Raw genomic sequence first — 72,089 nt, 5'->3', positions numbered from 1 at the left:
AATGTCCTAACAGTTTCCCACCAGTAGTTGGCTTCATTCTTCAAATAGTAACTTGGAAACTCAGTTTTCTGTTCCTCTCTCACCTTGACTAAAGCGAATGATTTCTCAATCTCTTTTAACCAAACTCTTCCTTCAATTGAATCTAAAGAACCTTTGAATTCCGGTGGATTCACCGCTTGAAAAGTCTTAAAAGTTACCTGGGGATTAGCTTGTCTCTGTTGTTGTTGAGTCGGGTTGATTGTTTGTTGATCCAACATCTGAAGAATCTGGGCTAGAGCTGGGTCTATGGGACCTGGATTGGAATTCTGGTTATTGTTTTCTTGGTTGTTGTTGTTAGTTTCTTCATTCTAGTTGGTAGAACGGGTATTTCTTCTGGGAGGCATTTTCTATAAAGAATCAAACAACTTATTTAGCCTTTAAATCAAATCCTTTTTATGAAAAGTTTTTGACAAATAGAAATATCCCTTTTTGAAAACTTTTATAATTGTTGAACTAATTAAATGGCATGCTTCTTTACAGAATGTATACAATCAAGGGGATAGGGCACATGTTATCATAAGAGTTTATAACAGGTGCAATAAATAAAGTAAGATAAAACAGGTGCAGTAATGTAAATGACAATGCTGGAAAAGGAAAGGTATTGATATATATATATATCAAAGTTTGGTAGTACAAGCGTGAAAATGCTTCAATAAAAGCAAAAAGGTACAACAGGCCTATACACTAGTCAACAAGTCTAGTCTATATATACAAACCAAAAGTCTGCTGATACACACTATACACTAATATACATATAACAACTTCCACAACATCTCTGTCATCTAGCTTCATGGAAACTATGGTCCACCAAGCCTCACAAGATCCTTTAACACCTCTCTGGCCCACCCTAGAAGAGCACCGAGGGCCGCATATTCACAAGTAGCTCTATACAATCTAGCCTCAACTACCCTCCGGGTCACATGAATCTCATCCCGAAACTCCCTCTCACTCCTATCAACATCTATGGTCCTCACGATGTGTTGTAGCTCTTGAATCTATGCCAACATGGCCTCTCGCTCCAAAAGAAGAGCCTCATACCGATAATACGGAACATGGTGTGGAGTAAACTGGAAAGATGAACCCGCAACTGAATGCCCAGTGGATTCAGAATCAGCAGGTGGGGGTCCTCGAATAGGTGATCTCATACAAAGGGGTGGAATAGCTCGCAATGGTGCAGTCGTCACAACATGAGGTAATATAGCTAACACCGGTGGAAGAGAAGGGCATGTATCTGATAACGGTCTGTTGGTGAGACTGCATAGCTGTATAAACAGTTACGTGATAACTTAATACGAGAACAACACTAGAACCATGACAGGTTAATAATACTACGTCTACACAAGAAATCAGAAGAAATGAAGACAAGGAAAATACAAAGAATCAGAAGATTAGAAGAAGGCTTGAAGTCTGTTTACAAGTCACTGAAAGAAGTTCATTAATATGATCATGCCTCAGTGAAGCATAAAGATTAAAGACTTTCAAGGTTTCAGAACTGTTAAAGATTCAGTGTATAAGTGCTACTAAAAGATTTCAGTGTATTAGCATTGATTGAAGATAGATAGTGTTCAAAGCATAGGAATATGAAGAATTGAAGATAGGGTATAGGCAGAGGTTGAAGAAGCAACTGCAGTCTGGAAGTTATACTCACTGACAAGAGTTCATTTATATGTTCAAGCGTCGGTGAAGAATAGTGAATGAAGTATTCAAGATTGTAGTAGCAATGAAGACGTTGTCTAAAGTACCAGAAAGGATTCCAATGAAAGTACATTTGTTTATTGACAGTCAGTGTTCGAAGCGATAAAGTTGTTGCAAGCTTAACAATGTAATCAAGGCTATAATACGAATCGGGGTTAGTCGTATGTGAACCAGACCAGTTGCACTAGGTGTCAATATCTCGTGAAAGGAATCTGGGTATTATTTTTAGAAGAATTGTTAAGTTGAGGAACGTACTTGGATTGAACGTTTATATGTTAAAGTACGAGAAGAGGTATGCGGGGTATACATCCAAACAGCTCGAGTGACTGACGAAGCTCAAAGTTTAATTGGTAAATTAAATAAATTTATTTAATGGACTTTAATATAATTTATTTAATAAACTTAAAATGATTTATTTTATAAACTTTAAATAAGTTTATTTTATAAATCTAAATTAGTTTATTTATATAAGTTATATTTAAGTTTATTTTATAAATTAATTTAGTTACATTTTAAACTTAAATAAAAAGAAAAAAGGGAAAAAGAAAAGAAAAAAAACAAAACAAAACAAAAGAAAAAGAAAAGAAAAAAAGAAAATAAAAAAAATAAAATAGAAAAAGAAAATAAAACAAAAAGAAAACAAAAAGGAAAAAGGAAAAAGGAAAAACAAAAACAAGGAAATCATTTGTTAGTCGCCAGTAAAGTTAAGAAAGAAACTAGTCGCAAGTTGGTAATAAGAGAAATCAGGTTGATTGTTTTTGATGGTCGCAGGTTGTGAAATTAAATAAAGAATCCTAATCGCTAGTTATTTGTTTTTGTTAGTCGCAGGTTAGCAAGCCCTCTCACTTCTCAGCCACATCTTTATTAATTGATTCAATTAATTGTAGGCTCAATTTCAGCCACACATTTTAATTGAATATAAGTCTACACTACAGCAGCAGAATGTAACACCCCCAAATCCGGGGTAGGGGATCTGGGTTGTCACGAGTTCCATTTCTCTTAATAACACCCAATCTTAATAATAATCAACTACTCTGTACTGTGACCCCACAATAAACACACACACCACACGTTATAGTCTCAGAGATGAACATCCAAAAATAATCACAAGTCATTTTATTCCACCAATTATCTGCCAATACACCTTAAAAGGTTTTCTGAATAAATTTACATTTCTTTGCCATTATTACAATTCATAAATATACATAATCTGATACATCAAAAGTTGAAAGCCTAGCCTATTGGTAGTTCCTACCTCAGCTACAGCGACATCAACGCCTATAGGAAACTGCGGAACGTTTCCTATCCGCTCACGAATTGGGAGCTTGGTCCTGTTCATCTTGCCTATCTGATGTTGTGTGATGAAAAAAGAAAGTAAGGGTGAGCAGCAAGCCCACCAAAATAATATTTATAATAACTTACAATATATGAGCATTCTCATAGTACTCAAGAAAGTCTTGGTTAAGAAGAAATGAACCAAGTAGATATCTTAATACGATGAAGTCGCAAAATATTCAGTATATATATATATATATATACTTTTCAAAATATTGGAAGTCCTCTTCCATGCATAATACACACAGAGTTCCAGTATATAACTGTATAAAAATACCGTTGCAAGGTGATCTCATATATCTAACCTTGTCTCAACGTTTTTCTGAAAATCTTTGTCATGCATAAGATAATCATTTACTAGATATAAGTTTAAAAGATGAAGTTACAAGATACTCCAATATACTTATATCTTTTCCAAATACTACTTGAACTACCACCGTTCAAGTTATAATTAGTTCAAAAGTTCATCACATAGATGAGACTACAAGATAATACTTGAATAGATTCAACCTTTAAAATATCATCAAAATAAAATGAAGTTATGAGATACTTCATTTGATGCAAACATCATTTTGAAAACTTGACCCTGCCAACACTCAACAATCGCCCAACCGTAGCCTTTCTATCGAAGTGCTCTGGGTAGTGTTGCAGAAATATCCAATTGGATGATGAACTCATTACGGGAGTTTGCCGCGCCAGGAAGACCACTTACGATGATCAGTCGTAGTAGTGCAACCCCACCATTTTCTACATGTAGAGGAGAACCTGTCGGATTTACTTGTCAACCGAACACTGAACTCCTAAGGAATGGACCACCTTAGTGGAACTTCCAGGCCATTTAGGCCAATATAATAAGGCTGGGCCGGTGCCACTCGACCACTTACGCCACTCCTAGTTCAGATGAAATCCATGACTCTGAAACGTAAAGCTCGTTCCCCCTTCCCCCAAGTAGAAACTTGTTGATACGGCTCCACCAAGAAGTCGTATCTAGTTGGAAAGGAGAACTCACCGATATTTCCCAGGCGATGCATGTTAATGGATTAACTTGTTCCAAGAATTTTACTTCCCGAGTGTTGGGTAAGTATCAATTCATTTAACAAAACAGCAATCCTTGTTGCGAATATAAAACACACCACAGAGCCGGATCCCTCAGGTTTTGAGCGAGTATTTAAATCCCCTTCGAAAGGAGGATCTTAAATATAAAAATGAGTTTCGGGATCCGCTCTAACTTTTAAAAATCATTTTGATGACTCTCAAAACATTTTTAAGAATGTTTGGAGTGATGCTGATTTAACAAGGTAAATCAGTCCCAATATATTAGAAAGTATCTTAATATTATTATTTAAATAATATTCCCATAAAGAATAATCTTTGTAAAAATAATTGAAGTAGAAGTTTTAAAACTTATACTTGAAATGAATATTAAATAACCAAAGATATACCTATACGAAAGTACTATCTTTATTTGAATAATCAAAAGTGAGTTTGATTATCGACACCTTATTCTTTAATAAAATAAAGAATATATCTCAGCAAATAATCGGAGTCAGAGATCCTCAAATGAATATTCAAATAATATTCAATAAATAAAATAAGCTGAGTCATAAGCCCTCGAATAAATATTCGAAATAATATTCAATAAATAAATAAGCTGAGTCATAAGCCCTCGAATGAATATTCGAAATAATATTCAATAAATAAATAAGCTGAGTCATAAGCCCTCGAATGAATATTCGAAATAATATTCATTAAATAATAAGCTGAGTCATAATACCTCGAATGAATATTATAAATAATATTCATTAAATAAAATAAAGGAGTCATACATCCTCAAATGAATATCCAAGTAATATTCAATAAATAATATAAAGGAGTCATAAGTCCTCGAATGAATATTCGAAGATAATATTCAATAATAAATAAAGTTATCGAATAAACCTTATTCGATTAATAGTTTTGAAAACTATAACCATATATATATATAAATATATATATAAAATCTACTCGGGATCCTCGACTCCCGGTTTTAGAAAATGTTTTCACCTTGGGTCCCTATACTAAGGGTATATGCAAATTACCGCTATTCTCTAGCATATGTATTATCAACTGAACCAACAGATATATATGGCAAGAATACAAAATAGGCATGCATATATATACCATATCAACATGCTTCAATATATCGCAAAATTTGCTAATTAACCAACATGCATCTATCACAAGATAATGCATATACATATATACATCACAACAACAGTATAACGGGTAGAAAACTTGCCTGAGTGACTGGGGGTTACAAATGGCTCGGGACGAGTCTGGTAACCTATAAAGAACAAGTAAGTTGGCATTAAACCAAAGTCACTTGTAAATCTATACATTCACCAACTTAGACTCTAACGCTCACTTTGCGCTTACTAATTCTCTTAAGTCACTCGAGTACCCTCGGCTCCACCATTTTTAATAATTTAACCATTACGAGTTTTAAGGCGATTCCTTCGCGAGTGTCTTACCAACTGCCTATTACACCTTACATAAATGTTTCATACTTCAATTAGTCCTTTAAGGTCTTTAACCTATGTTTCAAAGTAAGGAGAGGGGTAAGGGTTCGTTCGCGAAACGTCGTTACTTAAAACGGCCGTTTCTCCTAAACCGTTCATCGGAATCCAACGAACCACATATCAAAACGAAGCTCGTAACATGAACTATCTAAACATGGCAATGGTCAAAACCTAGCAGTGAGTTCAAGGGTTCTGATGTTAAGAACAAAAACAGTCTATGGTAAATCGGGCATTACGACGGCTATGTTTACGCGATTTCCCAAATTTAAAACATTCCAAAACAACCACCAATCAACCCCAATTCACAACCCAATCAAAACTCCATCCATATTACTTTACAACAGCCCCAAATCAACTCATTATAATCAATTTACTTAATCCTAAAACTTGAATTTAAACTATACTACATTCTTTAATCAAATCATAAGATTTCAACATTCCAATCTCCACCATTTCAACCCAACTCTAAACCATCCATCATTAAGCTACTCTAATACCAAAACAACCAAAATCACCCTAATATACAAAGTAAAGCTAGGGTTTGGAGATGTTATACCTTCCTTGAAGCTTCTTAATCAATGAAAGATCCTTGGAATGCCCATGGAAGCCTTGATCTATGCTTAAGCTACCTTGAACTTTCATAAAAATCAAGAAAACCAAAGTTATTTCTTGAAGGTTACTATTCACCATCTTCTTCCTTGATTTATAAAAAAAAATTGGCTTGGAATTAGAAGCTTAAACTTATAGGAAGTATGTAACTATCCATGGGGAAGCTTAGATAAATACCTTGCTAAATAGTAAGTGGTGGAGCTTAGATCTTCATTTTGCTAAGAAAGAAGCCGAGAGCTTCATGAAGAAATGGAGGGTTTTGTGTTTTGTTTGATGAAAAAAATGAAATGTTTTTCTTGGTTGGTTGAATTTTGATTTGTTTTAGGTTAATTACCTAATTAACCTTGACTTTGTGTGGTTATCATTCAACCACACTTCCTTCCCTCCTATGTCATGCTTACATCACATTGCTATGTCATCATCCCTTTCTTGCCCTCTTCTCATTGGTTGGATGACATCATCCACTCTAATCTCTTTGATTAGCTTCTAATTGTTTGCCTAATGACCGCTGATCTGTTATACGGTTCGCTTAACTTTCGTTCTCGTTTCTCGTTTGAGGGATCATACCCGGGATCTTATTACTTGGATTTCCTTAACCTTTCTCAATACATTCTAATCCTTTTATGATCCTCTCTTATAATTCTTTTATTTAAATCCTTTTTATCCTGTTACCTTATACTCAATTCTTTCCGTATCTAGTGGATTTCCGGGAAAAATCAAAGTGTTCGGAATTGGATTCTGACGATCTTTACATACACTTATATGTCATATAGAGTGCCAATAAAATCTCAGAATATCCATAAAAGAACCTCTACATAGAGTGGCATGAAAGTTTTCTCATTGAGCATAATCTGCAAAATCACTATTCATAAGGGTTTCAAAATTTTCCAAAAATTGGGGTTATTACAGTCTCCCCTCCTTAAAAGGATTCCGTCCCGGAATCAGATAGAAAATGAATAGGGATACTCTCTTAGCATTGCACTTTCTAACTCTCGAGTAAATTATCCCACATTGTGGTTTTACCAACAAACTCTGACTAGTTTGATAACTCTTCTCCTAAGCATTTGTCCATTTTTGATCTATAACCCTTCCTGGTTGCTCCATGTAGGTTACGTCTAGTTGCATGTCTATGCGCTCATATGCCCATATTTGTCTGGCATCCGAATTATACTTCCTTAACATTGATACGTGGAACACATTATGACTTGCTACATGTTCGGGGGTAGGGCTAGCTCATATGCTAACTTCCCAAAACGTCTTAATACATCCAAGGGTCCGACAAATTGTGGACTTAGCTTTCCTTTCTTTCTGAATCTCATCAATCCTTTCTAAAGGTTTCCAGTTCGTAATCGCTACTACCTTCCGTTCCTAATATTATACTGGTTATACTTTTGCTCGTTAGAGTTCTATAACCTTTTAATAACCACGTCAACCTTAGTATCACGAATGTGCTTCCATTCTGACTACCACCATAACTTTACTACTCCTTTCTCAGCTGTTTCTATTTCCCAAAGTTTGATCAATCATATAGAAGTAAAAGAATTCATTGAGAGATCACTATGATCATGAACACTTGTTATATCGCATAGTTAGTACAGAAGGTGGCCAGCCTTTAGTACTTGACAAGCAATTAAACAATAGCTGGTATCCTACTCGGCTTCTATCACACAGATAGATAGTCATTCGGCAATACCTCCCCTTCTGGAAGGGTTGTTCTTCTCAGTTTATATGAAATGAAAAGAAGAGAAAAGAACGAACTGAAGAGAATTGTATATATGAAAAAAAATATACTGCCACAAAATATCTGGCTTGGAACCTACCTCTGAATTATAGAGGTTTGTCATAGGAGAACAAAACATATGTGTATATATATCAACATCAAGTATTATCGCATCGCATTTCACATGCTTAAATATTTTTGCTATTCCGTCCATCATTCTATGGACCCATGCTCTTCCTCGAGCTTATACACAATCACCTTTGAAACTCCCTCGACATTAAAAATCAAATCTGGGATCTCATTCTAGACATCATCGTTACTAGAATTCCATGCTTGCATCGCAACCTTCCTCGTATAGTAATACGACTCTCTATTGATAGGAAGGAATAAATATTCAATAGGTAGATACTCTACTTAATTAGTCTATCAATGATAACTTATACACTACCACGACCCGATTAGTGGTACTTAATCTCAACATCCATTCCAATACAACTCTCATGGTTGTAATCAGCTCATTACTCGTAGAATCATTGCTACATTACTATGGTCCACCACTGACCTATTGTCATCATTTACTTTCCATGAAATCTTAATATCTAACCATACGGAGTCCATATATGTCGTATAAAATTCTTTTAAGGAGGTAACATAATCACCATTCATGATTCATGAAGAACACTCTTGATCCTGACATACATACCTGATATGAAGCAGATAAAATTGCAGAAGAGTTTCAATCAAAGCAACGATAGCAGGTTAATACCATTCTTACTCGTATGCCTTAAATAGAAGACTTAACTCAAGGTTCGTTTAGTCCTTTTTGAAACATGGTCCGGGATTATCCTCCGGGTAGTTCCTTCTAAGATAGATAGCCCGCTCATGGCGATTACACGAATTAAACCTTTACCAACTATTATTACGGTTGGGTATTGCACAGTCATCAGAAGGAATGTCAATCTTCCAAACCATAATACAACCTTCACAGCCTTAACCATCATCACTGTATTCTTTTGGCACAAGCGCCAATAATTATCCTCTTTCCTCTAAGGTGTTCGCCACCTCTTTAGCCTTTCCTGATAGTAAACTTTCTTTTCAGTCAATGTCATTTTAACCACCTCCAAATAAATTTTCTACCTCATTTCAATCACTGCTTATGTGAAAATGCTTTTCTTTAATATCTGATGAGTAAAAAAAAATATCACCATTTTTCCATAAGTTATTGCCTCAGTCTTTAGAGGTTAATCATTGTCACGACTGACTCTCGATCATACTTAGGACATCTTTTATCTTAGGTACTAATTGCCCTGAATAATTTCGACCTTTACTGGTTCGATCCATACTTTCTCGTGGTTTAACACGTGCCCCACTTGGCATCATTATAATTACGTCACATTTCCTTTATCAACATTTTTATTCTTGAGAATTTTGAATATTACCTTTTTCCTTGTAAAACCTCTAAGGTTATCCTTGAATCGTTCCTCCTGTATTCCCTAGATACAGGGCATATCAAAACACCATTTACTAATACCAGAATCATTGTCTATATACTTCTGAAAAATTTCTCTACTGATCCTTAAAGGTTGTTGTTACCTTAACCCTTTCCAAATCATACTGTCAAAACTCATACTGTCCCTATTAAGGGTGAAATGCCAACCATTATGCATTCTCCTAGGATTCATTTTAAGTTACCGATGTTCTATCCTTACTTCCTACCTTTAAAAAGGTACATGCATCCTTCCATGGATAAATCAAGTCATATATCCCTGATAAGGGTGTCTTATTCAATCATTCCCACCTCGATAGTACATGTCTAATTTCACAATAACATCTGTATTCAAACTGAGGTCAACCCATATGGCCTTCAAAAGATAACAACGGTTATCCGCTTTTCTTGCCTAATTTGGTAACGATAACAAGGATGTTCTGGAAGATATTGGTCGTGTTCAACGTGAACTTCTTCTTAATAATTCCTTATTTACTTTTTTTGTTTATCTCAACAGTTACCTCAATGTTGGGATATCTTTCATACCTGGCGTCTCCCTTTCTGGGTATAAAGCCACCGGTCTTACACTTCACATTCTTGAAGGTCACTTCCTTCATCCAATTTTCCTAATTTCTTACTTCCTTGTCTCCTCAGTCTATCCGCGTCTCATTATTTATCCTTCAATTTATCTCAAGGTTTCCTCAAATCCTCCCAACTTACAGGGGGTAAACTATATGTATCTCTTATGCCTTCAACCATCAATTTTAACTCATGGTGAATCACCCTCATCCTGACGATTACATACTTTTCTATTTCTATTGCTACGAGTCTTTAGGGTTTCCTCATACCCAACTCCCTTATCATTCCTCGAACTCTATTGCCGTTATATTCCTTTTCACTTCAATTTCTTTTTATTTTCCTTTCTCTTATCATTATTTCATGAACCAACACAACATAAGCATTGATTTCAAACATCCCGTCATTCTGGATTCGTCCCCTTAGAACGAATCTTGACAACTTTTACAACTTAGATTCACAATTCATCATACTCTTCTGCCTTTGTTCTGGCTCTAAAGCTTTTACACTATCTCCATAACCTTGGGATGTACTTTCCTGAAAACAATTGACTGAACTTAAATCAGTTTATTATAATCTCTTGCTCCGTGCCTTCCTTGGCCTTTCACCAGTGGGTGGTCTCTCTCTTAGGAGGGTAAGTGACAAAAACACTCTTTTATGATTCGTCAATCATTTAGAATCTCAAATGATTCCTATATTTCCTTTAGCCAGGCTCTTGCCTCGACTGGGTCAGCTTGTTCCTTAGAACTCGGAGAGCTTAGCGACTTAAAGGTCCTGAAAGAATTTCTCACCGCATTGTTTCCTCAGGGTGGTGGTTGGGGATAATAGTCTAAGTTCTGTCTAGACAGGTCCATAAATTGCCGTATAGGAGTACCGTCTCGGGTCTCCTTTCCTTACTCGACTTTTAGTTTCCTTAGTATGAAATGTTTCATCCTTCTCCCATACTTGGGGTTATTTTATACATTTTAAATCCTCATTTTCCACTTCATTATGTTATGGGTTCATTCTATCTTGATGGCGACCTCCCTGACTATCACATTCAGGTTTTGCTCTAAATCTTATTCCTCAAACTAGCTTTCATCTAGGATCTCATCTTTAAGCTCTTGAACATTTGGAACCCAAATCCTGTAGGAATACCTCATTATTCCCTTATCATCTTTCTCGGTATTAATCTTTTATCTAATTGTTGGCTATCTGCCTTCATTCATCACTTTTTCTTGGCACAATAATAAATTTTCCAATAATTCAGACCGCATAGCGATCTCAAATAACTTTTCGGTACCGGCTCCGGTTACCTTCACTTCTATTTCCATTTTTTTTAAAATCTCTTATAAACTCTCCAAAAGACATTATCATCTTGAGTCTCTCCTTTTTACTAAGGGCATCAGCCACCATATTGGCTTTCCCCGAATGATAAAGAATCTCCCAATCATAATTCTTGATTAGCTCTAACCGCCTCCTCTGGCGTATGTTGAGCTCTTTCTACGTAAAAATGTACTAGAGCTCCTATGGTTTGTGAATCTCGCACTTCTCTCCATACAAGTAGTGCCTCCAATCTTTAGGGCAAAACTATTGCCACGAGCCTAAGCTCATGGGCGGGGATATCGAATTTTATATTCCCTTAATTGTCTTGACACGTACGCGATTACCTTATCGTGCTGCATAAGCACGCACCCTAAGCCCTTGTGCGAAGCGTCACTATACTTCACAAAATCTCCTTTTCCATCCGGCAACGCCAGCATAGGGGCCGTCACCAACCTTTGCTTCAGTTCTTGAAAGCTGTTCTCGCATTTCTCTGTCCATTCAAACTTCTCAGTCTTACGAGTAAGCCACGTTAAAGGGGGCTACTATCTTAACAAACTTGAACGAACCTCCGGTAGTGATCGACCAATCCTACATCTGGTAGTCGACCTAACCATGGTTATCAATTCTACAGTGGTCCTTTATTCATTCTTGTCAGGATCCTCCACGGGATCCTCCTCAACCACAATCCCTTCTAGGACAGCATCCTCAACCGCTACATCCTCAATATGAACATCATCTGGTCCTGCGTTAGGACGCTCTATCGGATCCACAATCTGATCTCCAATAAGTAATAAAACATCATCGCGTTGTTGCTCCTCAACCTCAGGGTTCAGAGTCCCGCTACCATATACGATAACGAACTACGCTTCTATCGCTACATTTATAAGGGTTCCTATAAGGGTTTTAACTGTCAGTACTACGTTAGGTAGCCCGACTATGAACTTGGCAAGAGTTCTTATTATCTTAGTTATTATCTTAACGTCACATCATCTCTGAGGTTTATAACGCTTAGCTCTGATACCACTTCTGTAACACCCCCAAATCCGGGGTCGGGGATCCGGGTTGTCACGAGTTCCATTTCCCTTAATAACACCCAATCTTAATAAATAATCAACTACTTTGTACTGTGACCCCACAATAAACACACACACCACAAGTTATAGTCTCAGAGATGAATATCCAAAAATAATCACAAGTCGTTTTATTCCACCAATATGCCAATACACCTAAAAAGGGTTTTCTGATTAAATTTACATTTCTTTGCCATTATTACAATTCATAAATATACATAAATCTGATACATCAAAAGTTGAAAGCCTAGACTATTAGTAGTTCCTACCTCAGCTACAGCGACATCAACGCCTATAGGAAACTGCGGAACGTTTCCTATCCGCTCGCGAATTGGGAGCTTGGTCCTATTCATCTTGCCTATCTGATGTTGTGTGATGAAAGAAGAAAGCAAGGGTGAGCAGCAAGCCCACCAAAATAATATTTATAATAACTTACAATATATGAGCATTCTCATAGTACTCAAGAAAGTCTTGGTTAAGAAGAAATGAACCAAGTTGATATCTTAATGCGATGAAGTCGCAAAATATTCAATATATATATATATATATATATATACTTTTCAAAATATTGGAAGTCCTCTTCCATGCATAATACACACAGAGTTCCAGTGTATAACTGTATAAATATACCGTTGCAAGGTGATCTCATATATCTAACCTTGTCTCAACATTTTTCTGAAAATCTTTGTCATGCATAAGATAATCATTTACTAGATATAAGTTTAAAAGATGAAGTTACAAGATACTCCAATATACTTATATCTTTTCCAAATACTACTTGAACTACCACCGTTCAAGTTATAATTAGTTCAAAAGTTCATCACATAGATGAGACTACAAGATAATACTTGAATAGATTCAACCTTTAAAATATCATCAAAATATGAGATACTTCATTTGATGCAAACATCATTTTGAAAACTTGACCCTGCCAACACTCAACAATTGCCCAACCGTAGCCTTTCTATCGAAGTGCTCTGGGTAGTGTTGCAGAAATATCCAATTGGATGATGAACTCATTACGGGAGTTTGCCGCGCCAGGAAGACCACTTACGATGATCAGTCGTAGTAGTGCAACCCCACCATTTTCTACATGAAGAGGAGAACCTGTCGGATTTACTTGTCAACCGAACACTGAACTCCTAAGGAATGAACCGCCTTAGCGGAACTTCCAGGCCATTTGGGCCAATATAATAAGGCTGGGCCGGCGCCACTCGACCACTTACGCCACTCCTAGTTCAGATGAAATCCATGACTCTGAAATGTAAAGCTCGTTCCCCCTTTCCCCAAGTAGAAACATGTTGATACGGCTCCACCAAGAAGTCGTATCTAGTTGGAAAGGAGAACTCACCGATATTTCCCAGGCGATGCCTGTTAATGGATTAACTTGTTCCAAGAATTTTACTTCCCGAGTGTTGGGTAAGTAATCAATTCATTTAACAAAACAGCAACCTTGTTGCGAATATAAAACACACCACAGAGCCGGATCCCTCAGGTTTTGAGCGAGTATTTAAATCCCCTTCGAAAGGAGGATCTTAAATATAAAAATGAGTTTTGGGATCCGCTCTAACTTTTAAAAATCATTTTGAAGACTCGCAAAACATTTTTTAGAATGTTTGGAGTTATGCTGATTTAACAAGGTAAATCAGTCCCAATATATTAGAAAATATCTGAATATTATTATTTAAATAATATTCCCATAAAAAATAATCTTTATAAAAATAATTGAAGTAGAAGTTTTAAAACTTATACTTGAAATGAATATTAAATAACCAAAGACATACCTATACGAAAGTACTATCTTTATTTGAATAATCAAAAGTGAGTTTGATTATCGACACCTTATTCTTTAATAAAATAAAGAATATATCTCAGCAAATAATCGAAGTCATAGATCCTCAAATGAATATTCAAATAATATTCAATAAATAAATTAAGCTGAGTCATAAGCCCTCGAATGAATATTCGAAATAATATTCAATAATAAAATAAAGGAGTCATAAGTCCTCGAATAAATATTCGAAATAATATTCATTAAATAATAAGCTGAGTCATACATCCTCAAATGAATATCCAAGTAATATTCAATAAAAAATATAAAGGAGTCATAAGTCCTCGAATGAATATTCAAGATAATATTCATTAATAAAATAAAGTTATCGAATAAACCTTATTCGATTAATAGATTTGAAAACTATAACCATATATATATATAAATATATATATATATATATAAAATCTACTCGGGATCCTCGACTCCCGGTTTTAGAAAATGTTTTCACCTTTGGGTCCCTATACTAAGGGTATATGCAAATTACCGCTATTCTCTAGCATAGGTATTATCAACTGAACCAACAGATATATATGGCAAGAATACGAAACAGGCATGCATATATATATCATATCAGCATGCTTCAATATATCGCAAAATTTGCTAATTAACCAACATGCATCTATCGCAAGATAATGCATATACATATATACATCACAACAACAGTATAACGGGTAGAAAACTTGCCTGAGCAACTGGGGGTTAAAAATGGCTCGGGACGTGCTTGGTAATCTATAAACAACAAGTAAGTTGGAATTAAACCAAAGTCACTTGTAAATCTATACATTAACCAACTTAGACTCTAACGCTCGCTTTGCGCTTACTAATTCTCTTAACTCACTCGAGTACCCTCGGCTCCACCATTTTTAATAATTTAACCATTACGAGTTTTAAGGCGATTCCTTCGCGAGTGTCTTACCAACTTCCTATTACACCTTACATAAATGTTTCATACTTCAATTAGTCTTTTAAGGTCTTTAACCTATGTTTCAAAGTAAGACGAGGGGTAAGGGTTCGTTCGCGAAACGTCGTTACTTAAAACGGCCGTTTCTCCTAAACCGTTCATCGGAATCCAACGAACCACATATCAAAACGAAGCTCGTAACATGAACTATCTAAACATGACAATGGTCAAAACCTAGCAGTGAGTTCAAGGGTCCTGATGTTAAGAACAAAAACAGTCTATGGTAAATCGGGCATTACGACGGCTATGTTTACGCGATTTCCCAAATTTAAACCATTCCAAAACAACCACCAATCAACCCCAATTCACAACCCAATCAAAACTCCATCCATATTACTTTACAACAGCCCCAAATCAACTCATTATAATCAATTTACTTAATCCTAAAACTTGAATTTAAACTATACTACATTCTTTAATCAAATCATAAGATTTCAACATTCCAATCTCCACCATTTCAACCCAACTCTAAACCATCCATCATTAAGCTACTCTAATACCAAAACAACCAAAATCACCCTAATATACAAAGTAAAGCTAGGGTTTGGAGATGTTATACCTTCCTTGAAGCTTCTTAATCAATGAAAGATCCTTGGAATGCCCATGGAAGCCTTGATCTATGCTTAAGCTACCTTGAACTTTCATAAAAATCAAGAAAACCAAAGTTATTTCTTGAAGGTTACTATTCACCATCTTCTTCCTTGATTTATAAAAAAAAATTGGCTTGGAATTAGAAGCTTAAACTTATAGGAAGTATGTAACTATCCATGGGAAGCTTAGATAAATACCTTGCTAAATTGTAAGTGGTGGAGCTTGGATCTTTATTTTGCTAAGAAAGAAGCCGAGAGCTTCATGAAGAAATGGAGGGTTTTGTGTTTTGTTTGATGAAAAAAATGAAATGTTTTGCTTGGTTGGTTGAATTTTGATTTGTTTTAGGTTAATTACCTAATTAACCTTGACTTTGTGTGGTTATCATTCAACCACACTTCCTTCCCTCTTATGTCATGCTTACATCACATTGCTATGTCATCATCCCTTTCTTGCCCTCTTCTCATTGGTTGGATGACATCATCCCCTCTAATCTCTTTGATTAGCTTCTAATTGTTTGCCTAATGACCGCTGATCTGTTATACGGTTCGCTTAACTTTCGTTCTCGTTTCTCGTTTGAGGGATCATACCCGGGATCTTATTACTTGGGTTTCCTTAACTTTTCTCAATACATTCTAATCCTTTTATGATCCTCTCTTATAATCCTTTTATTTAAATCATTTTTATCCTGTTACCTTATACTAAATTCTTTCCGTATCTAGTGGATTTCCGGGAAAAATCAAAGTGTTCGGAATTGGATTCTGACGATCTTTATATACACTTATATGTCATATAGAGTGCCAATAAAATCTCAGAATATCCATAAAAGAACCTCTACATAGAGTGGCATGAAAAGTTTTCTCATTCAGCATAATCTGCAAAATCACTATTCATAAGGGTTTCAAAAATTTCCAAAAATTGGGGTTATTACAATAGAGGTGAAGAGAGAAGAAGGAAAAAGAAAGAGGATGGTTCAGAATCACAGAAAAATACCCTACAAATCCAAACCAATCAAACTCAAACCCCTAAGCCAACAAACTTAAACAGTCTACCACCTCTAACCTCTAAGCCTAAATTCTTTTACAAACACACTGCTAACACCATACAGAAAATACCAATCACCTCAAGCTAACTTTCTCTAAAGAAAATCTCAAACCTACCTTCTTTTAAGCCACCAAACAAAACTCATTACAAATATGTTGGAAGAAAACCAAAGAAACTGCAAGTTACCGAGAGGGCCATCTGGAATTGTTTAATTAAAATAATTTTCTACCTCTGAACTGGTGCATCTCAGATGAAGACTACTTTTAACAATTAACTGAAAAAATGGTTAAAATTTAGGTTGTATCATTGAGGGAAGTAAGAATCTACTATCAAGATGGATCCTACACCTTACTTGGCAGGAATTTAATGGATATATTTTCAACCACAGAGATAAAAAGGGTAATAAGCTTACTGAAGGATAAGGATACTGGCACAATGGCATGGAGGTCTATATTGGTTGTATGGTTGATAGTTAGGGAAGAAAGAAGAGCAAAAGAAAAGAAAGAAAGAGAGGAGAGGGAAAGAAAATGTATTGAAGAGATAGAAATGTTTGAGCAAAAATCTAAAGAACTCAAGGCAAAGGGGATGAGCAGAATTACCAAGGATGGACACTTTCTGAACATTAAAGTTGGCAGATTCTCAAGAATTAGAGTTGGTTACTTGAACAATTATTCATTAGATGAGTGGCTCAAGCTTGTAGAAGCTATAAGAGGGACACAAATCATAGAGGAACTGGAAGTACTTGTATAGTTAAAGGACCTCATTAGACAAGAAAAAGACTATGAGAAATTTGTGTGATGTATATACTTATCAAACTCTCGTAATCATTTAATGTATAAAAATTATAATTCTGTCAATTTTTATGTAATGTTATATTGTAGATTGTAACATGGGGTTAGTCTTGTTACCAGGCATGAATTTGTGATAAGCAATCTTCTCACAAATTGGGGGAAATTGTTGTGTAAGACATGCATGTACTATAACAAGATTAAGTCAAATTGACAGCCCTAAGAATTAGTTGTATGATAATCTAAATTTGTTTTTTGAATTGTATTACTTGAGTTTGTAAAAATGTCAAAGATTAGACTGGAGTATTTTTCTGTAAACAATCTCAAGCCTAAGAATAAACTTTGGAAGAAGATCAAGAAGATCACGCCTCAAAGAAATTGTGAAAAAGCTTGGAGTTGAATAAATCTGTTTTAGAAAAAATATTCTAAGTCAAGATATCACGAAGTCACAGATCAAGTCATATAGAGAAGTCATTCGAGAACTCCATAATAACTTATCGAGAAGTCCAAAATAGCTTATAGAGAAGTCTCAGAGATATCAACAAGCAAAGTGAAGACATGAAGATTGGAGATATCGACAAGTCAAATTATCATTAGAGATCTCAGAGATATCGACAAGTCAAATGGCCTATAAGATCTCAGAGATATCGACAAGTCATTTCTGCATTAGAGAACTAAGAGATATTGACAATTCAAAATGAAGATATGAAGATTAGAGATATCGACAAGTCAATTCTCTCATTAGAGATATTAGTGATATCGACAAGTTAAAATTCATATAGAGATCTGAGAGATATCGACAAGTCATTTCTACATGCAGAAGTTTGGAGACCTCGACAATCCAAGTTCACTTATAGAGAACTATGAGATTTTGATAAGCCGTTATACTTATCAAGATGTCAGTTCTCTATACAACAAACTGGAGATCTCGATATGAAGCTCAAATACATAATGCAGACAAGTTAAATATTTAAGATAATCAATCAACAAATGATCTAATCTATTAGATTGAAAAGTCTACAAAAGCAGCTTGAAGAGTGCAAGATCAAAGTCCAAGATTAACTGACAAAGGACAGTCACAAATTCACAGGATTTGCAAAGATACACTAAGACAAAAATGGAAAGCTTTAGAGATAACTTAAGGTGGGTTTAGTACATTTTATTGCATGTTACGTAAACCAGTGTTTACTAATCTATAAAATAAACAGTGGTCCTTTTCTTTTAAATTGTATCGAACAGATAAAGAATTTCTTGTAACTCTCTCAAGGAAGAAGCTGAGTTGTTTACTTACAAAGAACCCAGAATTTGTAGCAAGACGCTAGCTTAATTTTAATACAAAATTAAGTGAGTTTTGAAATACTGTGTGCACTATTTTATTTCAGTTAACATAGTAAACATGCATTTCTAATCTGCTTTGTTAACCATTCAACTAACTTTGAAAAAACCTTAAAAATAACCAAAACACATTCACCCACCATGTGTTGTATTCATTACCTAACAAAAGCTCATCTTTTGCAATCAAAATAAAAGTTCCATTCTTTTCCGAGCTTGGTTCTGAAGAGCTCCCTGGCCTTTATAAATTTAGTACTTCGGACAATTTCTCTTACCCATTCAAAAAGAGTAGCATTTGGAGTTACAACAAGTGTTATGCCATTTAATGCAGAAAATTTTAAAGCTTCCTCAATTATAGTGGCATTGATCTCATATTCCTTGCTATCATGAGTGAACAGAATTACCCCTTTCTTAGAATCAAAAGTCAAATTCTCCCAAATCTGCATGACCTGTTTAAATCAGACCCAAATCTACAGAATTACCCCTTTCTTAGACGGATCAGTAAGAGCATACCCAATATCACTTTGAGCTAAAAAGTCTTGAATCATTTTAAAATCATTAGGAATATCAGTTTCATGGAAAAGGGCTGTTGGTTATAGGCCCAACAGGGCCCACCGAACGAAGGCCCAATATACGGTTAAGCTACTGGGCCGAAGGACCTTCAGGCCCGCGAGACGAAGGCCCATGAAAGCCCAGGCCAAGGCCCACTACTCGCAGACTGTTGGAAAGAACAAGGGACATAACGCCCCCTTTTCACTCCCTCCTTAATGATCTGTAACGGTTGGACATTCAAGGCAGAATTGGGTATAAAAACCCTTGTGAAGTAAGACAAAATATACATACATTCTCGTAAACACTCTGCTATTCTTGTATTATTACCCTACCCTTACAACCAGATTCTGATTCTCACACCGGAGGTGAATCAGAGGTACAAACCCTCGCATTCTCTTCACTTTCGGGTATAAGCCGAAGCCATCTTCCAGGCAGCCGAAGCCTGTTCAAGCTCTCGAAGGAATCTGGGCGTAACATTTAGCACCGTATGTGGGAAATACGAGAGTTACAAGCTGAGAACGAGACCAAGACAGAAACAATTCATGAACATTCACCACCGCCTGGTTTTACTGACAAAGGACAACCGTCCTCCCTAGTCGACAAGGACAGGGTTATTAAACTAACTTCTGAAGAAGAGGCCTTACTCCTAAAGATCCGGGCATAAAAGGCCGCGGAGAAGGGTAAGGCCAAAGTTGATCAAGTTGACAAGGTGGCGGAAGCGCGAGCCAAGAAAAGAGAAGCTGATGCGCTCCGGTTGAAGGCCTTGCAGCTGCAAAGGGAGGAAATTGAACTGCAAGAACGAACTTTGCGGGAAGCAATGCGGGCCGACGAGCCCAGCAGAGCGAATAAGGATAGAAGGGATCGTAGGGTGTATGACGAAGAAGATGAGTCTGAATCTGATTCGCATCCCCGAAGGAAAAGGACCAAACAACCCTTTTTTCTGATTCAGATGAAGAGCCCGATGGATCCCGCCTCAGGCTCAACCGCCTAGAGAAGGCCCTGTTCGGTGATAGAAAGCCCGATCGAGAACCTGTTGTGACACAAGAAATCGAGCTATACCTGTAATAACCCCAATTTTTGGAATTTTTTTGAAACCCTTATGAATAGTGATTTTGCTGATTATGCTGAATAAGAAAAACTTTTCATGCCACACTATGTAGGGGTTCTTTTATTGTTATTCTGAGATCTTATTAGTATTCTATATGATATATAAGTGTATGTAAAGATCATCAGAATCCAAATTCGAACACTTTGATTTTTCCCGAAAATCTACCAGATACAGAAAGAATTGAGTATAAGGTAACATGATAAAAAGGATTTAAATTCAAGGATTTTAAGAGGATCATAAATGGAATATAAAATATTGAGAAAAGTTTAGGGGAAGCCCAAGTAATAAGATCCCGGATATGATCCCTCAAATGATAAACGCGAACAAAAGTTAAGCGAACCATAAAACAAATAAGCGACCAAGAAACAAGCTTGTACAAGAAGCCAAGGATTGTGACATCATCAAACCACAAGACAAAGACATGTGGCAAATGGATGACATAAGAAAGGTGACATAAGCATGACAAGTGAGATTGTTTTGTTGGTTGATTTGTAGCCAAGCATTATTTACCATGGTAAATTCTAAACTAACCAAGCTAACAAAACACCACACAAATACACCAAGCAAGCAAAAAAAATCATTTCCTCTCTTTTCTTCATGAAGCTCTCGGCTTCTTTTATAGAAAAAGGGAAGTCCAAGCTCCTCCACTTGCTAATTTACAAGGTAATTATCCTAGCTTCTCTTAGTTAAGTTACATACTTCTTAGGAATCTTAGCTTCAAGATCCTTTCCTAGAATTTCCTATAAATCATTCAAGAAGATGGTGAATAGTACTTTCTTGAAATTAATTTGTGTGTTCTTGATTTCTTTGAAAGATCAAGCTTGTAGGAGGTTAGATTAAGGCTTCCATGGGCATTCCAAGGATCTTTCATGGATTAAAAGCTTCAAGGAAGGTATAACTCTTCATGATCTTAGTCTTAAGTTTTGTTGTTTGGATTTCCTAATGTTTAGATGATGGGTTAGTGTAATGGGTGTGTAATCATGTTTAGAGCTTTGTTTAGTAAGTGGTTTTGTTAATTTTGGAGTTAGGTTTGATACTTGTTGGATTTAAAGTTCTTGGCCACATTTTTGACTTGGTTTAGATGAATAAGTTGAGATATTGAGTTATGGTTGAATGATATTGTATTGTGGTTGAATGATGGTGGAATGGTGATGATTGTGGGTTGTTTGTGAATTGAATTAGAGTTGTACGAAATTGGTAATCGCGTAAACATAGCCGTCGTAATGTCCGATTACCCTAGACTGTTTTTGTTCTTAACATTAGGACCCGCGAACTCACTGTTAGGTTTTGACCATTGCCATGATTAGATAGTTCATGTTACGAGCTTCGTTTTGATATGTGGTTCGTTTGAATCCGATGTACGTTTTAGGAGAAACGATCGTTTTAAGTAACGGCATTTCGCGACCGAACCATTACCCCTCGCCTTAATTTGAAACCTTGGTTAAGGACTTTAAATGACTAATTGGAGTATGAAACAATTATGTTAAGTGGATTAGGCAGTTGGTAAGGTACTTGCGAAAGAATCGCTTTAAAATTCTTAATGGTTAATTTATTAAAAATGGTGGAGCCGAGGGTACTCGAACGACTTAGGTGATTCGTTAAGCATAGGAGTGACCATAAGCGAACGTTAGGGTTCAATTGGTTAAATCTAGTTTCTTAAGCGACCGGGATTTAATTCGAACTTATGTTGTTGTTCATAGGTTATCGGACCCACTCTAAGCTTAAGTCTATCCGGGAGCACTCATGCAAGTTTTCTACCCGTTATACTGTTGTGGTGATGTATATATATATATATGCATTATCTTGTGATAGATGCATTTTGGTTAATTAGCAAATTTTGCGATATATTGAAGCATGCTGAGATGCTATATATATGCATGTCTGTTTCGTAATCTGGTTATCTATCTGTTGATTTCAATGCTTATAAGTTGCATAATACCTATGCTAGAGATAAGCAGTAGTTGCGTATATCCTTAGGATAGGGGACCCAAAGGTGAACATTTTCTAAAACCGGGAGTCGATGTTCCCGAGTATATTATATATATATTTATGTATATATATATTGATATAGTTCAAAACTATTAATCGAATAAGGTTTATTCGATAGCTTTATTTTATTTAATGAATATTATTCTGAATATTCATTCGAGGACTTATGACTCCGCTTATTTATTTAATGAATATTATTCTGAATATTCATTCGAGGACTTATGACTCCGCTTATTTATTTAATGAATATTACTTTGAATATTCATTCGAGGACTTATGACTCGGTTTATTTTATTTAATGAATATTAGTTGAATATTCATTCGAGGACTTATGACTCTGTTTATTCTATTTAATGAATATTAGTTTGAATATTTATTCGAGGACTTATGACTCGGTTTATTTTATTTAATGAATATTAGTTGAATATTCATTCGAGGACTTATGACTCCGTTTATTTTATTTAATGAATATTATTTTGAATATTCATTCGAGGACTTATGACTCCGCTTATTTATTAAATAATATTCTTTATTTTATTAAAGAATAATGTTTCGATAATCAAACTTATTTTCGATTATTCAAATAAAGATAGTACTTTCGTATAAGTATATCTTTGGTTATTTAATATTCATTTCAAGTATGAGTTGTAAAACTTCTACTTTAAATTATTTTGATAAATATTATCCTTTATGAGAATATTATTTAAATAATAATATTCAGATATTCTCCAACATATCGGGACTGATTTATTTTATTAAATCAACATTACTCCAAACATTCTTAAAAATGTTTTCGAGTCTTCAAAATAATTTTAAAAGTTAGAGCGGATCCCAAAACTCATTTTTATATTTAAGATCTTCCTTTCGAAGGGGATTTAAATACTCGCTCAAAACCTGAGGGATCCGTCTCAGTGGTGTATTTTACATTCGCAATGAGGTTGCTGTTTTGAGAAACATCTTGATTACTTGCCCATCGTTCGGGAAGTAAGTTCATCTATTTGAGTCGGCATAAGCAACATGGGGTCAATGGGCGTCCATGAAAGCGTAAGTGGCTCAGTGGGAGTCTATCAAGTGCGTAAGTGACTGAGTGGCAGTCCAACATAAGGTCCTATTGCGTCCAGGGTGATGACCAGTGGGGAATTCGTCCATCTACTAGTAGAAAATGTTACTTATTGGTATCTTTGCCTGATCAGCAAGATATCAGGTTTATGCCAAGGTTTTCTCCTTTCCAAATTCATTGGATATTACAACTCTGTTTATAATTTTCATAACAGAGGTTTTCAAGGAGTGTATGAAATGTATATATATAGGTGTGTATATATATATCAGGACTTAATGAAGTATCTCGTAACTTCATTATTTATAATGATATTTCAAAGATTGAATCTATTCAAGTCTTATCTTGTAGTCTCGTCAGTGTGATGAACTTTTGAAACTAATTATAACTTGAACGGTGGTAGTTCAAGTAGTATTCGGAAAAGATATAAGTATATTGGAGTATCTTGTAACTTCATCTTTTCAACTTATATCTGGTTAATGATTATCTTATGCATGACAAAGATTTTCACAAAAACGTTCAGACAAGGTTAGATATATGAGATCACCTTGCAACGATATTTTCATACAGTTATAAACTGGAACTCTGTGTATATTATGCATGGAAGAGGACTTCCAAGATTTTGAAAAGTATATATATATACATATATACTGAATATTTTGCGACTTGGTCGCATTAAGATATCAACTTGGTTCATTTCTTCTTAACCAAGACTTTCTTGAGTACTATGAGAATGCTCATATATTGTTAATTATTATACATATTATTTCGGTAGGCTTGTTGCTCACCCTTGCTTTCTTCTTTCATTACACAACAACAGATAGACAAGATGAACAGGATCAAGCTCCCAATTCGCGAGCGGATAGGAAACGTTCCGCAGTTTCCTGTAGGCGTTGATATCGCCGTAGCTGAGGTAGGAACTACCAATAGGCTAGGTTTTCAACTATTGATGTACGAGACTTATGTATATTATGAATTGTAATAATGGCAAAGAATATGTAAATTTATTCAGAAACCCTTTTGAGGTGTAATGACTTATAATTGTGGAATAAAATGACTTGTGTTATTTTTGGTATTCATCTCTGAGACTATAACTTATGGTGTGTGTGTATACTGTGGGGTCACATTACGCAGTAGTTGGTTGACTGTTAAGATTAAGTATTGATAAGGGAAATGGAACTCGTGACAACCCGAATCCCCGACCCCGGATTTGGGGGTGTTACAGAAGTGGTATCAGAGCCAAGCGTTATAAACCTCAGAGATGATATGACGTTAAAATAATAAGTTCACTAATATAATAAGAACTCTTGCCAAGTTCATAGTCGGGCTACCTAACGTAGTACTGACAGTTAAAACCCTTAGGGGAACCCTTATAAATATCGTGATAGAGGCGTAGTTCGTTATCGTATATGGTAGCGGGACTCCTAACCCTGAGGTTGAGGTGCAACAACGCGATGATATTTTATTAGGTATTGGACATCAGATTGTGGATCCGATAGAGCGTCCTAACACGGGACCGAATGATGTTCATATTGAGGATGTAGCGGTTAAGGATGTTGTCCTAGAAGGGATTATTGCTGAGAAGGATGTCGTGAAGGATCCTGATAAGAATGAATAAAGGACCACTGAGGAATTGATGACCATGGTTAGGGCGACTACCAGAGGTAGGATTGGTCGGTCACTACCGGAGGTTCGTTCAAGTTTGTAAAGATAATAGCCCCTTTAACGCGGCTTACTCGTAAGACTGAGAAGTTCGAATGGATAGAGAAATGCAAGAACATCTCTTAAGAACTGAAGCAAAGGTTGGTGACGACCCCTATGTTGGCGTTGCCAGTGGAAAAGGAGACTTTGTGATTTGTAGTGACACTTCGCATAAGGAATTAGGGTGCTTCTTATACAGCACAAGGTAATCGCGTACGCGTCAAGACAATTAAGGGAATATAAAATTCGATATCCCCACCCATGAGCTTGGGCTTGTGGCAATAGTTTTGCCCTAAAGATTGGAGGCACTACTTGTATGGAGCGAAGTGCGAGATTTACACAAGCCATAAGTGCTCTAGTGCATTTTCACGCAGAAAGAGCTCAACATGCGCCAAAGGAGGTGGTTAGAGCTAATCAAGGATTATGATTATGAGATTCTTTATCATCCAGCGAAATCCAAAATGGTGGCTAATGCCCTTAGTATAAAGGAGAGACTCAAGATGAAAATGCCTTTGGGAGAGTTGATAAGAGATTTTGAGAAAATGGAAATAGAAGTGAAGGTAACCGGAGCCGGTACCGAAACGCTGTTTGAGATTGCAATACAACCCGAATTATCGAAATAGATCATATTGTGCCAAGAAAAAGTGATGAATGAAGGCAGAAAGTCAATGACTGGAGAAGATATTAATACAAAGAAAGATGATAAGGGAATAACGAGGTATTCTTATAGAATTTGGGTTCCAAACGTTTAAGAGCTTAAGGACTGGATCTTAGATGAAATCCATAGCTCGAGGAATAAGATTTAGGGCAAACCCCGAATGTGATAGTCAGGGAGGTTGCCATTAAGAAAGAAGGAGCCCATAACATAATGAAGTGGAAAACAAGGATTTTAACGTATAAGATAACCCCAAGTATGGGAGAAGGATGAAACATTTCATACTAAGGAAACAGAAAGTCGAGTAAGGAAAGGAGACCCGAGACGGTACTCCTATACGGCAATTCATGGACCTGTCTAAAAAGAACTTAGACTATTATCCCCAACCACCACCCTGAGGAGAAAGTGTGGTGGGAAACTCTTTCAGGACCTTTAAGTCGCTAAGCTCTCAGAGTTCCAAGGAACAAGCGAACCCAGTAGAGGCGAGAGCCTGGCTAAAGAAAATATAGGAATCATTTGAGATTCTAAATGATGGACGAATCACAAAAGACTATTTTTGTCACTTACCCTCCTAAGAGAGAGGCCACCCGCTGGTGAAAGACCAAGAAAGGCACGGAGCCAGAGGTTAGAATAAACTGATTAAAAGTTAGTCAATTGTTTTCGGGAAAGTAATTCCCAAGGTTATGGAGATAGTGTAAAATCTTTAGAGCCAGAACAAAGGCGGACGAGTATGATGAAATATGAAGCTAAGTTGTAAAAGTTGTCAAGATTCGTTCTGATGACAAGAATCCCAGAACGATGTGATGTTTGAAGTCAATGATTAGTGGGTTCATGAAATAATGATAAGAGAAAGGAAAATAAAAAGAAACTGAAGTGGAAAGGAATATAAAGGCAATAGAGTTTGAGGAATGATAAGGGAGTTGGGTATGAGGAAACCCTAAAGACTCGTAGCAATAGAAATAGAAAAGTATGTAATCGTCAGGATGAGGGTGATTCACCATGAGTTAAAGTTGATGATTGAAGGAATAAGAGATACATATATTTTATCCCCTGTAAGTTGGGAGGATTCGAGGAAACCTTGAGATAGTTCGAAGGATAAATAATGAGACGCGGATAGACTGAGGAGACAAGGACGTAAGAAATTAGGAAAATTGGATGAAGGAAGTGACCTTCAAGAATGTGAAGTGTAAGACCGGTGGCTTGATACCCAGAAAGGGAGACGCCAGGTATGAAAGATATCCCAACATTGAGAGGACTGTTGAGATAAACAACAAAAGTAAATAAGGAATTATTAAGAAGAAGTTCACGTTGAACACAACCAATATCTTCCAGAACATCCTTGTTATCGTTACCAAATTAGGCAAGAAAAGCGGATAACCGTTGTTATCTTTTGGAGGCCATATTGATTGACCTCATTTTGAATACAGATGTTATTGTAAAATTAGGCATATACTATCGAGGTGGGAATGATTGAATAAGACACCCTCATCAGGGATATATGACTTGATTTATCCATGGAAGGATGCATGTACTTTTTCTAAAGGTTGAATTAATGATAGAAAATCGGTATAAAATGAATCCTAGGGGAATGCATAAAGGTTGGCATTTCACCCTTAATAGGGATAGTATGAGTTTGACGGTATGAATTGGAAAGGATTAAGGTAATAACAACCTTTAAGAATCAGTGGAGAAATTTTTCAGAAGTATATAGACAATGATTCTGGTATTAATAAATGGTATCTTGATATGCCCTGTATCTAGAGAATACAGGAGGAATGATTCAAGGATAACCTTAGAGGTTTTACAAGGAGAAAGGTAATATTCAAAATTCTTAAGAATAAAAATGTTGATAAAGGAAATATGACGTAATTATAATGATGCCAAGTGGGGCACGTGTTAAACCACGAGAAAGTATGGATCAAACCAGTAAAGGTCGAAATTGTTCAGGGCAATTAGGACCTAAGATAAAAGATGTTCTAAGTATGATTGAGAGTCAGTCGTGACAGTGATTAACCTCTAAAGACTGAGGCAATAACTTATGGAAAAATGGTGATATTTTTTTTTATTCATCAGATTTTAAGGAAAACATCTTCACATAAGCAGTGATTGAAATGAGGTAGAAAATTTATTTGGAGGTGGTTAAAATGACATTGACTGTAAGGAAATTTTACTATTAGGAAAGGCCAAAGAGGATAATTATAGACGCTTGTGCCAAAGGAATACAGTGATGATGGTTAAAGCTGTGAAGGTTGTATTATGGTTTGGAAGATTGACATTCCTTCTGATGACTGTGCAATACCCAACCGTAATAGTAGTTGGTAAAGGTTTAACTCGTGTAATCGCCATGAGCGGGCTATCTATCTCAGAAGGTACTATCTTGAGATAAGCCAGGACCATGTTTCAAAAAGGACTAGACGAACCTTTGAGTTAAGTCTTCTATTTAAGGCATATGATTAAGAATGGTATTAACCTACTATTATTGCTTTGATTGAAACTCTTCTGTAATTTTATCTTCTTCATGTCATGAAAGTACGTCAGAATTTGGAGTGTTCTTCATGAATTATAAATGGTGATTATGTTAACTCCTTAGAAGAATTCTATACGACATGTATGGACTCCGTATGGTTAGATATTAAGATTTCATGGAAAGTGAATGACGACAGTAGGTCAGTGGTGGACCATAGTAATGCAGCAATGATTCTGCGAGTAATGAGCTGATTACAACCGTGAGAGTTGTAATGGAATGGATGTTGAGATTGAGTACCACTAATCGGGTCGTGTTGACGTATAAGTTATCTTTGATAGAAAAACTAGGTCGATTATTTACCTATTGAATATTTATTCCTTCTTATCAATAGAGAGTCGTATTACTATACGAGGAAGGTTGCAGTGCAAGCATAGAATTCTAGAAACGATGATGTCTAGAATGAGATCCCAGATTCGATTTTCGATATCGAGGGAGTTTCAAAGGTGATTGTGTATAAGCTCGAGGAAGAGCATGGGTCCATAGAATGATGGACGGAATAGCGAAAATATTTAGGCATGTGAAATACGATGCTATAATACTTGATGTTGATATAAATACATATATGTTTTGTTCTCCTATGAAAAACCTCTATAGTTTAGAGGTAGATTCCAAACCAGATATTTTATGGCAATAATTTTTTTTACGTATATACAATTCTCTTCAGTTCGTTCTTTTTACTTCTTTTCATTTCATGTAAGATGAGAAGAACAACCCTTCCAGAAGGGGAGGTATGGCCGAATGACTATCTATCTGTGTGATAGAAGCCTAGTAGGATATCACATGTTGTTTAATTGCTTGTCAAGTACTAAAGGCTGGCCACCTTCTGTACTAACTATGCAATAGAACAAGTGTTCATGATCATAGTGATCTCTCAACAAATTCCTTTACTTCTATATGATTGATCAAATTTTGGAAAATAGAAACAGCTGAAAAAGGAGTAGTAAAGTTATGGTGGTATTTGGAATGGAAACACATTCGTGATACTAAGGTTGACGTGGTTATTAAAAGGTTATAGAACGCTAACGAGCAAAAGTATAACCAGTATAATATTAGGAACGGAAGGTAGTAGCGATTACGAACTGGAAAAGAATGGGTATTGAGAAGCAAAAGCTCTAATGCTAAAAGCTATAATGAGAGTCTGTGCAATAGACTTGAAAGAATTTGGAATGATCACTTAACGCGGATTGAGTTTTCTCACGATAATAGATCATATGTCATTATCGATATGTCGCCTTATGAGATCCTTGAGGGAAGACAATGTCGATCTCCCTTATGTTAGGATGAAGTTGTAGAGCGCAAGATGCTTGGACCCGCAGTAGTCCAAAGGACCAGGGATATAATAGATCTAATCAGAGGACGGCTGGTAGTAACTCAAGATGGACATAAGAGGTATGCTGATTTGACTCGAAAGGACAAAGAGTATGAAATAGGGGACCTAGTAATGTTATAGGTATCCCTTGGAAAGGATTGATGAGGTTCGGAAAGAAAGGAAAGCTAAGTCCACAAATTGTTGTACCCTTGGATATATTAAGACGTATTGGGAATTTAGCATATGAGCTAGCCCTACCCCCGAACATGTAGCAAGTCATAATGTGTTTCACGTATCAATGTTAAGGAAGTGTAATTCGGATGCCAGATAAATAGGGGCATATGAGCGCATAGACATGCAACCAGACGTAACCTACATGGAGCAACCCGGAAGGGTTATAGATTGAAAAAGGAACAAGTGCTTAGGAGAAGGGTTATCAAACTATTCAGAGTTTGATGGAAGAACCACAATGTGGGAAAATTTACTTGAGAGTTAGAAAGTGCAATGCTAAGAAAGTATCCCTATTCATTTTCTATCTGATTCCGGGACGGAATCCTTTTAAGGAGGGGAGACTGTAATAACCCCAATTTTTGGAATTTTTTTGAAACCCTTATGAATAGTGATTTTGCTGATTATGCTGAATAAAAAAACTTTTCATGCCACACTATGTAGGGGTTCTTTTATTGTTATTCTGAGATCTTATTAGTACTCTATATGATATATAAGTGTATGTAAAGATCGTCAGAATCCAAATTCGAACACTTTGATTTTTCCCGAAAATCTACCAGATACAGAAAGAATTGAGTATAAGGTAACGTTATAAAAAGGATTTAAATTCAAGGATTTTAAGAGAGGATCATAAATGGAATATAAAATATTGAGAAAGGTTTAGGGGAAGCCCAAGTAATAAGATCCCGGATATGATCCCTCGAACGATAAACGCGAACGAAAGTTAAGCGAACCGTAAAATAAATAAGCGACCAAGAGACAAGCTTGTACAAGAAGCCAAGGATTGTGACATCATCAAACCACAAGACAAAGACGTGGCAAATGGATGACATAAGAAAGGTGACATAAGCATGACAAGTGAGATTGTTTTGTTGGTTGATTTGTAGCCAAGCATTATTTATCATGGTAAATTCTAAACAAACCAAGCTAACAAAACACCACACAAATACACCAAGCAAGCAAAAAAATTCATTTCCTCTCTTTTCTTCATGAAGCTCTCGGCTTCTTTCTTAGAAAAAGGGAAGTCCAAGCTCCTCCACTTGCTAATTTACAAGGTAATTATCCTAGCTTCTCCTAGTTAAGTTACATACTTCCTAGGAATCTTAGCTTCAAAATCCTTTCCTAGCATTTCCTATAAATCATTCAAGAAGATGGTGAATAGTACTCTCTTGAAATTAATTTTTGTGTTCTTGATTTCTTTGAAAGATCAAGCTTGTAGGAGGTTAGATTAAGGCTTCCATGGGCATTCCAAGGATCTTTCATGGATTAAAAGCTTCAAGGAAGGTATAACTCTTCACGATCTTAGTCTTAAGTTTTTTCATTTGGATTTCCTAATGTTTAGATGATGGGTTAGTGTAATGGGTGTGTAATCATGTTTAGAGCTTTGTTTAGTAAGTGGTTTTTTTGATTTTGGAGTTAGGAGTGATACTTGTTGGATTTAAAGTTCTTGGCCACATTTTTGACTTGGTTTAGATGAATAAGTTGAGATATTGAGTTATTGTTGAATGATATTGTATTGTGGTTGAATGATGGTGGAATGGTGATGATTGTGGGTTGTTTGTGAATTGAATTGGAGTTGTACGAAATTGGTAATCGCGTAAACATAGCCGTCGTAATGTCCGATTACCCTAGACTGTTTTTGTTCTTAACATTAGGACCTGTGAACTCACTGTTAGGTTTTGATCATTGCCATGATTAGATAGTTCATGTTACGAGCTTCGTTTTGATATGTGGTTTGTTTGAATCCGATGTACGGTTTAGGAGAAACGACTGTTTTAAGTAACGGTGTTTCGCGACCGAACCATTACCCCTCCCCTTACTTTAAAACCTTGGTTAAGGACTTTAAATGACTAATTGGGGTATGAAACAATTATTTTAAGTGGATTAGGCAGTTGGTAAGGTACTCGCGAAAGAATCGCTTTAAAATTCTTAATGGTTAATTTATTAAAAATGGTAGAGCCGAGGGTACTCGAACGACTTAGGTGATTCGTTAAGCATAAGAGTGACCATAAGCGAACGTTAGGGTTCAATTGGTTAAAGTCTAGTTTCTTAAGCGACCGGGGTTTAATTCGAACTTATGTTGTTGTTCATAGGTTATCGGACCCACTCTAAGCTTAAGTCTATCCGGGAGCACTCAGGCAAGTTTTCTACCCGTTATATTGTTGTGGTGATGTATATATATATATGCATTATCTTGTGATAGATGCATGTTGGTTAATTAGAAAATTTTGTGATATATTGAAGCATGCTGAGATGGTATATATATGCATGTCTGTTTTGTAATCTGGTTATCTATCTGTTGATTTCAATGTTTATAAGTTGCATAATACCTATGCTAGAGATAAGCAGCAGTTGCGTATACCCTTAGGATAGGGGACCCAAAGGTGAACATTTTCTAAAACCGGGAGTCGATGTTCCCGAGTATATTATATATATATATATTTATATATATATATATTGATATAGTTCAAAACTATTAATCGAATAAGGTTTATTCGATAGCTTTATTTTATTTAATGAATATTCTTCTGAATATTCATTCGAGCACTTATGACTCCGCTTATTTATTTAATGAATATTATTCTGAATATTCATTCGAGGACTTATGACTCCGCTTATTTATTTAATGAATATTACTTTGAATATTCATTCAAGGACTTATGACTCGGTTTATTTTATTTAATGAATATTAGTTGAAAATTCATTCGAGGACTTATGACTCTGTTTATTCTATTTAATTAATATTAGTTTGAATATTCATTCGAGGACTTATGACTCGGTTTATTTTATTTAATGAATATTAGTTGAATATTCATTCGAGGACTTATGACTCCGTTTATTTTATTTAATGAATATTATTTTGAATATTCATTTGAGGACTTATGACTCCGCTTATTTATTAAATAATATTCTTTATTTTATTAAAGAATAATACTTCGATAATCAAACTTATTTTCGATTATTCAAATAAAGATAGTACTTTCGTACAAGTATATCTTTGGTTATTTAATATTCATTTCAAGTATGAGTTGTAAAACTTCTACTTCAAATTATTTTTATAAAGATTATCCTTTATGGGAATATTATTTAAATAATAATATTCAGATATTCTCCAACATATCGGGACTGATTTATTTTATTAAATCAGTATTACTCCAAACATTCTTAAAAATATTTTCGAGTCTTCAAAATGATTTTGAAAGTTAGAGCGGATCCCAAAACTCATTTTTATATTTAAGATCTTCCTTTCGAAGGGGATTTAAATACTCGCTCAAAACCTGAGGGATTCGGCTCAGTGGTGTATTTTACATTCGCAACGAGGTTGCTGTTTTGAGAAACATCTTGATTACTTGCCCATCGTTCGGGAAGTAAGTTCATCTATTTGAGTCGGCATAAGCAACATGGGCTCAGTGGGCGTCCATGAAAGTGTAAGTGGCTCAGTGGGAGTCCATCAAGTGCGTAAGTGGCTGAGTGGCAGTCCAGTATAAGGTCCTATTGCGGCCAGGGTGATGGCCAGTGGGGAATTCGTCCATCTACTAGTAGAAAAGGTTACTTATTGGTATCTTTGCCTGATCAGCAAGATATCAGGTTCATGCTAAGGTTTTCTCCTTTCCAAATTCATTAGATATTACAACTCTGTTTATAATTTTCATAACAGAGGTTTTCAAGGAGTGTATGAAATGTATATATATATAGGTGTGTATATATATATCAGGACTTAATGAAGTATCTCGTAACTTCATTATTTATAATGATATTTCAAAGATTGAATCTATTCAAGTCTTATCTTGTAGTCTCATCAGTGTGATGAACTTTTGAAACTAATTATAACTTGAACGGTGGTAGTTCAAGTAGTATTCGGAAAAGATATAAGTATATTGGAGTATCTTGTAACTTCATCTTTTCAACTTATATCTGGTTAATGATTATCTTATGCATGACAAAGATTTTCACAAAAACATTGAGACAAGGTTAGATGTATGAGATCACCTTGCAACGATATTTTCATATAGTTATAAACTGGAACTCTGTGTATATTATGCATGGAAGAGGACTTCCAAGATTTTGAAAAGTATATATATATATACATATATACTGAATATTTTGCGACTTGGTCGCGTTAAGATATCAACTTGGTTCATTTCTTCTTAACCAAGACTTTCTTGATTACTATGAGAATGCTCATATATTGTTAATTATTATACATATTATTTTGGTGGGCTTGTTGCTCACCCTTGCTTTCTTCTTTCATCACACAACAACAGATAGACAAGATGAACAGGATCAAGCTCCCAATTCGCGAGCGGATAGGAAACGTTCCGCAGTTTCCTGTAGGCGTTGATGCCGCCGTAGCTGAGGTAGGAACTACCAATAGGCTAGGTTTTTAACTATTGATGTACCAGAATTATGTATATTATGAATTGTAATAATGGCAAAGAATATGTAAATTTATTCAGAAACCCTTTTGAGGTGTAATGACTTATAATTGTGGAATAAAATGACTTGTGTTATTTTTGGTATTCATCTCTGAGACTATAACTTGTGGTGTGTGTATATTATGGGGTCACAGTATGCAGTAGTTGGTTGACTGTTAAGATTAAGTATTGATAAGGGAAATGGAACTCGTGACAACCCGAATCCCCAACCTCGGATTTGGGGGTGTTACAATACCGACCCCCCCCCCCCCGGCGAAGAGAGACAATTCCCTAAGATGAGCGAGTTCAATGGGAAATGAGACCCCAAAGACCACTGTGAAAAATATGAACTCCTGATGGTTGGAATGGGCCACAATCATATTATGTTGTGCAAAATGTTCAAGACTTATCTCAAAGGGTCTGCGTCGATGTGGTACAAGTCCCTAAAACCTCGGTCCTTCGGGTCCTACGAGCAGTTGAAGAGGAAATTTTTAAAGTACTACTCGCACCTATGCCGAAAGGCGAAGGATACTGAAGCCCTGGTCCACTGCAGACAGAGGGCGAATGAAGAGCTGGGGGATTATCTCGCTCGGTTCAAGGAAGAAGCAGGGATGGTCACTAACCTGGACAAAATCAAAGTAATGGGCTTCCTAACGGCGGGGCTGGACCCCTATAAAGGTAAAAAGCTTCGCTCATCTCTTTACGATTTTCCCCCAAAATCCATGAATGATATATATGTAAGAGGAGAGAATATTCGCCGAAAGATGGAAAGTATTGGGGGGTATAAAGATTCAAGAAGAGACGACCGATCAAAGCCAGCCGACAAATATGAAGGCTCAAGATCAGGATATGACCGAAGGGATAGCAGGAAAGAAGGAAGGAAAGAAACGGATCGTGAGGCCGAACGGCGGCGAGATAGAGATTCGGCCGTATTCACCCCTTTGAATGCGCCGACCTCTAAGATTCTCCATAAGATCAAGGGCAAACCAGGATTTGTTCGCCCCGCCAAGATGAAGGTCCCGAACCACAAGAAAAACCCCGATAAGTACTGCAACTATCACAGGGACAAGGGGCATAACACTGATGAGCGCTATCACCTTAAAAAGCTCATTGAGCGCATGATCAAAGACGGCGAGCTTAATCAGTTCGTCCGAGATCTGAGAGATAGGTTGGGGCCGAAGGAGAACCAAGAGGAGGAGGTAGAGGCCGATGAACCAGAGCGAAGGGACGGGATAAGAGGCGAAGTAAAAACTATATCTGGGTGAAGCATCCTGGATAAGGATAGTAAGACAGCAAAGAAGAAGTATGCCCGACAAGTGTACAACCTGTATCAGTTCGGACAAGCAAAGCCTCATATGCCCATGACCTTCAGGAGAGAAGACTACGAGGATGTCATTTTCCCGCACGAGGATCCTCTAATCATCAATCCTATCATCGGGCATAATAAGATATGGAAAGTAATGGTGGATACAGGCAGCTCGGCCAACAAACTGTTCCACAAAACCTACTGCAAGATGAACTTGACCGGAGAGCAACTAGAGCCCTGCAACGAGGCTCCCCTTTATGCCATCGGAGGGCATCCCATTCAGTTCAAAGGAACGATTACTCTACCAGTCCTCCTAGGCAAGTTTCCATATACCGTCAAAAAGCTGGTGAAGTTCTATGTAGTTCGGATCGAAAGCCCGTACAATGCAATATTCGGTAGGCCCTTCTTATCGACCTTTGAAGCAGTGGAGTCTATACCCCACCTTAAACTTAAGTTCCCCATTGAAAAAGGGGTAGGAGAAATGAGGGGCGATCAGAAAACCGCCCGAATCATAATGCTCGAAGACCGTGAGAAGGATCAGGAATACGAAGGACCGGATGGAACCGGGAAGAGGAAGCGGGCAGAGTCCGAACCCAGCGGAAGCCGGGAAATATTGAACATCGAGTTGGAGAAATTTGGGGCCGATCTCTCGAGCCCGATCGTCGAACCCGCCGCGGAGATCGAAGAAGTGGAATTGTACGCGGGCCATTCGGGAAAGATGGTTTGGATTGGAAAAAACATGGGGGCGGATCTGAAGACAAAGGTAATAGCTGTCATTCAGAAATACCATGATGTGTTCGCCTGGGGGCCGGAAGACATGCCTGGATTGGATCCCAAGACAGCAACGCACTGCTTGAATTTGCAGCCCGAGGCCAAGCCGGTAAAGCAGAAGAAGATGACATTTGCAGTCAAATGACAGAAGGTCATAGAGGCCGAAGTTGAAAAATTGTTAGAAGCCAAATTTATCGAGGAAATTGAGTATCCCGACTGGCTAGCCAATGTGGTGGTCGTCAAGAAGTCAAATTGGAAATGGAGGATGTGCGTAGATTACACGGACCTCAATAAAGCATGTCTGAAGGATATGAGGTACTTAGTTTTTTGGACGCTTTTTCTGGTTATCATCAAATTGCTATGAATGATAGGGATGTGCCCAAGACAGCGTTCATAACTCCGAAGGGGACTTATGCTTATATTAAAATGCCTTTCGGACTGAAGAACGCTGGAGCCACATTCCAGCGAATGGTGAACAAGGTCTTTAAAGAGCAGATCGGAAGGAACATGGAAGCATATATGGATGATATGATAGTAAAATCACTATTCCAAGATCATGCCGAAGACTTAAAAGAATGCTTTAAAATGCTCCGAAAGAACAACATGAGGATCAATCCGAACAAATGTACCTTCAGAGTCTCTAGTGGCAAGTTTCTCGATTACATGGTCAACGCCCGGGGAATAGAGGCGAACCCAGAGAAGATCGAGGCAGTTATTAATATGGAACCTCCCAAATGCATCAAAGACATCCAGAAATTGACAGGCCGGCTCGCCGCCCTTCGGCGTTTCATTTCCCGGTCAGCCGAGAAGGCACTCCCCTTCTTCGCTGTGCTCAAAGGGTCAAAGAATTTTGAATGGGGGCCTGAATGTCAAAAGGCATTCGAAGAAGTAAAAGAATATCTTACAAAGGCACCACTCTTGATGAGGCCCGATCCGAAGGAAACCCTTCAGCTTTATCTAGTCGTGTCCGACAGAACTCTGGGGGCCGTCCTTGTGCAAAACTACGAGGGCAATCAGCATCCCGTGTTCTACGTGTCCCATGTCCTCAAGGATGCAGAGACAAGGTACCCCAACACCCAAAAATTCGCATATGGGTTGGTTATGGCCTCCCGAAAATTGCGACATTATCTCCAAGGCCGGACGATCCAAGTTGTCAGCAGCCAACCTCTGAAGAAGATTTTGACTAGGCCCGAAGCCTCTGGAAGAGTCATAGTATTGTCCATCGAACTCGGGGAATTTGATCTCGAGTACGTTCCCCGAACGGCAATTAAGGCCCAGGCTTTGGCCGACTTCATGGTTGAATTCACATTCTCGGGTCCGAAGGATCTTTCACCTGATGAACAACTAATCCGGATCCCAGGGAAGTGGAATCTTTTTGTAGATGGGTCGGTAGCTGGAAAAAAGTGTGGGGCCGACTTAATCCTCTCCAGCCCCGAAGGATTCGAGATATGCCAAGCCATAAGATTCGACTTTCCTTTGACAAATAATGAGGCCGAATATGAGGCACTCCTCACAGGAATGAAGCTGGCCCGAAGCCTTGAGGCGAAGCACCTAAGGGCCTTCAGCGATTCCATGTTGGTTGTGAAACACTTCACGGGGGAATACGAGCAAAGGGATCCCCGAATGAAAGCCTATGCTGCCAAGGTACGAGATGCTTCTTTATCATTTGAAATCTTTGAACTAAGTCAAATTGGAAGAGAGAACCATTCTAGGGCAGACGCCCTTTCCAGGCTAGCCTCGGCCGAGACACAGAACTTAACTGGTTCTATTTACCTCACCGAAGCCAAGACGCCTTCGATCGAGAAGAAAGAATGTCTTAAAATTCACCAGGGGAGCGACTGGATGACCCCCCTCAAGAACTTTATGGAGAAAGGCATTCTACCCCCAGACCGAGAGGAAGCGCTGAAAATTAAATACAGAGCATCGAGCGACACAATAGTTAATGGGCGGATGTATCACCGGTCAGTCAGTCAACCCCTTCCGCGATGTTTGAACAACGAAGAACAACAACATGCTCTGGAGGCAGTGCACGAAGGAATTTGCGGCGAGCACCTGGCTGGTCGGTCGCTCGCCTTTAAAATTCTCCGACAGGGATTCTTCTAGCCCACTCTGAAAGCCGACGCCAGCGACTATGCAAAAAGGTGTATATAGTGCTAGTTGTTCGCACTGTCCCGAAACAGCCCCAAGAAGAAATGACCTCTGTACTAAGCCCTATCCCATTCTCCGTATGGGCCGTGGACATAGTCGGCATACTACCAACTAGCACGAAGCAAGTGAAGTACTGCATAATCACCATCGACTACATGACCAAGTGGGTCGAAGCCCGTCCTCTGGCATCCATAACCGAAGAAGCCGTGAAAAAGTTCTTCCTGGAACAGGTCATTCTCCGATTTGGCATTCTGAAAACGTGCATCTCAGATAATAGAACTCAGTTTGTTGGGAACAAATTCCGCAAGTTTCTGCACCATTTCGGAATTGAACAGAAATTCAGCTCAGTCGCCCACCCGCAAGGAAATGGGGCAATCGAAGCGGCAAACAAAGTGATATTTCGAGGAATAAAAAAGAGGTTGGGCGAGGCCAAAGGAAGATGGGAAGAAGAACTCCCTTGGATCTTATGGGCTTACCGAACGACCCCTGGGATATCAACAGGAGAAACTCCTTTCAGATGGCCTATGGAACCGAGGCCCTAGTTCCTGTCGAAGTGGGCTTGGAATCATACTGAACCAAGACCTACAATGTAGAAACTAATAGCTTCGGACTGAGGGCGAACGTAGACTTATTGGAGGAGGAAAGGGAAGCCACCCACCAAAGGAACATGAGGTACTTACTACAAGTGACACAACACTATGACTCCAATGTGAAGAAAAGGTCTTTCGGAGTCGGAGACCTAGTCCTAAGGGAGTTGGCCGCATCTATGCCGGCCAAACAAGGAAAGCTTCAGCCTAACTGGGAAGGGCCCTATAAGGTGATCGAGGTCGTTCACCCCAGAATGTACAAGCTTGAAATGTTGTCGGGCGAAGCAATCAAAAACACTTGGCACGTCAGTCGCCTTCAAAAATTTTATCATTTAGAAATTTCTTTAAAAGTTTGTATTTGAACTCTATGTGAAGAATGTAAACAATTTGATTATAAATAAAGAAGCATATTCTGTCACATTTCTTTATTTACACATGTTGCGGCCGCTCGAGTATTATCTGAGGGCGATCCCGAAGAAGATAAACCATTCGGCCGCCGCCTTTGTCTAATTTGTTAATTAAACATGTAACATAAGGGGCAATCGCCCAAAACTCGAACATCCTTCACTATACTATTATGATTCAATTTGCACATGGTAAACACGAATTAAGGGCCTTAAGGGGCAATCCTAGAATAACGCCCTATCATTCGTCTTCCGTTATTCATTTGATATTAAAAAGTCCGAAGGAACCCCTGTCCCGGGGCAATCTAAAAGAAGAACATGGTCCTTCGGCCTCAATCACGTGTTCTAAAAAGGACCCAAAACCAGGTCTAGGGGAAATCCCGAAGAAGACCTCCTATTGGCCGAACAAACCGTGACATGCTGATCTAGGGACAATCGCCGAAAGATCAACATCCCTGTTCCTTCGCCTAAGTGCAGTAAAAGAATTAATAGCCCGAAGTCACCTTCGGCCTTTAACCCTTGGGGCCATAGGGGGTGGTAAGGCAGCGATTCACTTTATTAAGATCGTTAAGGCGAATGAATAAGTCGAAGATATGATTCATTTTATTAAAATTGTTAAAATTGTTAAGGTAGATAAAGCCGAAAATACAATTCATTTTATCAAAATCGTTAAGGCGAATGAATAAGCCGAAGATACTATTCATTTTATTAAAATTGTTAAAATTGTTAAGGCAGATAAGCCGAAGATACAATTCATTTTATCAAGATCGTTAAGGCGAATGAATATGACGATGATGTGATTTATTTCCTTAAAATTGTTAAGGCGAATGAAGCCAGAGATACAATTTATTTTATTGAAATTGTTAAGGAATCAATAATACCGAAGAGACGATTCATTAAAATTGTTAAGGCGAATGAAGCTGAAGATACAACTATTAAAAATCAGTAAATAAAAAACAATGCTGATGAAAGATGAAAGATGCATTAAAATATAAAAGCCCGAAGGCTAGTTAAATTACAAAAGCTCGAAGGCAGGAGTACCAATTACAAAAGGCAGAAGTACCGATTACAAAAAATAAAAATACAAGTCAAGAAGATGAATGAAGAATGCCGATGCAAGAGTTGGGTATGACCATGGAAACACCAACGGTAAACTTCGCAACAAGATCATCTTCCGTCATATCAAGCACCTCAGTGCTGAAAGCTTAGGCCTGAGGGTCTTCATCCGAGAGCTCTTGGTCTTCGCCGGAGGAGACATGAGGGACTTCAACTGCTGGCCGGCCGATCAGATCCTCCAGGCTGTCGTCTAGCAACTGCTTATAATCCCAGTTCAGACCATGGGCCTTCTCCATGGCATAGTCAGCGCCGAATTGGAAGCAGCGCTCCTCCGTCCGGTCCAGCTGCTTCTGCTTCTTCCGAAGCTCCTTTCGGGACCTCTTCAGCTGGATGTTCCAGTGGGAGATTCTCCGGTTCGCCTTCTCCAACTCCTTCTCCAGCCGGGACTTATCCCCCCTCAGCGTGGTGGCCTCGCCATCCAGGACCTCACTCTGGGCTTTCACCCTTACGAGTTCCTCTTCGGCCACCGTGGCCCTTCTCTCCAGCTCTTTCACCTCGGCCATCCGAGTCTCCATGTCCCTGACTTTATCCTCCACAGCTGCGGCCCAAGGGGCAGCCTGCAAAAAAGACAAGGCAAAAGCATTAGGAAAGGTGCTGAAGGAAAAAAGGACGAACGAAAGAAAAAATAAAAACTTAAAACAGACCAGGGACAAAAAGGATAAAAGCTCAGTACAAGCCTCGGTCGGAGAAGCCGAAGCAAAAGCCGGCAGATCGGCTGGGAGCTGGAGGCCATGGCAGAGGTCCGAAGCAACCTCCTTCGTAGACTGCCTCTCCGGGTAGACAGTATGGTCGGACGTCAACACACCCCATCCAGGAAGATAGGAGTGAACGACCCCCTCCCGGCCGTGGGTCCTCTTGGAAGAGTTCCCTTCCCTCACCACCACCGGCTCATCGTCGTCCCTATCGGAGGCCGTCGGTGCCTGAAGGAGCGGCATGACCCTCTCCGCCTCCGATCTATCCTCCGTCTCCTCGGAGGGATTCGGCGTGGACCCTCCATCAACAGCCTTCTTCTTCGCCGCCTCTTCTGCGGCCCTCTTTTCGGCCACCCTGCCCTTCTTCTTCTCTATCAGAGCCTCTCTTGAAGACACTGACATGTAAACAGGAGACAAGTCAGCACAAACATATATAACAGAATGCATAAAAAAGGAACAAAATATGCAGGCGAACAAAACTACTTAAGGAAAGAATGAAGGAAGAAGTTTTGTTACCCTCACCCCACAAGCTGAGGAGTCAATCTCTATCCCGAAACTCCTCGGGAGTCAACTTACTCACGTTGACGTCTACCAGGGCCGCGTAGTCCTCCTTCTCCCTCTCCATTAGACTCAGAGCGAGGAGCAGCGCAGGGTTCACGTCCCGCCAGACACCCAACGGAGCCAATTTCCGACCATTCACAAAACACCAGTGAGTGTGGGTCTGTTTGTTGCTGGAGTTGGTGGCCGTCCAATCCGCTCGGCCAGCCCGACGAACGATGGTATAAAAATGCGGACTCTTCGGGTTCTTCCGGAAGTCGTAATGCCATCCATCTGCCCCAGAGCGATCCCCATCTGTCTGAAGAGCCACTTCACCATCTTCAGAATCGGCACTCTGAAGCCACATTTGAAGGCCGCCTTCGAGATCCCGACGACACAGCCTCCAAACCATTCGGGCACTCCAGGCGTGTCATAAATCCGCTCGTGCTCCTTGGGGGTATAGAGCCAAAAAAAATTCCGAGGGACGAAGAAGTCCGAATACATCTGGACTATTCTCTCCTTCGTCAACTCCGATTGGTTATTCGCCGCCGGGTAATTCGCCACTGAACCGTAAAGATCCCGACCCGTTCTCTCGGGGCGGATAGAAGAGGTTCCCACCAAGGTTCCCGACCTCGGATCCCAAGTCTCTGGGGGGCGGTTCGCTCGGTCCATCTCTCTGTATTCGGAAACAGAGTGACGTTAGTCCATGTACTCGGGACACGACAAAGGAAAAATAAAAAACATTAGAAGGCCGAGTACATGTCCCAGAACCGAGCGAACAGGAAAAAGATCCGAATTCGGCTCCCGAAGACTGTTCTAAAGGGAAAGTCTCCCAAAGTATGTACTCACCCCCAAAAAACCCTTCACCTGCCATCTTTAAACTCCGAACCACCCATCATCCCCCGGGTCGGCTCCCGAAGGATGTTCTTAGGTGAAGAACCCCCCGAAGAGCGTTCTTGGACAAAAAACACCTCGCATGCCATCTTTAAACCCATAGGGGAACCTAGAAAAACTTCTATTTCCTACCCAGAAATGGCCAAAAGGTTAAAAACTCCAAAAAGCGCAACAACACACGTATAAAACCCAGAAAAGTCCCCTAAACTCAGAACCCAGATAAAAACCCATAAGCCCACATGAAAACATCATAAAACACAGAAACTTGCATGCAAATGTACCAGGAAATTGAAAAGAAAGAAAAGAAACTTACTGATTTGAATGTGCTCTTGGATTGAGATGGGATAATCTGGGAAGACGGAGTTGTTGTTTCCCATGATTAAGAAACTCGCCGCAGTTTGTTGCTGTGTGTGGAGAAACTGAAAATGATGAAAAGAAAAGGAAATGCACAAATGGGCTTATATAGGCGCCTAAAATGAATTTGTAAAGGCGACGTTTGGGGGTTTTTAAAATAAACGACCCAGATCTAAACGGTTGAGATTCAACGACTAAGATTGAGCCATGGAAAGATGTGCCAACAGCTGTCGAGTTAATACACTGCAAGTTCCCACAAGCATGCCACGTGTACGACTGAAGATTGAGGCGGAACTGAAGCGGTCGCCCTAGGGTTCTTTCCCCCCAATATAGGTCGAGACCGGTGTCCGTCGGCTGGGCCTTATGCCCAAAGGCCCAGCCGAAGGACAGGGACATGTTGGTTATAGGCCCAACAGGGCCCACTAAACGAAGGCCCAATATGCGGTTAAGCTACTGGGCCGAAGGACCTTCAGGCCCGCGAGACGAAGGCCCACGGAAGCCCAGGCCAAGGCCCACTACTCGCAGACCGTTGGAAAGAACAAGGGACATAACGCCCCCTTTTCACTCCCTCCTTAATGATCTATAACAGCTGGACATTCAAGGCAGAATTGGGTATAAAAACCCTTGTGAAGTAAGATAAAATATACACACATTATCGTAAACACTCTGCTATTCTTGTATTATTACCCTACCCTTACAACCAGATTCTGATTCTCACACCGGAGGTGAATCGGGGGTACAAACCCTCGCATTCTCTTCACTTTCAAGTATAAGCCGAAGCCATCTTCCAAGCAGCCGAAGCCTGTTCAAGCTCCCGAAGGAATCTGGGTGTAATAGGGGCTTTAAAGTTTGTAGCAGGAAAAGTCTTGTGTTAAAACACATTCTTAGTGGCAGTGAAAGTGGAGACAAAATCAATGGTGGCCAATTGAAAAATTAGGGTTTTGTGAAAAATCTTGAGTTCAAAAATTTTAGAGAGAGAGAAGAAGATGGTTAATTTTTGTATATTGTGTGTATAATGAATATGAATAGTTTATCAGGTACTGATAGTTTCAATAAAAGACAGTAAGACAATAATACAAATGTCATATTTTAATTGGATGACATTATTAGTGGAACAAATAATGTATAATTCTAGTTAATGATTCATGACTTTTAAGGAGTATATATGTGTTACTGCGCCTGATAACTAGCAATTAATCTGCCACATTAATCCAAATTACAACATCGTTATAATTATGCACAAAAATAATTCTCAAATGTACTTAATTGAATCAAGTATTAATCAAGAAAAATATTTGAACAAAATCATAAAATACTCACAGTCAGTATTTGACATTTCAGGATTTAATTACATCATCAGGATTTGATACGTTAGGATTTGACATACCTTGTCAGGATTTGATGTCTCAGAATTTGACTAATATAGTCAGGATTTGACAAATCATTTCTTTTATAGTTGATCATTCCAAGCTCATGTATTAACTTTCCAAAGTTTTCTTCTGACAATGGCTTGGTGAAGATATCAGCTACTTGTTCAGTTGGAACAAAGTGAAGCTCAATGTTCCTTCCATGACATGCTCCCTGATAAAATGATATCTGATACTGATATGTGTTGCAAGTGAGTGTTGCACTGGATACCTATCATAGCAATTGCACTATGATTGTCACAGTAGATAGGAATTTTTTAGTAAGACAATCCATAGTGTAATAGCTGATTTCTCATCCAAAGAATTTGAGCACAACAACTGCCAGCTACAATATATTCAGCTTCAACTGTAGATGTAGATATTGATTTATGTTTGTTGCTTTGCCAAGTAACCAATCTACCACCCAAATACTGACAGCCATATGAGGTACTCTTCCTGTCAATTTTGCATCCTGCAAAATCTGCATCAGAATAGCCAACTAGACCGAAATCTGATTCTCTTGTATACCACAAACTAATAGATTGAGTCCCCTTTAAATATCTCAGATGACTTTTCACAGCAATCAAATGAGGTTCTCTAGGCTTGGCCTGAAATCTTGCACACAAACAGGTTGTATATATAATATCTGGTCTGCTAGTAGTTAGATAAAGTAATGAACCAATCATACCTCTATAGGCAGTGGCATCAATTTCTTTACCTTGGTCAGGATCTAACTTTGTAGCAGTGGCCATTGGAGTTGCAGCAATTGTATTTTCCTGCATATTGAATCTAGTCAATAGATTCTTTGTGTACTTAGACTGATTAATGAAAATTCCTTCATCAGTGTGTGTAACTTGTAGTCCAAGAAAGTAACTCAACTCTCCCATCATTCTCATTTGGTACCCTGACTTCATAAGATTAGAAACTTTCTTGCAACTTGTTGTTAGTAGACCCAAAAATAATGTCATCAACATAAATTTGCACCAAAAGCAGATCACTACCTTTATTTATGTAAATTAAGATTTTATTAATAGTACCTCTTTTGAAACCACTTTCAATCAGGAATTTGGAAAGTGTTTCATACCAGGTCATTGGTGTTTGTTTGAGTCCATATAAAGCTTTTTCAAGTCTGTACACATGATTTGAAAATTTTGGATCAATGAATCCAGGGTTGCTCAACATACACTTCTTCTAACTCTCCATTCATAAAAGCACTTTTCACATCAATCTGAAAGACTTTGAATTTCTTGTGTGTAGCATATGCCAAGAAATTCCTGATAGCTTCCAATCTTGCCACGGGAACAAATGTTTCATCATAGTCAATGCCCTCTTGTTGTGAATAACCTTTTGCAACAAGTCTAGCTTTGTTCCTGATTATTGTTCCATCTGAATCTGCCTTGTTTCTAAAAACCCATTTGGTGCTAACTACTGATTTGTTCTTTAGCCTTGGAACCAGTTTCCACACTCTATTCCTTTCAAACTCATTCAACTCTTCATGCATAGCTTGAATCCAATCAGCATCTTTGAGTACATTCTCTACTTTCTTTGGTTCCTCCTTAGAAAGAAACTTATGATAAAGGCATTGTTAGGAATATGTTGTGTACTTGATGATAACTTAAACAAAACACTTAGTTGATTTTAATTAAGTGATTTTGTAGCTTTCAACGGATGATCATTTCAACATCTGTTGAAAGAGTAGCTTATGTACAATATGTATTGTAGCACATTCCTGTATATCCATATAGCTTAATGTAACAGATGCTGTAGAATGTATAGAACTTGTTAACTACTAGATTGATATGAAAGATAGGTTGGTTAATTATAAATATCAGATGCCTTGTAATCTTGAATAAATGAAATGGAATTAACTGCCAAGAAAATAGTCTCAACGGATGTTTCATAAAGCTTTCAAGGGATGATCAACATAAGTCTCAACGGATGATCAAGCTAAGTTTCAACGGATTATCTAGATGAGTTTCAACTGATGATCAGGTTCAAAAGAGCAGTTGATAGTGACTTGGCAGTCACATGCGTTGATTGTATGCAAATGAATGTGGCAGCCTAATTCAGGTTTTAGAGAACAAAAGAAGCATTTCCATTTCCATGCTAAATAGAAGATATTCAAAGATGCTGGAAAGAGAAGTGTAGCAGCATGTAATTAGACTAGATATAGTTTATCTTATTATCTTGTCTTTTTATCATGTAACTTGGTGATATATAAACCAAGTGTAGCAAGTTGAAAAAATCCAAGAAAGCAAGCAATTTACCAGAGAAATAGATAACGCAAAATCTGTAAGGAATTTCTTTGTTCTTGTTTTTAACTTGTAAGCAGCTGTGTACATTTGTAACATAGAGTTCTCTACTTAATATATATCTCTGGTGGAAAAGTTCAATCCACCAGAAAGTTTTTAAATACTTGTTTTTTTTACTTTGTGCTTTGATTTCAATATTACTCTCATTCTGCACCTTAGCTAAAATCAAGATTTATAGAAGAACATTTCTTAAAACCAAAATAAAGCCAGAATTCCATTCAACCCCCTTCTGTAATTCTTGTTTGTATTGTTTGGGAATAACAATTGGTATCAAAGCAAGCTCTTGAAGAACAAAGAGTTTAAAGATCACAACAACAAACAAGATGAGCAAAAAGGATATTGGAGTCAAGATTCCATTTCTGGACAAAGACAACTATTACCATTGGAAGGTGAAGATGCATCTGCATCTCCTATCTCAAGATGAAGCTTATGTGGACTGTATTGGAAAAGATCCAAATGTCCCTATGAGAGCTGCTACAGGAAATGAAGCATCTGTCCCAAAGCCTAGAGCGGAATGGTCTGATCCAGACATTGAACAAGTTAGAAAGGATAAAAAGACCATGAACATTTTGTTTAATGGTGTTGATGGTGACATGTTTGACAACATCATAAACTGCAAAACTGCCAAGGATGTTTGGGAAACTATTCAAGTTATATGTGATGGAACTGAATAAGTAAGGGAAAACAGAATACAACTCTTGATTCAGCAATATGAGCATTTTTATAGTGAAGAAAGTGAGTCACTCACTGACATATTTTGTAGATTTCAAAAGATACTAAATGCTTTAAAGTTGCATGGAAGAGTCTATCAAACAAAGGACTCAAACCTCAAATTTCTTAGATCTCTGCCAAAGGATTTGGAAACCCATGACAGTCTCTCTAAGAAACTCACAAGACTACAAGGAATTCACCTTGGATAGACTATATGGAATTCTAAAGACCTATGAGCTTGAAATAGAGCAAGATGAGAAAATGGATAAAGGAAGAAAGAATGGAGGATCCATTACATTAGTTGATGAGCAAGAAAAGGAGAAGGAGACAAAGATTGAAGTAGTTGAATTTGTACCAAACTCTAGAGTTTGTGAAGGCAAAGGAAAATGGCTAGTACCTGAACATGAAGAACAACTTAGTCAAGAAGACATGGATGACATAGATGAGCATCTTGCTTTTTTATCCAGGAGGTTTGCCAAGCTCAAATTCAAGAAGAATTTTGGAGCATCCAAGCCCAACAGGAACATGGTTGATAAGTTTAAATTCAAATGTTTCAAGTGTAGCTTGGCTGGTCATTTTGCTAGTGAGTGTCGAAAATCTGATCCTGGTAAAAAGAAGTTTGAGGATGTTGATTTACTTTGAGTTGCTCAAACAAAAGGAAAGGGCTTTCATCACACAAGAAAATGACTGGGCTGCTGATGGATTAGAAGATGATGAAGATACAAGCTATGTACACCTAGCACTTATGGCCAAATCAGATAAAACAAAGGTCAGTTCATCAAGTAATCAGGTAATAACCACCAATCTATCACAGTTTTCTAAAGATGCATGTAATGATGCCATAAATGGCATGCCTACTGAATTATACCATCTGTGTGTTATACTCAAGTTTCTCACTAAAGAAAACACTAATCTTAAAGAGAACAATCTGTTTTTAAGTGAAAGAAATACTGTGTTAGAAACTCAATTTGTTAAGTTTGAAAAACTAAAAATAGAATGCAAGATTGCTAAAGATGATTTGACTGAATCCCTTAAGAAAGAGGATATTTTAAGACAATAGCTTGAACGAGAACATGAAGTAATTAAGGCATGGAAATCATCTAGAGATGTCCATGCTCAAATTACTGAAGTTCAAGGTATAGAATCTTTTTGTGATGCATCCTGGAAAAAGAACAAGGAGAAGCTTGATTCCAATTTGGTTGAAGGACTTTCAACGGATGTGGATTCGACGGATGATGAAAATTATCCGTCGAATAATCAAAAGGATTATCCGTCGAAAGACAATGAACCACATCTGTTGAGTCTAAGTAAACCAGTTAGCAAAGCTAAACTAGCTAAGCTAAATGAAAAATATGGATCAGTTTCTAAGAACTTTATTCCAGGAAAAACAAGTCAAGTAAAACAAAATAAGAGAGTCAATATAGGGCATCTATCTATTAAGCAATTAAATGACAGACTGGAGACAAAAATTGAAGTGAGAGCAGAATCAAAAAGGAAAAACAATAGAAATGGGAAAGTAGGGATTAACAAACATAACAACTACACACCTGATAAATTTGCACCAAGAAAAATTTGTGTTAAGTGTGGTATTGTTAATCATTTGTCTATTATTTGCAAACTTGCCATTCCTACCTCCATGTCTGCACCTCCTTCATTTCCCAGCATGCCTATAGTGCCTGTGAATATTATGCATGCACATAATTTGAATGCACAATTTACTAATATGCCATTTGCACAAAATCCTTACTATACGGAATTTAGTTGCCACAAATGTCATTTAGCATGCCATACTGGAATATCATGTTTTCTCAAAATATGCCTTCCATGTTAATCAACATGCGCATGATAATTCTGCAATGATGAATGGTTTTAAGGGTTCTACTCAATTGACTAAGGATGAACTTCAAATTCCCAAGTCAAATAAGGAAAAACCCAAGAAACCTAAGAAAAAGGCTAACAAAACAGGACCCAAGGAAACTTGGGTACCAAAATCAACTTGATTTGATTTTGCTGTGTGCAGAGAAACAGAAAGAATCTTTGGTATTTGGATAGTGGGTGCTCAAGACACGTGACTGGATTTCTACCCTGCTCACTGAGTTCAAGGAAAGAACTGGCCCAAGTATCACTTTTGGAGATGACAACAAGGGTTATACTGTGGGATATGGATTGTTTCAAAAGACAATGTCATCATTGCGGAAGTTGCTCTAGTGGATGGACTCAAACACAATTTAATGAGTATCAGCCAGCTTTGTGATAAGGGCAACTCAATGACATTTAATTTTGAAGCCTGTGTTGTGACCAACAAGAAAAGCAACATAATGGTTCTTACTGGAGTAAGAAAAGGAAATGTGTACCTAGCTGACTTCAACTCATCTAATGCAGAACATGTCACTTGTCTGTTCAACAAGGCAAGTCAAGACGAAAGTTGGTTGTGGCACAAGAAGTTGTCCCACCTTAACTTCAAGACTAGAATGAGCTAGTCAGGAAAGATTTGGTAAGAGGAATTCCATAGGTGGAATTTTTTAAGGATGGTTTGTGTGATGCCTGTCAGAAAGGAAAACAAATCAAAGCATTATTCAGAAAGAAGCTTGATTCATCAATTGAAGAACCTCTACAACTACTACATGTGGGTTTACTTGGACCAGTCAATGTATTTTCTATCTCAAGGAAAAGATACTGTCTAGTAATTATGGATGATTTCTCAAAGTTCTCTTGGACATATTTTCTAAAGTCTAAAGATGAAGCTAGTGAAATCATCATCAATCACATAAGACAAGTCAACCACCATCCTGATTTCAAAGTAAGAAGAATCAGGAGTGACAATGGAACTGAGTTCAAGAATTCTATGATGAGATTATTTTGTGAAGAGAGTGGGATCATGCATGACTTTTTAGCAGCAAGGACCCCATAACAAAATGGAGTGGTGGAAAGGAAAAATAGATCTCTTATTGAAGTTGTAAGGACAATGCACTACTAGAAAAACGTTAATAGATATCGGTTAAAAACCGATGTCTATGTATGTAAAAATCCGATGTCTTCGTGGGTGATGTTAAAGACCCCCCATTTAACATCGATTTTAAACTGATGTTAAATAGAGCATATAACATCAGTTCCATGTTTAAAACCGATTTCTGTATCTTGATATTAAATTTCCCATGCATATCTAATCTTCATATATCATCATAATATGATATTTTTATCAATTTAAATATATGCGAGTTAAGCAAAATCTTTCAATTTAAATAATAAACTGATGTTACTAGTACCAGTAACAACAGTTTTCATCAAAAACCGATGTTGACGATACCTTTAACATCGGTTCTTCATTGGTAATCGATGTCTATTGGTAGCAAACTGATGTCTATGATACTTAATAATATCAGTTTTTTTGTTTTAAGATTTCTTTTGCTGTAGTATTTAACATCAGTTTTTATCGATGTCAATGGTCAACTAGAACTGATGTTATTATGTTAAATTAACATCATTTTTCATTGAAATAAATCATGTTGCCCATTTTAAAAATATATATACCAAAAAAATTATCAAAAGAAGAAACTATTAAAATCAAACTCCAATTATCATTACCAAATCAAACCAATCAAGTCTTACAACAATGAAAAAACTAAAAACTTATAATTCTCATAGCTACCTCTATAATATCATTCATACATTGCTCAAACGAAATATTATCCATACATTGCTCAAACGAATATATTCTGGTCACTGGTTCTTCAAGTATCAATGCAGCTGAGTTGGGTCGTTGAGTCCTAAAAATATGAGCATCTGTCTTCCCTAGAGTGTTATTTTTCTAGGCATGTCAAGGTCAAAAATTTATTCATCTAATGTTAATATCGCCTGGAAATATCAAACAAAGCAGCCAAGTAAACAAAGCAGTCAATAATCATATTATAGTTTATTCCAAGCATATGTAGGAAAGAGGTTTAAAAAACCTACTCTGACATAGTAAAATGGAACCATTATCAAGTAGCACTTACTGCAAGACTGTCGTTCTCATCCTTTAAAATCATAATAAATAGTTGATCCCCGAAAGCCATCGTATTGCTATCCTCAGACTCATAATTAGTACCTCCATCGCCTACAGATCCAGTATATGCTTCATCCATGAGATCCAGCAACATCTGCAAGCATTAAAAAATGTCCTAACATATAGCATATTTGGAGTTAATTAGAATGTTTAGCAAGTCCACATTTAACCTCTGGAGAAGTACTCTTCTAAATTGAGGCTATGATTCAGTAGGACATATGAAAGTGCCTTTCAATAGTCATATTTTATTTTTATCCGACAAAAATGTACTTTTCTGGAAAAAGTGAAGTTTTGGGATGATATTTGTAAACATTAATGTGAGGGATTGCTAAAGACTCTAGGCCAACACCCTTTGTAGGTAATGTTGTTTCAAATAGAGTATACTCTTTTTTTTGTTTTATTCTTTTTGTTAATCAAGAGAACACAGGAGATTAGTGGTACAAATCGACAAACCAAGAAATGTAAATAAATGACGAATTCTAGCAGGTTCGGTGCGCTTATGTACATAACAATTCACAATAATCGACAAACCTTTTCGTATTATATCAGTACTTACCTCACCATTTGATTGGATGCAATCGAGGATCTAATGGTTTTCGCAGCAACTTCTGTACCACGCCACTTGACTACATAAACTTGACCGCCGTAAGCACCCTGCATCCATATTTTTGATGTGATGTATTAACTTACGTCAGAATTTTTGTCCGCTAAATCAGTAAGGGATTATTTCTAGTGCTTGCAGCAAGATTATTTACCTCACCAATAAAAACTGCTTCATTCATGTCCACTTCAGAGTTATCAATCTCATAACATGGATTAGTAGAGTCAAGTCCTATCAGAACCAAAAAAGAACATATAGGACATTCTTGTGCCTTTGTAATCAAAACAACCATTCTTGTGTCATTACAATCAAAGGTGATAAAAAAACCATACAGGTCAATATCACAGGACTATTCGAGTAGTAGAGAAAAAACCATACCTGCAAACCTTGTTGCTTTAGAATAGTTTCTGAAGGGTCTTCACTAGTGCAAATATTTCCCACACAATATATGTCTATATTAAGTACCGACCAGCACTATAGATATGCATAAACAGATAGTATGAAATATCCCTAATAAAAACACAAAAAAATGTTAAAAAGTAGGAAGTTGTAAATACCTCCCACAGAAGAGCAGTCTGTTCTTTGGAGGAAGATGCCAAATGTTTGGCATTATGAGAAAATTGCAGAAACCAAACTTCATCCTTGTGTTCTTGTAATGTCTGATCTAACAAATTAAACAACTCAAACTGGAAACTTAATCATTACAAAAACAAGGTAGTGTATTTAGAGGGTTCTGTAACACTGCGCAGGGTATATTGATGGTAATGATAAACTTCAACTAAGGAAATTAACTACAGCACATAAAACTTGGAAGATATATTTTAAGTAATAGAGAGCCCTTTTAGTTGATAAAATCAAAAGTATTGTAATGATAGTGCATCCCATTTGAGATGTAAGCATAACTTGCAGAAATCTAACTTGTATCAACTTTTGCATAACAAAAGATAGCTACTCTGAAGCAAAATAAATACACAGGAATATTAAAATCACATTTCTAACCTATAATGTCTTTGAAGGAATCTGATCTCTTCCACACTGATGGTCTGTATACAATAACAGTTCACTGTTCAAAGTATTGTGAAACACACAAGCATCTCTTTGCACATCAAGAGCTTGTTCGACTAAATGCTCGAGCCTGCTTTCGGGAATCATGATAGCTGCAGGAAGCAACTTCTGCAATTTTTCTAAACTATGGCATTTTTTAATTTACTATTTTATGTAAATCACTTGTATTAATGCAGTGACTCTTGCTAAACAAATACAGGGTGTAATCCCTAACTAAAGCATCAAGCCCTTGAAGTTCTAACAATGAACTTTTTGGAACCCATAGTCCTTGTAAAAAATAACAGAGCTTCTTGCATATTCCAGTAATTTATTTAAGCTATGCCAATAAAACAACTAATTTCAATTAAATGTCAAATGGCTGTTTGTGGTATCTGATCCACACAACTGCAAATCAACCTTCATTATGTTCAAGAGATAGCTCAGTAGCTAAGTGCTTATTATGGCATACCTTTATAGAACTACAATACGACAAACTAAGATGTGTAATATTTTAATATGCAACTCTATATACTCTCTTCACATCATATCAACAAGATTGTGTCATAAAGTCAATCGAGACAGGGTAATGATTTAATCTTGTAATTACATAAATCAGTGAGTTTTTTGAAGCATTCCTTAGCAAAACCTCCTCATTAAAATATTGTTTACAAAAGAAGATCTCAATTCATTTTCTACCACATTTTTGTTTTCAAGCAGCATAATCAACTGTTCAACTTTCAGAACCCAATTCCTAATAAACTTGGCAGAATATATTCTTATCTTGGTGGAATAAATGCGCTCATGATATTCATCGAGAATTATATTTGTACCAGATGAAAACCTTTTAAAATTCCCTAAGAAAACACACCTGGAGAACCTCGATTTCTCCTCTATTTCGATATCTTTAGCCCCATGATCAGGCCTGATCAGGTCCTAACACACTCTGCATAGATCAATATCCTCCACTCCTGTAATAACTCAATTAACATACTTAAATGATATATATCATAGGAGAGGTAAAGAGTACTACAATGTTTGATCAAAATTTAGAATTAAAAAACAAAAAACATTTACAAATAATAGAGGGGGTAAAGGGTAAGAATCAACTTCTTCCGTAAATAAAACTAAACATCATCAGCTTTATGCTTCCGCTAAATAGCCTAGAAATATAGATATAAATAGTTTTTCTTGGGCAAAGTACAAGATAAATACAGTAACAAAAAAATTAACAATAATATCAAAAATTAAAAAAAATTACCCATCAACAAATAAGATGTAAATAAACTGCATAAAATTTCTGAAAGCAGGTTGAGTCTATACAATATAACATCATACAACAACAACTTAAGCACAAACAAAATCAAAATAATATCACTAACAGATGTTTAATGAAAGTGGAGTCATTGATCATTCCTATATCTTAACCTTTGTGCAAGGAAGAAAGTATTTTCTTGACGCGATTGTTATACTCTGCACCCTGATCATTTTGAACAAGGTGTCCTGCCTCTTTTACAAATTCCAGAGTAGCCTTGTCGCCTAACTGCCTGCAGTTGTATCCCAACATATTTATTTTAACTAAAATCTTTTACTGATATTATAACTAAATTATTACGAAAAAGTAATATTAGTAGCATGGCTCTGCTGTAAAAATGTTAAAAAATATGATTACCAAGAAAATTAATTAGAATAAAGGAGAGTCCAAACTCCAAAGTAAACACTATTTAAATATATTGGTAGAGGTAATGAGAACTTACTGCTTGATGCTTTCAGCAATTTCGGAGTTAAAAATCTTGTCATCATCTCCCCATAGCAGATGGATTTTCTGCAGTTAAATATGACAAGCAGTCACCAAACTGATTTGATATCATATGGAACATCTTCAGCATTAATCGAAAAACCTGACTTATCATAGCTCACAGATTCGTCTTGAATATAACGATAATGTTATGGACAGAGCTAAAAAACAAGGAGAAAAGAGGAGTACCATGTCCTCCGACGACCGTAATTGAAGGTAACGCGTCCCAGATAACAGGCAACGGGCTTTCTTCACAGTAATCACCATGAGCACTACTAGTTCTTTGTAATTCACATCCAATAAAAAATAAAAACACAACAAAAAAACTAAAACAAATGTGTAAAAATAAAAATAAAAGAAAAAGAGATACAATCAATTATTTATATAACTGAAAACAACAATAAATCTGTTAAAAAGCTAAAATTGAAATTTAAAAATCACTTACTAATTCGAGCGGCATAAGGATAAATAACAACATAGATATGCCGATTGGAACTTCATCTGCACCTAGTTAACACAAATCGAATGATTTATTGAAAATAAGAGTTAGGGTTCATGTAATTGAAAGACATAATTCAAATTAGGGATCTTAATTGTGAGTTCTTGGTTTCAATTTGGAAAGTTAGGTTTTGAATTTAGGCTTCTGCGTTGAGAGTTCAGAAAGATTGGTGGAGAGGGGAAGTAAGAGTGATGGGGAGAGAGGGAGATGTTCTTCCGTCAGAGAGAGAGTTGTGATAGCTTTGATTTTTGATTTTTGATTTTATGTTTTTTTTAAATGTATATTTGAGGATAAAGTTAAAAGAGGGGGAAGAGTTGAAAATAATCTAAGGCAAAACGGGGGAAATTTAAGAGGGAATGAAATTTTGGCTAGGGGAATGGGGAAGGCGCGCTGCTGAATTTTTTTTAACAAACATTTAACATCGGTTCTTCTAATAAACTGATGTTTATAAGCACAAAAGACATCGCTTGCTCAAAACCGATGTCTAAAATACTTTTTACATCGGTGAAATAAGCAACCGATGTAAAAGAGGCGATGTCTATTCTACTTTTTCTAGTAGTGATGCTAGAAGAATCAAAGTTACCTACATATTTTTGGGTTAAAGCTGTAAATACTGCATGCTACACTCAGAATATTTCTTTGGTTAATCAAGCAATGTGTATGACACCCTACCAATTGTTCAAGAACAGGAAGCCAACACTAAACTTCCTTCATGTCTTTGGCTGTAAATGTTATATCCTAAGGAATCAAACTGATCAGCAAGGGAAGTTTGATGCCAAAGCAGATGAAGGAATTTTTGTGGGATATGCAGTTGGAAAAGCATACAGAGTCTACAATCTCAGAACCAACATTATTATGGAATCTATACATGTTGTATTTGATGACAAAAAGATTGAAGGACTACAAGATGGATATTTCCATGAAAGCCTCAAATTTGATAATGTTGAGATGTTTAGTGATGACAGTGATGATGAAAGTGATCAAGAACCAATGTCTACGGACAAAGCATAAAAATTTATAACGAATGAAGCACACAATTCAACATCCATCGAAAGCCCAAGTACATCATCCATTGAAAGACAATCAGCATCATCCGTCGAGAGGCAAGGAGCAACATCCGTTGATCCATCGGTAGAATTTAGAAATCAAGTTAGATCACAATCAGAAAGAACTCCAATTTCTAGTCAAAGATCCAGAAACTCAGGGGGAGTTTCTGACAATCAAAACTCTGTCACACATCAAGACAACAATGAGGCCTCTTCCTAGCCTATGCAGCCCATGCCAATTTGAAGGTCTATCAAATAGATGTCAAAAGTGCCTTTCTGAATGGGGATTTGGAAGAGGAAGTCTATGTCAGTCAGCCTCCTAGTTTTGAAGATCCAAATTTTCCAGAATATGTCTACTATCTTTTGAAAGCACTTTATGGATTGAAGCAAGCACCTAGAGCCTGGTATGATACTTTGTCAAAGTTTCTCTTAGAAAATCACTTCACTAGAGGTACTGTAGACAAAACTTTATTATTTAGAAATATTAAAGGCTCTAGCATACTTGTTCAGATTTATGTAGATGATATTATATTTGGTTCTACAGATGAAAAACTTTACAAAAAGTTTGCCAAATTGATGCAAAGTAAATATGAAATGAGTATGATGGGAGAACTAACTTACCTTCTAGGTTTACAAGTTAAGCAAGTTAGTGATGGAATATTCATTAGTCAAACCAAATATATTTATGATCTTTTGAAAAATTTTGACTTAATGGATTGCACATCTGTAAAAACTCTCATGGCCACTACAACTAAACTTGAATTAAACACTACTGAAAAGTCTGTGGATATTTCAAGCTATAGAGGCATGGTTGGCTCACTTTTATATTTAACAGCCAGTAGGCCAGATATAATGTTTGCTACATGTCTTTGTGCTAGATTTCAAGCTGATCCTTGAGAATCTCATTTAGTAGCTATTAAGAGAATTTTCAGATATCTCAAAGGAACACCAAAACTTGGCATTTGGTATCCTAAAGATTCTGATTTTGATCTAACTGGTTATTCAGATGTGGATTATGCAAGTTGTAAAATTGACAGAGAAAGTACTATAGGAACCTGTCAATATCTAGGAAACAAGCTGGTATCCTGGTTCAGTAAGAAACAAAATTCAGTTTCTACTTCTACAGATGAGGATGAATATATTGCTGTAGGTAGTTGTTGTGCACAGATTTTATAGATGAAAAATCAACTGTTGGATTATGGTCTACAGGTGAATAAGATTCTTATTTTCTGTGACAACACAAGTGCCATTACAATTACTGAAAATCCTGTACATCATTCAAGGACCAAGCACATTGACATTAAGTATCATTTTATTAGAGAGCATGTTATGAATGATACTGTGGAACTTCATTTTATTCCAAGTTAGAAACAACTTGTAGACATCTTTATCAAGCCATTTGATGAATCCACCTTCACTAGGTTGGTAAGTGAGCTAGGTATGCTTAACTACTCTTAATCCATTTTTGATGTCTAAGCAAATTGAAATGCAGCCAGAGCAAAATTTAATATTTCCTTCTTAGATAAAATTTTGACTAAGTCAGAAATTGTATCTCAACGGATGTTTATTATCCGTTGAAAATGAACATCCATTGAATTTTAACATCCATTGAAATATCAATTATTACTCTAGGTAATTTAATCATCATCCATCGAATTGCACGCAATCTTAGCCGTTAATTTTGAGCATTATCCGTCGAATTTACTTACAGTTTGTATATATATTTCAACGGATAATCTTAGAATTGTGACAATTTTTCTTACTTTTAAACGGCTATTTTGTGTTAATTTGATTGGTCACTTTATTTTACTTTTTACTTTTTGACAGTTTATTTCAGAGAAAGTATAAAAGCTAATTAAATTTCCATTCTTTGTTTTTATCCTTCTCAAAGCAATTTTTCTAACTTCTTCTTCCCAAAAGCAAAAAAAAACTCTCTCCCTGCAACTAATCTCAATCACAGCAATGGTGTTAGGTCACACACACTGTAGAAGGGGGTTGAATACAGTGTATAGCACAATCAAATCGAATTCAAAGAACACAAGTAACAGAAACAAACTTTATTAAACTCTGTTACAATGTAGAACTGTCCTCTCTCAGTGATGAACAAATATCACGAGAGCTACTAGGGTTACAATAAATAATATTCTCGATAATGATAACACTTATAGTGTAAACCCTATGTCTGTGTTTATATATTACACAGTTATAAGATAATCGCTAATTGATATGGAATATAATTCTGTTTCCTAAAATATATCAATCAGTTATCTTTTCTTCCAAGTATTCTATTCTTCATAGAATTCCTTCTTCATACATATCTCTTCTTATGTTTGTCTTGATCTTCTTTCCTTTCAATCAGCAGCCTTCCTTATCTGAAAGTTTCCTTTAAGTCCTGATATTATCTTCTGATAAATATCTCCTGAACCTTAAGTACTGATAACTTAAGTTCTGACTTCAGTATAAGTGCTGATTTCAGTTAAGTACTAATTTATCCTGTTTAAGTAAGATCTGAAAACTAAACACAAATCATATTAGACATGACATTATCAAATATATCTAACAAATGGAACCCGTAGTCAAAATCATGTCCTCGACTGGGTTCGTCTATGAAAAGAACAACTTTGTGGCTCTGATGAACAAGCAAATTCCGACATCTGAACACTATCACAAGATGATGGACTTCATACAGAACTGCAAATTAAGCTATGCCATGCTTGAGTCTCCAACCAGTTACTGTGAAGTTGTCGAGGAAATTTGGTCTACAGTTGTGTTCAATTCTGAAAGTGTTTGTCCTAAACCCAGTCATGTATGATGAGTTAGGAAGAACTTTCCTGTATTCTTATTTAATTTCAATAATATTAATAAAAGACTTGTTTTTTGTTTTATTATGGGCTTTATCTATTTAAAGTGTTTTGAATATGATGTTCCATAGTTTAGAGTAAAGCTTCTAGAATTATAATAAGATTGTAATAGTGAGATCTAGAAGATGATAACTTTAGAATTAAATAGTTCCTGATCATAGGATAACTAATCGGAAGTTAGTGAATCCGCAAAGATTGGTACATACTATGATTGCTCCCTTTAGGAGGATGTCTGTTCTCATAGGCATTTGTGTGGTGACACTATAGCTAGTATGTAGGTGCTTATTAGGGAATAAATTCACTGAACATGACTCGATAAGTTGGACAACCAATGGAGATTACTCACGTGTCAATAGTTATTCACTGAGTAATAGTTGTACAAGTGTCCTTCGACTTGAGATCGTTAAAGTTATCTTGTATATAATGAAATGTGTTTTGGTTTAGTCCTTAGTCTCAAGGACATCCATTAGGTCTATTCTGGGCATAGAGATTTGTGTATGGAGATAGTTAATGTCAATAGAGGATCTACCCCTTCCAGTATAGGAAGAGAATATCTTATGTTATTCTTAGTATGCGAGTTCTGGAATCTCTGGCCAGAGTGTATGAAATTAGAAAGGAGTTTCTAATTTCCATTAATATGAACTTTACATTATGAATAAGAAATCATATGATTAAATTTGATAGGCCTGACATGAGATCCATGCCTTGTATTTAATCAGGATATTGTAAAGGTAGAAGGAATTCATTGTACGGTAACTAGTCACTGACAAGTTCTTGGTATTTTAAGCAGTGAATTCATATTATCCAGATAGTCGCGATATGTTGAGAAGCATCAGTCACGATGTAGAATAAATATAATTAATCAGTTAATTATATTTAATAAATTTTAGAATTTATATAAATAATAAATAGAAGGTTTATTATTATTTATTTCTACTACCGGCTTAATATTGAACCTACAGGGTCACACCATAAAAAGATTAATTTATTGATGAAGGTATTTTGAGAGAGCAAGTTGTTTTCTAAAGAGTTTAGAAAAAATAATAATGACTAAAATAGTTTTAATTATTATTTAAAAATTTTATAATATAAAGTGTGGGATTTATATAATAATATATATATATATATATTGATATATTAATTATATGAAAGCCTAGTGAGCCCTATATAAAGAATGAGATGAGAAGGGTTTTGAAAGCACTTGTGTTTTGTGAAAACTTAGTTGCCACCCTCTCCTTCTTCTTCATCTCTCTCTCTCCCCCAAAATAAAAGGGCACCACTTTATAAAGCTTCATCTTTATAAAAGCTTCATCGAAGGATTATTCTTGGTTGATACCAGTAGAGTGCTTCACACTCTAAGGAGCAACAGCTAGCATCCATTGTTATAAAGCTTCTATTTTTAAGGTATGATTACGATTCCACCGCTCCCTTGATTTTATATGTTTTTCTATATGTGCGATACATGGTTTTACGAAATAATTGTTATATCATGCTTCCAATCATTTGCAAATTCCTTTATGGCATCAGAGCCAGGTTCCGCATGTATGGATTTATTATGATTTTTGCATGTTTATTTAGATTTAATTATGAATTAATTCGAAATAATTTTACATTGGATTTTGGCCACTGATCTAGTTTTCACAAGTGTTGTAGATCATCTAGGTATTGTTATTCATAATTTTGTGATATGTAGATTATTTGTTAAGAATTTTTTTTAAAATTGTTTTAATTAAGATTTATAAAATAATTATGCATATGAATAAATATGAATTTAATATTTTCTTCCATCCATTGGCTGACCTTGTAATTGTAATGCTGATAATAATAGTTATTATTAATACTACAATAAATGAATTCGTCAGTTTTTATTTTGGGACATAAATGCAATAACAGTTAAAAAAGGGGCCAATAATGATAATAATAATAGTTATTGTTAATACTACAATAAATAAATTCGTCAGATTTTGTTTTGGGTAATAAAGGCAACAACAGTTTCAAATATTTTTATATAATAGTTTTGAACTGTTTATATTCTCAGAAGTGTTTTAAAGCTTGTTTTAATTATTTTAATTGCTTTTAAATTCTATAATAAATCCATACATCAATATATATATATATATATCAATGTGTGACATGATATTACTTGCATGCTTACTTGTTTATTTTTATTTTTTTATATATGAGATATATGCCTATAATAGGTGAACTTAAATCAAAATAAGGCGTACTCTAGAAAATCTAGAATAGGAATCGTTTCTTGCCTTAACAATAATATTATGAATACAATCATGAGATTCTTGTGTTTGTGAAACTCATAATTAAATATGAATTTTCAATATTGAGAGAAAGGATGATTCTGTCAAAACCGGATTTTGATCTGTAAGAAAGGGGTATTAAGTGACGCCTCTTGACAATGCTCCCCCCGATTTGAGAATCATCCAAATATCGATTCTTGATTTGAAATATTTAATTTAAAAGGAAGAATCTCTTTATAATATGATTATTGTTGTAGCATAATATAATCCCTCTAAAATTAAATATCAAGTACTAATTGGCCAATGACACAACGGGCTTGTGTCGGTCATAGCCTTCCAACATGGTAGAAAGTAGTTCTCATTTTTGAATCATTGTCATTTCATGCTACATCCGAGAGCTTTGATTTTGAAATAAGAAATATTTTCTATTGCATAGAGATGTGTACAATGAATTAGAATATAATGATCGTTGCGTGCTACAGCCGTGGGCCGTTAGAGACTGATTTAATTGTATGTAATGTTGGGTTAGACTTGACTTAGAATATTGAGTTTGTCGTGCTATAACCGTGACTCAAATTATTCAAGAGGCTAAATTTTTATTAGGGAATAACATAAGATGTAATTGACAAGAGTTTTCTGCCTATTGAACATCACATGGCGTTTCGTTCTACAGCCGAGGTTGTGTGATGGAATATAGGATCCCTATTCCCACTAGCATTATGAATGCTTAATTTTTCACTTAGGGGGTTGTATAAATTAGATAAACTAGTGGGAGCCACTTATGAATAAAGACCCGATTCATATAGTGTTTTGAAATGTAAGTGAATATTTGCTAAGTGTTGTTATGTGTTTATCATTTACAAATTTACTATATACATTCTGTCTTCTGCACTATCACTCCGGAGCATACTAGATGCTCACAAATTGACTGGTCCTAACTTTGCTGACTGACTTCGAAATTTGAGAATTTTTCTCAGGGTTGAGAAGCTGGAATATGTGTTTGACTCACCTCAGCCTGCTAAACCTGCTGACGATGCACATAATGGTGAACATGTTGTGTATCGTAAGTGGATAGATGATGCAAATGTTGCTCAATGTATCATTCTAGCTTCCATGAACATTGAGCTACAGAAGCAGCATGAGCATATGGAGGCTCACACTATCCTAACGCATCTACAAGAGTTGTATGATGTGGTAGGGAGGACAGCTCGATATGATATATCGAAGGAGTGTTCGGCTGTAGGATGTCTGAGGGATCATCCTTGAATGACCATGTACTTAAGATGATCAATTTAATTGAACGTCTTGGACAACTTGGTTTTGCCATGGATAGGGAGCTGACTCAAGACTTGGTCTTGCAATCACTTCCGGGTTCGTTTTCACAGTTTGTTGTGAACTTTCATATGAATAAGCTAGACGTCAGCCTGGCTGAACTCCACAACATGTTGAAGACTGCGGAATCGAATTTTACCTCTAAGAAGAGTTCTATTCTTCTAATTGGTGAAGGTTTTAATCCTAAGAAAAGGAAGAAGAGCCCTCCCAAGAAGAAGAAGAAACTAGGTGAGAAAAAGCCGATTCCACCAAAAGCTGAAGACCCCAAGAGCAAAGTTGTTTGCTTCCACTGTAACAAGGTGGGGCAATGGAAGAGTAACTGTAAGGTTTACCTTGCAGAATTGAAGAAGAAGAAGGGTAGTGAGACTACCGCTTCTAATTCAGGTATGTTCATGATTTAAGTGAATATATCACTAAGTCAAATTTCTACTTGGGTATTAGATACCGCATGTGGTTCTCACATTTGCAATTCGTTGCAGGGACTAAGGAGAAGTAGAACTCTCGAGAAAGAGGAGGTGATTCTACGAATGGGAAATGGAGCAACAGTTGCTGCTGAAGTTGTACGATCATTTGATTTACATATGCCTACGTGCAAGATAATTATTTTAGATAATTGTTATTTTGTTCCCTCGATTGTGAGGAATATTATTTCTATTCCCATGTTAGACTTGGCTAGATTTTTGTTTGTTATTCAGAATAATAAATGTTCAATTCTTAGATATAATGTTCTTTATGGTAGTGGTATTTTAAATAATGGTCTGTATGTATGTGATGTCGAGCATAATTTACTACAAATTGAACATACTTATAAAAGAAAAAGGGATGACAAAAATCTTACCTATTTATGGCACTGCAGACTTGGTCATATTAGTGAAAATAGACAATGGATATTGCATAAGGAAGGGTTACTTGACCTCTTTAATTTTGAATCATATCCTACATGCGAGTCTTGTCTATTGGGTAAAATGACCAAATCTCCATTTAGTGGACATGGAGAGAGGGCTGCAGATTTTCTAGGATTGGTACACACAGATGTATGTGGATCAATGTCTACGCAAGCCATGGGTGGATTTTTATACTTCATTACTTTTATAGATGATCGATCTAAATTCGGATATGTGTATTTGATGAACCACAAGTCTGAAGCCTTTGAAAATTCAAAGAATATAAGAATGAAGTGGAGAAATAAACCAAATATAGTATTAAAACCCTTCGATCAGATTGAGGTGGTGAATACTTGAATGGAGAGTCTCTAGATTATCTCAAAGAAAATGGTATAATCTCTCAGTGGACTCATCCATATACTCCACAGTTGAATGGGATATCTGAAAGGAGAAATTGAACTTTTTTAGACATGGTTTGGTCCATGATGAGCTATGCAAATCTTCCAGTATTCCTTTAGGGTTATGCATTGGAAATCTCAGCATATTTACTGAGTAAGGTGCCTTCCAAATCTGTTCCTCAAACTCCATATGAGATATGGAAAGAAAGGAAATCGAGTCTTAAACACGTTAAGATTTGGGGATGTCCAGCTTATGTCAAGAAAGTTGACCCTGATAAGCTGGAATCTCGATCCATAAAATATAGATTTGTGGGATATCCTAAAGAGACTTTGGGGTATTAATTTTACACCGATCATAGGGTATTTGTCTCTAGACATGCTACCTTTTTGGAAAAACAGTTTATCCTTGAAGGAAACAGTGGGAGCTAAATAGAACTTAATGAAGTTTAAGAAGCGCAAACTACTATGGTTCAAGAGGAAACACTTGTTCAGACTGAACAACCTTTTGTGGAACAACCCATTCGTAGGTCAGGGAGAGTGTCTCGCCAACCTGAGAGGTATTATGGACTTGTCATTGAGAATGATAATGAGTTGTCATTCATTGATGATGACGACCCTATGACCTATAATAAGGCTATGAGTAATATTGACTCAGAGAAATGGCAGAGTGCCATGAAATCCAAAATGGAATCTATGTATGCCAACCAAGTATGGACTTTGGTTGAAGCACCAGAGGATGTAAAGCCTATTGGGTACAAATGGGTATACAAAAGAAAGATTGGAGCAGATGGCCAGGTGGAGACCTATAAGGCCAGGCTCGTGGCAAAAGGATTCAGACAAAGGCAAGGGATTGACTTTGATGAAACTTTTTCGCCTATAGCCCTGTTGAAATCAATTTAGATTTTGCTTGTGATTGCTGCTTACTACGACTATGAAATCTGGAAAATGGATGTCAAAATGGCCTTTCTCCATGAGAAACTTGAAGAGGAAGTGTATATGATATAGCCAGAGGGTTTTGTTTCCAAAGGGAATGAACACCTAGTGTGTAAGCTGCTATGAACCATATATGGATTAAAGCAACCGTCTCGTAGATGGAACATCCGTTTTGATGAGACAATCAAAGAGTTTGGTTTTATCAAAAATGTAGATGAACCATGTGTCTACAAGAAGGTTAGTGGGAGTGCGGTAACATTTCTTGTATTGTATGTGGATGACATACTTCTTATAGAAAATGATATACCGATGCTACAATCAGTCAAAGTGTGGCTATCGAAGAATTTCACTATGAAGGACTTGGGAGAAGAATCCTACATTCTCGGTATGAAGATCTATAGAGATAGATCTAGAAGAATGATAGGTCTTACCTAGGGTACATACATCGAGAAAGTGCTTAAAAGGTTTAGCTTGGAAAATTAGAAGAGAGGTCTCATACCGATGAGCCATGGAATATCCATTTCCAAAAGGATATCTCCTAAGACACCTGAGGAAAGAGAGTGTATGAGTAAGATTCATTATGCTTCAGCAATAGGATCTATCATGTATGCGATGTTATGTACTAGGCCTGATGTTGCTTACTCAATTAGTGTGACAATCAGATATCAGTCCGATCCAGGAGAAGGCCACTAGAAAACAGTGAAGAACATCCTTAAGTACTTGCGAAGGACAAAGGATATTTTTCTTATTTTTGGTGGATCTGAGTTGAAAATAGAGGGTTATACTGACTCTAGTTTTAAATCAGAAAGTGTTGATAGCAAATCCATGTCAGGTTACGTGTTTACTCTGAATGGTGGTACGATTAGTTGGAAGAGTTCCAAACAGTCTACAACGGCTGACTCCATAGCGGAAGCAGAGTATATAGCTGCAAGTGAGGCTGCAAAAGAAGCCGTCTGGATGAGAAAATTTGTTTCTGAGTTGGGAGTTGTTCCTAGCATTGAGGAGCCTATTGTGTTGTATTGTGATAACAACGCAGGAATAGCACAAACCAAGGAACCTAGGTCTCATAAAAATTCCAAACATGTTTTGCGACGCTTTCATTTGATTAGGGAAATCATTGAAAGAGGAGATGTCAAGATTGAGAGAGTTGACAAACATAACAATGTAGCAGACCCACTCACAAAGTCATTGTCTCAGATTCACTTTGATCGTCATAAAGAGAAGATGGGTATTAGATACCAGGGTGATTGGCTTTAGTTCAAGTGGGAGATTGAAAGTGTTTGTCCTAAACCCAATCACATATGATGAGTTAGGAAGAAATTTCTTGTATTCTTATTTGATTTCATTAATATTAATAAAAGACTTATTTTGGTTTTATTATGGGATTTATCTATTTAAAGTGTTTTGAATAAGATGTTCCATAGTTTAGAGTAAAGCTTCTAGAATTATAATGAGATTGTAATAGTGAGACCCGGAAGATGATAACTTTAGACTTAAACAGTTCCTGATCATAGGATAACTAATCGGAAGTTAGTGAATCCGCAAAGATTGGTAACTACTATGTTTGCTCCCTTCAGGAGGATGTCTGTTCTCATAGGCATTTGTGTGGTGACACAATAACTAGTATGTAGGTGCTTATTAGGGAATAAGTTCACTGAACATGACTCGATAAGTTGGAAAACTAATGGAGATTACTCATGTGTCAATAGTTATTCACTGAGTGATAGTTGTACAAGTGTCCTTAGACTTGAGATCGTTAAAGTTATCTTGTATATAATGAACTGTGCTTTGGCTTATTTCTTAGTCTCAAGGACATCCATTAGGTCTATTCTGGGCATAGGGATGTATGGAGATAGTTAACGTCAATAGACAATCTACCCCTTCCATTATAGGAAGAGAATATCCTATGTTATTCTTAGTATGCGAGTTCTGGAATCTCTGGCCAGAGTGTATGAAATTAGAAAGGAGTTTCTAATTTGCATTAATATGAACTTTGCATTATAAATAAGAAATTATATGATTAAATTTGATAGGCCTTACACGAGATCCATGCCTTGTATTTAATCAGGATATTGTAAGGGTAGAAGGAATTCATTGTACGGTAACTAGTCACCGACCGGTTCTTGGTATTCTAAGCAGTGAATTCATATATCCTGATAGTCGCGATATGTTGAGAAGCATCACTCACGATGTGGAATAAATATAATTAATCAGTTAATTATATTTAATGAATTTTAGAATTCATATAAATAATAAATAGAAGGTTTATTATTATTTATTTCTACTATCGGCTTAATATTGAACCTACAGAGTCAAACCATAAAAAGATTAATTTATTGATGAAGGCATTTTGAGAGAGCAAGTTGTTTTCTAAAGAGTTTAGAAAAAATAATAATGACTAAAATAGTTTTAATTATTATTTAAACATTTTATAAGATAAAGTGTGGGATTTATATAATAATATATATATTGATATATTAATTATATGAAAACCTAGTGAGCCATATATAAAGAATGAGATGAGAAGGGTTTTGAAAGCACTTGTGTTTTGTGAAAACTTAGTTGCCACCCTCTCCTTCTTCATCTCTCTCTCTCTCTCTCTCAAAAGAAAAGGGCACCACTTTATAAAGATTCATCTTTATAAAAGTTTCATCGAAGGATTATTCTTGGTGGATATCAGTAGAGTGTTTCTCACTCTGAGGAGCAACTGTTAGCATCCATTGTTATAAAGCTTCGATTTTTAAGGTATTATTATGATTCCTCCGCTCCCTTGATTTTATATGTTTTTCTATATGTGCGATATATGGTTTTACGGAATAATTGTTATATCATGCTTCCGCACGTTCGTAATTTCTTTAAATTCAAGGGACAAGACTATTACCTTTACTCTCAAAGGTTATGAACACTCTGTTAACTGTGATGCAATTAAAAAGTGTTTTAAATTGCCTGAAAATAACACACCTGCTCCACACACTGACACTGATGTGAGTAACATGCTAGTCTCTATGGGTTATGCTCTAACTTCCACTAAGTTAGGTGAAGTTAGAAGATTAGGCCTTAGAAAAGAATGGAGTTTCTTGTGTGATTCTTTCATCAAGGTGTATTCTGGCAAAGTCAGCAATTTTGATGTTATTTCTTACTCACTAGTTCACATGCTTTACATGCTTCTTAGTGATAAGTACTTTAATTTTAGCAATTCTGTTATGTATGAGTTAGGGAGTAAATTAGGGGATATAAAGAAGGGGTCTAAGAATATTTAATATGCTAGATTCTTCATGATGATTATAATGACTCATGTATTTTTGTATTATTTAAATGTGTAATTGTGGAATTATGAAATAAATAAAATATGTGTATGGGTTTAGTCAGCTGGATATTATTTTGTTATTAATCATATGTGATTATTGGTGTTCGAGGATTATTTGTGTAATTATTATTTTTTTTATAAATAATTATTATGTGATTATATTGTGATTTTTAGTGAATTATCTGATGATTGGTGTTGTTATAGGTGGTAAAGTATAAGTATGTTAATTTTATTATGTACAGAATAAAATATAGATAACTAAAGTATTTTTTTGGTAATTTTTGGAGTGTTATATGATTTTATATTGATTTATTAATTTATTAATTATTTTCTGAATAATTACAAAATCATTTTCTGAAGCGGGGAATCATCCAACCTTAATTGTTTTTACATTTTTACAATCCGAAACTCTTCTGAAACCTCCTTCCTAACCTAATCTGGTAATTCCGGACATTTTTCGTGTTTTGACTTTTTCGATCCGGATTACGGTTTGACCTGTGCGCGGCCCGACACAAAAATCGATAACATTATCTTCGTAGAAAGCATATTAAGGAAATATTCTATCCAAAAGTATATTCAAGGAATATTCCAAAGCATATCCAAGGAATATTCTCAAAATTTCCTCTATAAATAACCATTTCTGTAGGTTTATTTCGCGCATAATCATTTTACCAATAAAATTTCATAATTATCCAGAGGAAGTAGTAAGTGTTCTTCATAATTAAACTGTGATTCGAAGGTGTTATCAAACTCCGATTTTAGCGTGCAAGTACTCGAATCGAAGCTCGCGACAAGTAGAATCAAGTTTTATCAAGCATATCACTGTAGATTAAAGTGGATGCAAGATCTATAGTAAAATCAATTCGAAGTTCGGGTATCTCTCACCATCTCTCTGTTTTCTAAATTCGATTCCTCCTTTCTCTCCTCCATCCTCTGTTCTTCTGTTCCTCTACCATCTTCGTCGCTGTTTTTCATGTGAGTCATCGTTGTGTTTCTGGTACGGCTGTTTTTGCTCGATTCTTGTTGTTCAGTCGTGTGTACATTTATGTGTATATGTATGTGTATATTTCGGTCTGTGTTTCTGGTGTTGTACATGTCGCCGCCCCTCACCGTTATCTGGTGAGGGTGGCGGCATGTGTTTATGCGTGTTGTTTCCTGTTGCGTTGGGTGTATTTTGCTTCAGGAAAATTTAACTTCCCTCACGTTACGATTTAAAAATTCTGATTTTGAGTATCTTCTTGAAAAAAACAATATATATCAAATTTATAAATTCTATTTTATAATTTTTGAGATAGAGTAGTAGTTAAATATTTATTCTCAGGATTATTTGGATTGCATGATTGGTTTGGAATGTGATTGTTGGATTGTTGAGACGTCGATTATGTTTCGACGGGTAGGCCGGTAAACAGATGAGGTGCTGCCCGATTTTTGAGAAAATTAAATTCGAAAATACGGGGATACATCCCGTGATTACTGGGATTACTAGTCGAATGTATATACGTATATATAAATAAATTATTTTATAAATATTCGACAACCCTATTTTCTGAAACACCAGTGTTCTTATTTTTCTGAATATCATCATCGGACTGAGTTCCAATTGTGTGAACCCTAATTGTTATGTGTATGATAATAGTACATATAATTACGAGTCAAGTTTTGATATCGTTTGGGTAGAACTGATAGCGAGGATATGTCAAGCATACATGGACGTCTAACATAGAGAATTACGGCTCTGTAGGTTCTAGTCGAAGGACTCAAGAATTGATATCGAACTAAAGATAACCTAGTGATCAGTCGACAAGCGCAGTGAGGTTCCAAGCGAAGGACCTGAGCGTTGAGGTCGGATCCAGGAGAGTCTGCTAACTAAATGATAAAGACGAGTGTCCAAGTCAGTCCAAGGTCAATGGGTATTAGTTGTAAAGCTCTGCAAGGCAAGTACCCCTGAACTAATCTTTTACAGTTCAGTATATATGAATAGTTATTGATTTAAATTATGTACTGGAACAGAATGTTTTAAGTTACGTATTCCCCGTATTTAAATATGTTTTATTAACTGATGTTTTGGGGAAAAAGTAACTTCTGAAAATGCCTATCTCTAGATTGTGATTAAAATTTAAAAGGATTTTTGGAACGTGTGATGTAATCGTTTAAAAAAGAGATGGGTGAATTTGATTTTGAAAACTGGATAAACACGAATCAGATATTGGATGGTCAGTGGCGTAAGAGGCCCGTTATTAGGTAACGGCCCAGCATGGTTGCGTAAGAGGCTATGTCGGATGCACGCACTGGTAGGCCGCTTAGTCCAGCATGACAGAGACCTAGCTAGTCTCTGAGTTCCGGAACAAATTGTGGTGGGATAGACTGATCAGCTGTCCCTAGAATTCATCCACTTTTATATCAGACTTTGGTGTAATGGTTCCCGTAACGGAACAAATAGTTTATGGTCCCCGTAACGGGACAGATGATTTATGGGTCCAGCAATGGACAGTGGTTTTGGAAAGGAAATAACATGCTAAAATTGAACTTTGGTATTTATGCACAGAACACGATTGTTGATTTTGTTTTACAGAGCATGCTAGTTTTAATATCCAGTTTATACCTGTTTTACTTGCTTTCTAACAAGTTATAAATTTTGTTCCTATAACTGTTTTATCATGAATCATTTTGCTTGTTATTCATATAGTGGTACTGCTGAGCAATTGATTGCTCACCCTTGCAGAATGTTTTATATATGTATTGCAGATGCCTAGGAGATTCTTTCACGATAGTCAGGGCAGGGTTCCAGTTTCTTCCGTGTCAGGCTCCTCTAAGGTAGTTGTGTTGGACCAAAGATGGTCTATTAAGTTGTTGTATTAAGTTAGTTGCGTCAGGATGGTTTGTTGTAAGTCGGTTTTCTATTAGTTGTAACCTAAATCATACTTAAACTTGGAAAAGGTCTTGGTAAAAGGGTCGTGGTTATGTATAATTAATGATTTGGATTATGTTATGTTTATTATTATTATTTTTGGTGAAGTCAACTCCTGACCCCGGGGTTTAGGTCATCACAGTTGGTATCAGAGCTACAGGTTTGAGTCTCTGATTTAGGTTAGGAGTAGAGTCAAAAGAGTATATGAAGGTTTATATATAGATGTGAGTAAGAAACTCAATCAGAGGAGCAAGTCTATGAGTTTAGTCAAGGGTTTCGGAAGCGTAACCTTGATGTTTATTGAGGATTGACTGGAACTGCCCTATCTTAGAGTACGTTTCCTTCGCATATGTATTATTAGTAATGTTCGATAGAGATTTCTAGTTTTTCCCTCGAGAAAACGAGTCTGATTGCGAGGATTCAGCGTTGAGCGGGCCCTTGTTGTGTCAGCTGAGAAGACAC

At 36.6% G+C, this 72,089-nt stretch overlaps 1 protein-coding gene and 1 long non-coding RNA gene across 2 annotated transcripts; one reads left to right on the top strand and one right to left on the bottom strand.

Moving 5' to 3' along the window:
- The first annotated feature begins 34,909 nt into the window (after positions 1–34,909).
- LOC141695494 (uncharacterized) lies at positions 34,910–35,746 on the top strand. The gene has a single exon (XM_074499735.1). The coding sequence runs from the start codon at positions 34,910–34,912 to the stop codon at positions 35,744–35,746; it is 837 nt and encodes a 278-aa protein (XP_074355836.1).
- A 15,984-nt stretch (positions 35,747–51,730) lies between these two features.
- Positions 51,731–52,971, bottom strand: LOC141697037 (uncharacterized). Its single transcript, XR_012564578.1, has 4 exons — positions 52,923–52,971; positions 52,525–52,596; positions 52,321–52,418; positions 51,731–51,858 (listed from the first exon to the last, which is right to left on the bottom strand). It is a non-coding gene; the product is annotated as an uncharacterized LOC141697037 (long non-coding RNA).
- Positions 52,972–72,089: the final 19,118 nt, after the last annotated feature.

Source organism: Apium graveolens, chromosome 11 (assembly GCF_009905375.1).
Source record: "Apium graveolens cultivar Ventura chromosome 11, ASM990537v1, whole genome shotgun sequence".
In the NCBI taxonomy this organism is placed as follows: Eukaryota; Viridiplantae; Streptophyta; class Magnoliopsida; order Apiales; family Apiaceae; genus Apium; species Apium graveolens.
This window is presented reverse-complemented; position numbering and strand designations above follow the sequence as displayed.

Coding starts and splice junctions, on each gene's coding strand:
- LOC141695494 (XM_074499735.1), top strand. CDS start 34,910: ATGTGGTACAAGTCCCTAAAACCTCGGTCCTTCGGGTCCTACGAGCAG.